At 36.0% G+C, this 57,500-nt stretch overlaps 2 protein-coding genes across 2 annotated transcripts in view; one reads left to right on the forward strand and one right to left on the reverse strand.

Moving 5' to 3' along the window:
• Positions 1-9,136, forward strand: part of LOC106879350 (cadherin-87A) — a 125,124-nt gene extending 115,988 nt beyond the window's left edge. Inside the window, exons 46-48 of the mRNA XM_089347585.1 lie at positions 1,068-1,151; positions 4,322-4,564; positions 8,665-9,136. Of these exons, the coding sequence (XP_089203711.1) occupies positions 1,068-1,151; positions 4,322-4,564; positions 8,665-9,033 (696 nt within the window). The 3' untranslated portion in view covers positions 9,034-9,136. The remainder of the gene's footprint in view (positions 1-1,067; positions 1,152-4,321; positions 4,565-8,664) is intronic.
• Positions 9,137-10,559: 1,423 nt separating this feature from the next.
• Positions 10,560-49,916, reverse strand: LOC106879349 (solute carrier family 53 member 1). Its single transcript, XM_089347586.1, has 16 exons — positions 49,692-49,916; positions 41,558-41,657; positions 40,189-40,240; positions 34,750-34,851; positions 33,463-33,743; positions 32,371-32,472; positions 29,344-29,424; positions 27,995-28,073; positions 26,561-26,748; positions 24,115-24,294; positions 19,769-19,922; positions 19,245-19,439; positions 17,826-18,046; positions 15,421-15,554; positions 12,730-12,912; positions 10,560-10,832 (listed from the first exon to the last, which is right to left on the reverse strand). The coding sequence occupies exons 2-16, from the start codon at positions 41,624-41,626 to the stop codon at positions 10,781-10,783; spliced, it is 2,073 nt and encodes a 690-aa protein (XP_089203712.1). The 5' UTR covers positions 41,627-41,657; positions 49,692-49,916; the 3' UTR covers positions 10,560-10,780.
• Between the last annotated feature and the right edge of the window lie 7,584 nt (positions 49,917-57,500).

Raw genomic sequence — 57,500 nt, forward strand, 5'->3', positions numbered from 1 at the left:
TTGAGATTTCTAAACCATTGATAGATTTAGCTTTGAGAACTAAGTCATTGGAATATTGGAGTTCAAATGGACAGCTGATTTTTTAAGACTCCTCTGTCATGGCCTTGTAATAAACAGCAGTGGGATGAAAATCATGCCCGGATGGACACCTGCCTGCACACTAAAATTCCTTGTTGAATTCATTGCCAACTCTCACCTTGTTGACAGTATTTCTGTATTTGGTTTATGACAGCATTTCTGTACTTGGCTCTCGTACATATGAAGTTGTTTGAGCATGACCAAATATAGTAATTTAGCCATACCAAAATTTGCTATTTGTTCTGTTTTGTTGAGCTGAAACTATTATAGTTTCCTCACCATCAAGAAGTTGGATGAAAACAGTGTTGTTGCCTTAGATATCAGCAAAGCTTTCGGCCATATGTAGTACATGAATCTATTTATGACACTTCCCATCTTAGGCTCTTAATCTTTTGTCACTTTGATGAATATCTTCTAATTTGCACAATTGTGGTGGTACATACTGAGGTAACTCTCTCTGATCTACACTTAATCATCTGTGATGTGCTCCAAGGTTCAATTTACCTCCCTCACTCTTCAGTCAAAACATTAACTACCTATTTGCAGTCACTCCATCCCTCTGAACATGAACTGCATGGAATTAGAACCTTCAAACTCAGGGCTAGTGCCTAGCCTGTCCTGTAATGTACTCCCTGTCTCATAACCTGACAAAATGCTCCTTCTTCCATTCCAATAATATGTAGTCCCTTCTCTCAGTCCTACATGGTACATCCTCTTCTCTCAGTCCTGCAATGTACTCTTCCTTCTTCCAATCCTACAATATAATTCTCCTTCTCTCAGCCTTATAGTGACTATCCCTCTTTTAATAATTTTTTCTACAAATTCTTCCAGTGAACACCTTCTTTACATTCCCTTCTTGCATATGTTTTTTTCTTTGTAACCATTGACTTGGGGCTTTTGAAGAAGTATGTTAACCGCAGCAGTTGCACTGGTTTCAAACCAGTCTAATCAAAATATAAATAAAAATTAATATTTAATATTTTTTACAGCCAGATCAATTCATGTATGATACAGTTTCTCAACGCCCTGAAACCCCTGCACCTTATTCTGAGAGGAATAGTCGCAGGAGTGGAGTAAGTGAAATCTTAAAGCATCTGCATCTGTTAATTTCATTTTGTAGCGACTGCTTAGTGATTGGTAGATTTCTTACTTTAAATGGTTAAGACACTTTAATGTTCAAGTGGGAAATATTCCAATTTAACTAGGGTAAATGATAGCTTATATTAAAAATCTTACAAAACCTTTATATATTTTTTTACTTGTTTCAGTCATTAGACTGCGGCCATGCTGGGGTGGTACGTTGAAGAAATTTTAGTTAAATGAATCAACTTCATTATTCGTTTTTTAAAGCCTGGTACTTATTCTCTTGGTGTCTTATACTGAACTACTAAGTTATGGAAACATAAACACATCAACACTGAATGTCAAGCAGCAGTGTGAGACAAAAACAAACACACATAGATATATAAATGGCTTCTTTCAGTTTCCATGTACCAAATCCAGTCACAAGGCCTTGGTTGGCCCAAGGCTATAGTAGAAAACACTTGCTGAAGGTGATGTGCAGTGGAACTGAACCTGGAATTATGTGGTTGGGAAGCAAAACTCTTACCACACAGCCATGCCTGCATTTTGTTAATGTAACTAATATTATTTACAGTATAATGTTTTATTAATATAAATATTACTTACAATATAAAGTTTTTGTTAATTTAAATAATATTACTTACAAAATAATGTTTTGTTAATATAGTATTACTTACCATTTAAAGTTTTTCTTAACGTGAATAATGTTACTTACAATATAGTGTTTTGTTTATATATCACTTATAATATGTTTTATTAATATAAATGATATTACCTACTATATAAGATTTACAATATAAGGTTTTGTCAGTGTAACTCTTACAATATTATATTTATTTCATAATGTTTTCTTCATATAGATGACATTACTGACAAGATATTACTTACACTATAAGGTTTTGTTGATATAAATAATAGTACTTACAATATAAGGTAAATGAGATGACTTAATATAGACGTAGAAGTATCAGTGATTGGAAAGAAATGGAAGAACATCACACTACATGCTTAACACTTGTTAACTTGGCTCTTCTCCCTTCTGAATGTTAATGTAGCAAGTGCCAGAATTATCTTTCGGCCTACTAAAAGAACAATACTATACTAGAGCTTATTCTAGAACTTATGCTACGTTCACTATGAAAATAGCCATTTGTACCTTGTTCAAAGAAATTCCTTTTACAAAGTGCTGGAAAGAAGATGAATTTGATACATGCTGTATAGAGCTGAACTAAATATACTATGTTATTTGGTTTTGTTTTCTTCATTTCAAGTTCAAATCCTGCTTAAGTTTAAATTTACCATTTGTTCATCTAGTAATACACTCAGCTGTCTTAACAGCCCTCTTTGAATCAAACATTTGGCTTGATACCTTGTCTAAGGAAATCAGTATTTGAAGACAAGGAAAAAAAACTCCAGTAAAGTAAACTGGCAGGCCAAAAAATCTAAGGACTTGTCTTCCTTGATTGCAAGATTAAGTTTAGCTTTCATTTCTGAGGATTGATTAAATAAATACCTATGTTATACTGGAATCAGTTGCAACCCTGTGACTGTCTCCAACAAAAACTGACCACATGCCTAGTAACCAACATCTTTCATTTGTGATCTGGTTTTCTTTCATTCATTTCAATGTACCGTTGTGGTCACCCTCTAATAAATTTCAGGCTTTATTATGAACAAATTCTATAATACAAACTGAAATCAATGTAGAAAACACTATAAATTGAAAAGCAGTAAAATAAAAAGCAACAGTTTAAAATTTTTATGTAGTTTAACCTCTTTAAAGTGGTTTTATGGAACACAACAGCCTCTCCGAGAGTTGTGGTGGAAAGTATTTCTCAGTGGAACCTGGTTGCAAGACTATTATAGGTTCAAATACGAAATTAATAACAGTAAGCTACCCAATAACTGAAATATAATATTTGAGTGTCCCCTTTATAACTGATGCCTTTCTCAGAGTACAAGACTCCCAGACATAAGAACAAGGCCACTGATTTCTGATTTCTAGCTCAGTTCCTCATGAAGAGCAGATTAGAGAAAGAAGTTAACTCCTTAATCCTAGTTTCATCTCTTTACCACTGTAATTTAAACATCAGTAATATGTAAAACAAAAACAAAAGAAAACAATATAAAATTATGATAATGACAAAATAGAAACAACAAAAAAAATAATGATGAGGATGATGATGACAATGATGATAATGATGATGATCGTAATAATGATAATAATAGCAATAACAATAATGATAACATTAAAAGCAACAACAACAACAACAACAACAATAATAATAATAATAATAATAATAATAATAATAATAATAATAATAATAATAATAATAATATGCCAACACTATGGAATAACAACAGAAAAAAGATGGTATAAACACACGCCAGAAAAGGTCACAGAAAACGAGAAAGCAACCATACTCTGGGATATGCCAATACACACAGATAGAGAAATTAAGGCAAATAGACCAGATATAGTTGTCAAAGATCATGAAGGAAAAAAATGCTTTCTAATTGATGTATCAATACCAGCAGATGACAACGTTTCTCGAAAAGAAATGGAAAAACTTTCAAAATACAAAGACCTGGAAATAGAGATAACTCGAATGTGGAGTCTAAAAACAGAAACAATTCCTATCATAGTAGGTGCCTTAGGTATAATTAAAAAATACTCAGACAAATACATAACAAAAATACCAGGACTTACAAATATATGTAACATACAGAAAATTGCACTACTGGGTACTGCACACATTCTACGCAAAACACTTTCAATACAGTAAACATAAGAGCACCACAGCAAACCACAGCACATACCCAAGGCGCACAGAGCTACGCTCGGTAGTGAAGTGAAAGCACGTTATAAAAATAAAACTACTGAACAATAATAATAATAATAATAATAATAATAATGATAATAATAATAATAATAATAATAATAATAGCTTTTAACATCTTTTTTTATCTTGCATGTCACTTGTTATGATCTTTTGTCATCTTTTCCATAATACTCAAAATATTAATGATAATTATAATAATAACAATAATAACAGTCACCAATAGAAAACATCATCATCATCATCGTTATTCTCAAATTGGTCATGTTACTACTATAGAGAGACTAACATATTTTGACTAACATTTTTCTTTTATACAGCAAAATGAACCTGCATTTGATTCTGCATCTTATGGAGGAGGTTCTGCTTATGATGGAGGAATGCTCACACAATATCCTGGGAGTAACAGTGGGAGTGTTCATCAAGAAAGACTCCACACACCTTACTCTAGGAGTATGGGTGATGTGAGTGAACCACAGGGAGAACTAGTTTCACCACATTCTCATGATCGTAGTGGCAAAAGATTTGCCCCTTATGTTCAAGAATACGCTCATGGAAGTAGTGTAAGTCTTATTTCCAACAACAAAATTCTTTATTATTTAGGAAGGAGGAGGAGGAAGAGGAGGAGCATTGAATTCAATTCTGCTGGTAGAAAATCAGATTGTTTGATGACATATATTTCCTGTTTCAAACTGAGACAGTCAATTTTGCTCTTTTTTTCTTGTGGAACACATTGGTATAAGTACCTGTAATATAATACAATAAGATCAATCAACTACAATTATTCCTTTTAGTAAAAATGGATTCGTAAACCATAGAGGAATATTAGACCAAACCAAACTTGGATAGATTTGAAATGCAGTTCCTTGGCCAACATTTTTTTGTTATTCATTTATTGTGCCAGTAATATACTGGAGTTAAGGTCCACTGGTTGTTGTCTCAGGAGTATCAAAAGAAAAGAAATATAGAGAAAGTTTTTTTTTTGCTTTAAAATGAATATTTTCAGTATTTTATTTTTTGGTTACCTTTATTTTTTTCACTGTTATTGTGTTGCCCTGTTTGGGTCTACTAGAATATGTCTAAGGTACAAAGATAGACAATAGTAGAAAGTACTTAATGAGTGTTTCTAAATCTGACGATCTTGCTTATTGTGGGTTCTTATTGTTTTATGACAATGATGGTGAACGTATTAAACTTAATATGTTGAAATTTTAATTTTTAGGACTAATTTAGCTACTGCTTCTTAAATTGAAATAACAACGAGCAGCCTTAATTGATCTTCAAACCTTATTGGGTTCTCACCAGAGTTCTACATCAATTTAACCAATTCCAGGGAAACAAACAGCTGATCTGTTTATATAGAAAACAATTACAGTAGCTGGAAACTATCTGTGTTTTAATGGAATAGTTACATTGATGAAAGAATATTTATTGATTACAACATTCAATAGATAAAGAATATTCACATTTTTTCTCTATGCTTGTGAATATTCTTTAACTATGACTAATTTTGTTACATTCTGTTGGCAAATACAGGAGACAAGTATGAATTCATTATGTGTGAGTGGGATGGTAGTGCATGGCTTCGTATAAAACACCAATTTAACATGAATATGATGCTTGATCAAACTATGACACTAACACCAATCTGATCAGCTTAATTTCTCAGGACAGCTCTTGCGAAACAAATTTCTGAGCAAAGCTATTCCAGCCATTATTACCATTCTATCTTTTGTTCTTGACATTGTATCAGGACTACATTGTCAAATGTGATCTTCCTTTTTTAAAGATAGTAACGATGTGATTTGAGAGTAATTTGCCTACTGTTTCTAGCAGGCTAAGCAATTGCATAGAAGCTCAGGTTCATTCCATGCAATCAATGTTGAGACAGGCAGTCTTCTTGTCATTACCTGCCTCTTTGTAATGCCTACATGAATTGAATCAGGAACTGTGATTTTAAGTTCCAAGCATATATGAGTCTCCCATGTCCATTGGTCATTCTACCAATGCATTTAATGATTAATCTATATCAGTCTAGAAATGCCCATGTTATGGTGGTCATTCTATACATAATTAGTTTTAAAAGACAAAATGTCTCTATCACAGATGAATAGCTATATGATGCCAACACCATTAATAGTTCTGATTTAGAATGGTCTTTGTTTTTTAGTATGTTTCATAATCCTTACTATTTTCCAAAAATAGAATAATTATCATCTGAAGTGAGTATTTGATATTGTATTGACACTCTGGTAACTCACTCATTGTGTACGTACCTGCTTAGCTTCCATGACTTTGAAGCTTTCGTTTTCAACAGTTCTGTTATAGGGATAAGTTGTAACACTAGTATTAAGTTATGACATGAAGATAATTTGTGACACAAAGGTAAGTTGTGACAGGAAGGGTAAGTTATGGCATGATGGTTAAGTTGTTACACTGATGGTAAGTTGTGACACTATCGGTAAGTTGTTATATGATGGTTATATTTACATTGTTGGTATGTTGTGACATTGAGGTTGTTTTCTTTTAAGATTTAATCATAAGAAGGTTGTTTTTTAAGTTTTAATCATGAGAAGAGGAGCAGCATCCATGATCTTCTGCAGAGCTTCTTAAGCATGTGTAAGACAATTAATTTGAGATCAAAGACCAGGCACAAATGTTTGTAGCAGACTGGACTTTACTAAAGATGCTCAATGGCCAGGTGGTGATATTAAAGTGTGCAATGGATTATTTTACCACACAAGAACAGGAACAAGCATTCCAATAGGTTTCCATACAGTTTCTGTCCATCAAATTTCACACACCTGACCCTAGGCTGTGGCAGAAAACACTTGTCCAAAGTGTCACACAGCTGGATCAAATATGGAGGGTTGAAGACTAGATGTATGCTGCTTAGCTGCATGTAAACATTGGTCAAGAAACTTGCGAAAAGCTTTCCAGCCATAACCAACCTGTATTTTTCTTATATATTTAGCTACAGATATGATACAGAGTTCACTTCATAACCACATAGATTTGAGTTCTATTCCATTGTGTTGCATCTTGGAAAAGTGCCTACTACTATAGGTTTAGACTGGCCAATGCTTTATGAGTGAAATTGGTAGAAGGAAACTGTATGGAAGGCTGTTTCACACACACACACACACACTATGAATGTATGTGTGTGCTTATGTGAGTGTATGTGTGTGCGTGCATGAATGTTCACATTCCATGTGTTTTTACATGAGTTTCTTTGGACAAAACAGTGATGTCTTGGTTACATCCCTTGTAAACACTCTGTTCAGTGGCCCTGTGCTATGGACTTGTAATTACCAGTGTAATACCTTACTAAAAAATTGAGGGCTGACAATCGGATGGGTATCTGCTTGAATATACTGCCACAATAAGCTCTCGTCCAACCTATACTAGATGTAAAATGAATGAATGAATGAACAAACTACATTATCTAGTATCTAAATCCTATATTTCAAGATGATAGGATGTGATTTGAGGGAGACCTGGCTGCTATTGTCAGCAGATTGAACAACTACATACAGACTCCATTGTTAATGGTGAATCTATCAAGTAATATGAAGTAATTTGTGGTATACTTTAAATATTGTATTGATACAGACACACACACATCATATATTGTATTGAAAACATGATGGTGTTTTAGTTTTCTTATTTTTGAGTTCTTAACAATTTTTTTGACAACACAATATCTATCATCAACATAATGATGTAAATGAAAATTTTAAATAGACTGCAAGAATTCATGATGAAAGCAAAACAACTTTGAAATGGTATGCTTTCAATATGCTTGAAAGATGTTCCCTCTATGTGTGTGTGTGTGTGTGTGTGTGTGTGCATGTGCTGAAATTTTTAAATTCTAGATTGACAAAGCTTAATACATGCCAGCAAATGGAAATTTGTGGTTTACATAAATGATGGTAGTTCTAACTGGACTATAAATAACTACATCAACATTTGTTACTGATGAAGTATAACCACACAGAAATACATGACTTAAAGTCTGATGATGTAATTTAGAGCCTAGCTTAGTATATTATTTTACATGCACAGTCTTTAAGGATAATATCTTCTTCAAGACAAATACTGCAATGAAAGTTTTTCCACATTTGAATGTACATGAATGTCTTAAATGTAAATGTAGACAGCTTTATTTTAATTATCTCTGCTTAGTGGAATTAAATTAATTTAATCTTAACAAAGTTTAGCAAATGTATTTTTTTGGTATTTTCATACAAGATCAGCAGTACTTACTCAGCTGTAAATAGCTGAATAAGTGCCTATAACTGATGAAATACAACTGTGCAGAAACATGTCCTACAATTCATTGACATTAATCAGAAGAACTCAGCTCCATATTGCTTTTGCATTATATAGTCTATAAGGAAAATACCTTCTCTGAGATAATTATTGCAACAAAAGTCTTCCTATGCTTGTGTGCACATGAGCATGTTAAATATAAATGTACATAACATTACACACACACACACATACACATGATGTATTTGCTTCCATATAAATTCTACTTTTGTTTCTCAGGTTCTCCATCAATTTAGTATTGTGCAGTATTTATTGCTATGTAGTGTAACTTAACTGTTTGTGCTTCCTTTGTAAAAGTAAAACATTAATATTATTCTTTCTATTCCTTCAGAATAATCTGACACCCGATCCATACACCAAATCATTTGACTTCAATGATGAAACTGTATCCTCTGATCCAGATGACATGCCACTTTATTCAGTTGTTAACAGGAATCGTGATCTAACCCCAAGTGAAGGCCCTCCAGAATTTCCTGATACCATAGATGAGCCTCAACCAAGCCCTTCAGATGCATTTTCAGATCCAGAGCCTGTTATTACAACGTCTGTAGCAGATCCAGTTGAAGAACCACAAATTGAATGTGAATTGGAACCTGATATTGAACCAGAGCCATTCCAGAGACAGAATTCAGATTATTTTCCTCCACCAACACCTGAAGATGAACCTGTTATTGTAACAGAACCAGATCAAGCTAGATAATATGGCATTACTCTCTGGTTAAGCTTTCGTGATATTAGTCATTCATGTAACAATGATGATGATGATCATAATAATAATAATAATAATAATAATAATAATAAAATAATAATATAATAATCAGTAAACAATTGTCACCTTAGTCTACTGGCTGTGGGCAGCTGACACTTTTCATCATACCCAGCGAAATAAAATATTTTCATGATGTAATAATAATAATAATTGTTTAATTTCTTGTTCAATTTTCTTCATGGAACCTTGAGATCATCGATTTATGAATCATCATCATCATCATCATTTAATTTCCATTTTCCATGCTCACATGTGTTGGATTATTTGATGAGAGTTTGCAAGTCAGAAGGCTGTATCAAGCTGTATTGTCTGCCTTGGAGTGTTTTCTAGGGCTGGCTGCCCTTGCCCAAAGTGCCACGCAGTGGGACTGAACCTGGAACCATGTGGTTGGTAAGCAAGCTACTTACCACACAGCCACTCCTGCATACATGCACACTGAGATCATACATCCAGCAGAGTATGTTGGCTTCATTTCCTTCATCCATTCAATAGTCCTCCGCAGTCGCAGCTCATGTTTCACTATCATATAGCTTAGTTATTCATACAAAAGTATCACACTATCTACCTTCCACTCTGAGGGAGAAGCTCTTTGTTACCAAAATTGTAATAGCTCACTGAATTTTACCCACTTGGTTATATCCTAGCAATTACACTTTCAGAGAATCCTCCTTGATAGTTAATTTGGTTACCTAGGTAATGAAAGCTATCTACTACCTCTAAGGATACCACTGTGTGTGTGTGTGTGTGTGTATATATATATATATATATATATATAGGTATGTATATATGTATGTATAAACATGAATGTTTGTATCTATGCCTTTTCTCTCCTTTATCCAGTAAAAACTGCTTGGTGTCTAGCTTACTCTCACTATTTTTCTTGTTGCTTGCTCCTGACAGTTAGAGGATCTGAGGGAAATAATTATTCAGGGAGTTGTAACACTTGTATAATTGGACAAGTGCAGGAGCCCTCAACCTGTAGACAAATATTCACACAAACCTTATTCTTTTCGGATGCTGAAAACTGTTTCCCAGCTCTTCGTATCAAGTCTACAACTTTAGAGCAGCCACAATCAATGAAGGCTCAATGAAAGACAGGTTGGGCGAAGCTGCTGAAATGCTAGGATGGAGGTGTGTAAACATGTGCAGCATGCAAGAAGTAAGATGGAGGGGTGCCTCAGCCAAACTCTTCACAGAAAAGGATCAAAGGTATGAATTCTTTTGGCAACAGTGACAGTGTTGGGGGTGCAGGTATACTTTTGGAAGAGAAGTGAGCTGATAAAGTGATTGAGGTAGTCAGAGTATGTGGTAGGGTAGTTAAGCTTAGATTTTTTTGGAAAATACATCAACATTATTTCTGCATATGCTCTTTAATCTGATAATGAGGGTGATGTATGTGCATGCGTGTATACTTATATGTATATAGTGTAAAAATAAAGTAAAAGACGAAGACAGAATTACAAACTCCTCAGTTTCCATTTATTAAACAAATATTTCATATAAACTATTCTTTCACCCGTTAAGTTAGTCAGATATGTTAAAAAAATATCATCCAATTTTTAGACTTGTCTCTGTCATATATCAACCATGTATATGTATAACTATGTAAATGTGTGTTGTATTTCCTGCAATCTTTAATATAGTGGTCATAAGGGTTATGTCAGAAAAGATGAAACTTTTAGTCATTATCATCTTCATAATTCACCCAAATCTTTGGATCTTTGCGATTTCTGAAATATAAAAATCAAAAACAACATGAATATCATAACAAACAGATTTGTATGGCTGGTTACAATATTATTATCTACTCCTCTAAACTTTCTTCATAGGTGAGTGTATAATGGTTTCTATTTGATGGAAGAAATTAGAGGTTTATGAACCCACTTCTCACTTCACATGAGTTTTGTGACAACTGTCACACTTGCAGATGTATGATTCCTCCGCTTCATAAGTGAGTAGTTTATGGCCTTTATAAGTAAATAGAGACTTTCACTTACTGAGTGGCTTATGATCTGCTCACTTCAGGGGCGAGTAGCTTTTGATATCAGTTTAAAGGTGAGCTGTACAAGGCCTCCACAACATTAAAAATAGCCTACATTCCCCTAGTTCATGGGTGAGCAGCTTATGATTACCCATTTCATGGGTGAATGGATTATGCAGGTTTTATGGGTGAATGGTGTATTACTACCCATTACATGATATTCAGTTGATGGCTGAGAAATTAATAACAAGAAAAATGCAAATATTAAAAATATCTATTCAACCATCTCATAATTAAATGCCTAAATTGGTAATCCCATCTCACCTCTGATTGCAAAAAAAAAAAAAAGCTTTCTTTGTTAGAGTCATAAATCTCTAAAAAGATTTATACAATTTCCATAATTGTTGAACACTCTTGTGGTTTGGTTTCTGTAGTTGCTTTAGGTCAAGTAGAGTAAGTATATGTTGTTCAAGAGTGGAATTTTCTAACAATGTCTATAGCAAGTATAAATCAAACATGTATTCCATGTGTTATTCTATCAAACAATATACTGGAACTATTATTTTATTTTCAGGTCAAACGAGATTGAGGAAAGCCATGACCAAAATAAGTTCAGCAATGAATAACTCAGGGTTGTAGTGTGTCTAGATCTACATTGTCTTATGTGGCCTTCCTTATTTAAGACAGAAGGATTCAGATTACTCTGTCAAATGTAATGCTTATATGTTAACATCATCATCATCATCGTTTAACGTCCGTTTTCCATGCTAGCATGGGTTGGACGATTTGACTGAGGACTGGTGAGCAGATGGCTACACCAGGCTCCAATCTGATCTGGCAGAGTTTCTACAGCTGGATGCCCTTCCTAACGCCAACCACTCCGAGAGTGTAGTGGGTGCTTTTACGTGCCACCGGCACGAAGGCCAGTCAGGCAGTACTGGCAACGGCCACACTCAAAATGGTGTATTTTATGTGCCACCTGCACAGGAGCCAGTCCAGCGGCACTGGCAACGATCTCGCTCAAATGTCTTTAGACGTGCCACCAGCACGAGTGCAAGGAAGGCGACGCTGGGCACAGGTGCCATCACGATTTCGCTATCGCTTGCCCCAGCTGGTCTTCACAAGCCAAGTTTTGTGTCCTGCATAGGAGCTAGTCCAGCGTTAACATTGTTTTGAATTAATCATGCATTATCTTGTAGCTTAAAGATCTCAATGATGTGATTATTTATTTGTAGAATGACAGGGCAGTTGTAAGAGGCCAGATTTGGCCAGTTTGAACATAAAACAGGTAGAATATTTGGGCTGTATATGGCTGGTTTAAATACTAGGGGTTAAGGACAATATTGCAGCTATTCCTAGCAGTTCAAATCATCTACATAGAAGTTCTTCAACAAAATGTTGCAGTATAATCTCAAATCAATCCTGAACCAGCACACTAATGATTACAGGTATTTTGGCCATGTCTTCCATCATTTTAGGATACCTAAGATTACATTAACTAATGTGTTCTGCAACTATTTTGAGCAGTTCAGATGTTATTTGGGGCAGATGTTTTGACTGTTATTTCTAACAGTTTGAGTGACAAAGGAGTTGTTTCTTCATTGGCTCATTCATAAACTCTGAAATAATAAAGTGAGAGAATATACCGTTCCATGAACCTATCTCGATACTTTCGTGGCCCTAGCCCGTCTGGGTCATCCATCATTTCCATCAGTAAGGCTTGATCATTTGATTCAATTGGGGCTATAGAAATGTCCCGCACAGCTCGGAACTGACCACAGTTATTCAGGTGCTCATTCTCCAGACGGAAGTAGTTCCAAATGAATCTTCTGTAAAATGGAAAAGGGGGTAGATATGAGAACATACAACAGCAGCAATAATAATAATAATAATAATAATGATAATTTATGCATATTGCGTAAAGTACTGTCTGTCTGAGGTCCTTGTTGTGACTTGACAAACAGTACAAACCCCCCGTAGACACAATATCTTCAATCAACAACCTCATGATATTGTATACTGTGCGATGTTTACAATAATAATAATAACTAGCTGGACCGGTGAAAAATTCACAGGAAACATACAAAATGTAACCATCCATAAATTGTGTGCTGGTGCCATGAGAAATGTTTCTGTATTGTGACAGTTACAGAATAAAGTGTAAAACCGATAACTATATCATCCAACCAAAATATCTCAGTTATGCAAACATAAACGGAATTACTATTTAGCCTTACAATACATCGTACATATTCAAAGAGCCTTCTTGGTTTAGTGGTACTGAATGTTCTTCTGGTATTCTTTTATTCTCTTACTTGTTTCAGTCATTTCATGGTGGCCATGCTGGATCACCACCCTTTAGTTGAAGAAATCGAACCCTGGACTTATTCCCTGTAAACCTGGTGCTTATTCAGTCTCTTCTGCCAAAAAATACACCAACATCGGTTGTCAAGCAATGGTGGTGGGGAGACAAACACAGACACAAACACACACACGCACACAAACACACACACGCACACAAACACACACATGCACACAAACACACATCATCCTACCAAATTTCCCTTTAAATACTCACTGGTAGGCTCCAGCAACCAACACCAACTAAATGTCACATGACACTGTCTAAGCTTCAACTGACCAATGGAGTGTGAAGGGCACGTAGTTTTGGTCCACGCCCTCTCTAAACCTGCTTTCCAACAGTGTTGTGTTAGTTTCAGTTCCAGCAGTCAGAACTGACCAGCTGTTTGGTGGTACAAGCCTTTGAACCAGGAGGGCGTGCTATGAACGAATCGCTACATTGGCCTACTTATCAATCAGCGATGCTGCTTAAGTGTCAGCCAGCATCATATAGTGCCGCTATTTCCCAGTCGGCATGTTACGGCTTTCAAGCCATTCTGGGTCTTCTCGTTTCAGCCATATGTAGAAGCTGGCTTTGTTGACTGCCTCCTGTATCCTCCTTATTATTTTACTCAGCTCTGAGCTTGAAAATGCAAACCTTCTTTTAAATAAAGTCACCATTTTCCATTCAATGAAGCCTCTAGCCCTCACTGCCAGGTGGTAACACTTGACAGTCCATCTCTGCACACTTTGATTAATCTCTCATACCTCTTCTCCTTCTGTTGCTCTGCATCAGCGATGTTCTCTTCCCATGGCACCGTCAGCTCTAGCAAAATTCCAATTTTCCATTCTGTGTTCAATAGGATTAAGTTCAGTCTTTTTGTTGTTTTTATGAGAGGAAATATTAACAGTCCTTCCAAATTTGTGGCCAGCTCCCAGTATCCCTTCCATCTTTCGTCTGTCTCGTATACTTTATTTGAAGGCCTGGTCTTATGTCCTTTTCCCTCCTTCCGGAAGTATATCCTTCCATGCTTTTCCACTTTTAGGTACTCTCCCCTATTAAATCCCTTGATCTTCTTGAGTGCTGTACTTATGACACTGAGGACTTGACTGTGATGCCATGTGTATCTGTATAGTGCTAGCTTGCAGTTTGACAGAACATGTCTCAATGTTACTTTCTCTCCGCATCTACATTCATCAGCTGTTTGTATGTTCCACCAGACTAAATTCGCTGGTGAAGGTAAAACATCAAAGGTAGACTTGATCAGGAAGGATGTCCTTGTTTGTTCCCAAGCCCAAAGTTCCTTCCATGAGATTCTGCGACTGACCACATATTTCTCCCATCTCAGGCACTGTCCCTGTTGACGACATTGCACCAAATGTACATTTTGCCTTTCTTCTTCCTCCTTCCTCACTTCATATACCACTGCCTCTTTCATCTCTTTTATACTGCTCTTGCAAAATGGCTTGAAATTGTGCAACCCTAGACTGGCTCTTGCTTCTTGCATCACTCCAACTATATCAGCATGCCGTAACTTTCCGATCACCCTGTTTACTGCCACTTACGCTTTCCATTTCCTCCCTGTTCATACCTTTAGAGGGTTTTCTCGGATGTTCTGATCTTTTGAATACCCGAACACAGCTGCCACCAACTAAGGGGCATATTTACTACCTTTATGGCCAAAGTAGACTGGTCACTCCTCAGCGTTGTTGTGGAATGCCTCTTGGCCTCATTCTCTACCGGAAATCTTACATGTACCATATTTTTTACTCCTGGTGACATGTTTTGGTGCCCTCAAATGGATATGGGGCAATTTTCTACTTGTTGCTTTGGTACCTGCTCTATTTTCTGACATGTTGTATTATCCTACTCCATGATTGTTGTTTTAGTGGTAGTGATGTTGGTTAGTTATGGTCATATGGCAGTAGTATTTGCCAGGCTTAAAATGCACTGAATAAGAGTGGGGAGTAAATAAAAAAAATAAAAAAAAACTCACCGGAAGACTTCTAAAATCATTAGTATCGTACTAGCAACTTCTTTCTGGACCATTCCATTTTCAATAATAGACACTTTCAGAGTCCATATAAAACGAAGAATAAAATCTTCTAAAATAGCAAAGTAATAATAACCCTGAAATTAAATTTAAACAATGCTTGAGAATTTCATCTTTATAAAATTATATTCTGTATTTTTTAATATAACATATTTCTTTCTAAACATGATAGTTTACAGACTTTGTAATTTGATGCATTTGTTGATTATACAAAGCTTTTCAGCCTCCAATTATAGGCTGTGTATCATTTGTATTACCTTTTAGAAACCAAATGGATTGAACCCACTGTCAAGTTTGATTGCAGGAGAAGGGACAATATTACAATATATGGTGACAAGTTATGAAATACATTATTTACAATTGATGGATATTTGTCCTCATCTTGTTTGTTGTTAACACAACGTTTTGGCTGATATACACTCCAGCCTTCGTCAGGTGTCTTGGGGAAATTTTGAACCTAGGTTCTCATTCCTAAGGTAATTTTCAATGTTATTATTATTATTATTATTCAGGTCACTGCCTGGAATCGAACTCGGAATCTTGGGGTTAGTAGCCCATGCTCTTAACCACTACACCATATGGGCAATTATGGAGTGAATTTTAGGGCTTATAAATCTAATATTTTCCTATCCTTCCTTAGTACCGGTTCCCATATGCTACTCATATCTGCATTCGGTCTGCTTAGGAGGTTGTTGTGTCCTAGCATATGTGCTGCTTCTATTAGGTTTCATATTTTCCAGTGGTGTTCTCTGTCTATTATTTTAACTTCCTCCCACAGAGGGAGGTGGTCTCCATTTTTCCATACATGATCAGCTATACCCGATTCATCAGTATCTCCTCATGTCACAGCATTGCGATGTTCGTCTACCCTTATTTTGAGGGGGGGCATGTTTCACCTTTTTATAACCTATCACAGCTGCATGGGATGGAGTACACGCAGTTTTTGGTCATATTCTCTTCTATTGGTGGTTTTACTCGAAGGAGATATTTGCGAAGTGTTGTATTACTCTTGAATACTGTCCTGATGTCATATGGGCTGCATATCTTTTGTATCTTTTCGGAGAGGCCTTTCACACAGGGTAGACAGACTGTGGACAGCTTATTGGTTTCATCCGCTCTTTTCTTCATAATTGGAGTGGATAGTATGCTTGTGGGGTAGTTGTTGCTTAATAGATTGTTACTGAGCTTGATCATTTCTTCGTGGTGGGCATCACGATTGCTACTTATATTCTTTGCTTGATGTTTTAGGCACTGAGCAATCCCTCTCTTTACACTGTATGGATGGTGGGAATTGAACTTCAATAACAACATCAAAAAATACCTTAGGAATGAGAACCCAGGTTCAAAATTTCTCCAAGACACCTGATGAAGGCTGGAGGGTATATCAGCCGAAACGTTGTGTTAACAACAAACACATGACTAAAATAGTTTCCCATGGCTTGGTTATTTGTTGTAGGATAACTTTGATAAGTTTAGAAATGTGAGTAGGTATTATTGGAGCAAGCACTTAAATATATGATTATTATGCCAGCTAAAAAACTGATGTATGTGCAATATGGTTGAACTCATGCTTCTAGTAGTGCAATATATTCTTAAGAAAAGATATATTACTCTGCTTCAGCAAAACAATGCAACTTTAGTCAGTGATACTCTGCTTTGGTCAGAATAGCTCTAGACTAGTGAGGGCTATTCAGAAACTAGTAAAAACCACTAAGAGCCACACCAGAACAGCAAAGTTTAATAACAATATCACATTTTAATGAATATAACAAAGAGTAATGATTAAATGCAAGGTGTAATCAGCAATGACAAGGCTACTCAAACAAAAGTAAGGCTTAGTGTCAGTGCTATCCTATCATAGCAAGGACAACCCAGCAATAAAAGTGACACTATTTCACAGTTGTAAGGAAATACATCCAGCTTTTTATAAATGTTTATGTACAGTTGTAAGACAATGCAGTATCAGTAATAGCTACTCAGCCCTATAATTGATGATGATGATCATAATTATGATGGTTGTAATGAGGATGATTATAATGATGGTGATAATGATGATTATGATGATGGTGATAATGATGGTAACGTAGATGAAGAAGGGATAATAATGGAGATAATAAGAGATCTGTTGATAGATGTGAAATCTGCTATTAAGTGTGGGAGATGATGACCAAGGACTTACCACATACGTATATGATATTTGCAACATTGATATTCCCACTATGTAAGATTGTGGAAGTTAGTTAGATGAAATCAGGGACACACAAACAGCAACAGTTTTACTCATGTTGGGGTTAGTCATGGGTGGGGTTAGAGACAACAGACAGACAAGCATCAAGTGCGCTACTCACGTTATAGGCATAAACACACTCTTCTCGCAGAAACTTGTTTTCACCTTTAGTTTTCTCAAAGAGACCCCAGTCCATCTTGATGTCCCAGGTGAAAGTGTAGCAGGAGCTAATTAGTAGTGCAACAATCCAGGTGTAATAGAAGATGGTTTGTTCTGTTTCATAGCTGACATCTGCCTCAGCATTGCCATTTATGCCAGCATCAGGAAGAGCAGCATGTTTCTCTGTCAAAATACAAATAAAGAACACAGTTTATTTTCATCATTTATAAGATTAAAAAAGGAATGAAATATACACGATTTTTTTGAAGACTAGTGAGGCTGATGTGGGTAATTTTTAGTTTGAATATTGGAGCAATGCCTGAAGGGGAAAATGGGATAGGAAGAAATTCCACAACAAGCTATTCTGGAGAAGTTGAAGATAATTTAAATGAGATGTGGTTGCTATTTCTGACACAATGAGCACCAACATTGAGGCTGATTCATTGGATTGTATGTGTGTGTGCGTGTGCGTGATGGTAACAAAAGGACTCTCTCTCAGAGTGAAAGGTTGACTATATGATAGTTGTGTATAAACAGCTATACTCTATAGTAGGGAAACATGAGCTCTGACTGCAGAGGACATGCACAGACTAGAGAGAAATAAAGGCAGTATGCTCTGCCCACATCCTTGTTAACTCTTACTCTCTTTCTCTCCCTCTTTCTGGCTAGGACCTCCTCTACAGCAAGACATCTGTTTCTGCCTCTCTGTCACACTCTAATCTTTCATCATCTGATACAAGATCACCTCCTCCAATTTCCCTTCCCCTCTCAAAGTCACTTGGTAACCCTGCCAGTGCAGGTGCCACTTAAAAAGCACGCAGTCAACACTGTAAAGTGGTTGGCATTTGGAAGGGCATCCAGCTGTAAAAACCACACCAACACTGACCTTGCCTGTGTGAGTGCCAAATAAAAAGCACTCAGCCCACTCTATGGAGTGGTTAGTGTTAGGAAGGGCATCCAACTGAAAAGACCATGCCAAAATAGACACAGAAGCATGGTGCAGGCTCCTGCCTGGTCAACTCCTGTCAAACTGTCCAACTCATGCTAGCACGGAAGGAAGACGTTAAACAATGGTGATGATGATGATCTATATAGATATACATATATATCATCATCATTATCAGTGTCCACTTTTCCATGCTTGCACAGGTCAGACAGAATTTGTTGAGGCAGATTTTCTACAACTGTCTGTCATTTCTCATGATGATGACAATGGTGAGAATTGTCAGTTTCTCATGAAAGGTTTATTGATGTTACATTCGTACACAATAACAACACCTAATATGCTGTGTTTAGCAAAAGTTTATATTGAGTATATTGGGTTGTTCTACCTATATATGAAATGGGATAGGAACACATAACATAGGAGAATCCATCTTACCTTTGTACATTTTGTAAATTGAGTGAAATATCACAACCAGAAAAGTGGTAGCATACTTCCCGGCGTTTACAATGTGAGGGAATTTTAGGTGAGTATCATTATACCGTCGAAGACATTGAGCAAAACGGAACCATGCAGGCAAGCAGTTGACAATAGCTCGGATACCATATTTTGTCTGAAGGCATGTTGAGGCGGCTGAAATAAGTAAACAGAAGAGATATAATTATATTGGCTTAGTATCAGCAATCAGTTGTAATAGTGAGTTCTAACATACTAAATGTAGTGAGCAAAAAAAAAAAAAAAAATTCAAAATTACTTCTAAATGTGAGAGAATGAAAGATAAGCACAATAGTTTTGTTTCTTCATAACGTCAGTCATTTTAGATAATTACAATTATTTTTGCTTTCAGCATTAATTTTATCGTCACATGCTCAACAATTGTTTCATGGGGCGGTGGGTATCTCAAGGTAATAGCCTAAGGAATATAACATTGCTATATATAAATAAACAAGACTTGTCCTTACTTTTATATTCTGTCGTTTGCCAGTTAAAAACAATTGCATAAAAACATATAAAATAATAGAAGTCCAACATGACTGGCGCCAAGCTGTTCAATTGGTCAGCAAGCCAGAAATCTGCGAATCCTACATGATGAAATGGTGCAGAGACTATTCGGAGCTGAAGAGAGAGATAACAAAACATACAGTATTTGTGTATGTGTGTGTGAGTGAGAGCATGTGTGTGTGTGTATGTATGTATACATATGTATATGTGTGTATATATATATATATATATATATATATATATATATATGTATGTGTATATATATGTATATATATATATATATATATATATATATATGTATGTGTATATATATATATATATATATATATATATATATATGTATGTGTATATATATATATATATATATATATATATATATATATATATATATATATATATGTATGTGTATATATATATATATATATATATATATATGTATGTGTATATATATATATATATATATATATATATATATATATGTATGTGTATATATATATATATATATATATATATATATATATATATATATGTATGTGTATATATATGTATATATATATATATATATATATATATATATATATATATATATATATATATATGTATGTGTATATATATGTATATATATATATATATATATATATGTATGTGTATATATATGTATATATATATATATATATATATATATATATATATATATATATGTATGTGTATATATATGTATATATATATATATATATATATATATATATATATATATATATATATATATATATGTGTATATATATGTATATATATATATATATATATATATATATATATGTATGTGTATATATATGTATATATATATATATATACATATATATGTATGTGTATATATATGTATATATATATATATATATATATATATATATATATATATATACAATAAGATATTATAATGATAAATTAATATTAACCTAGCCAAAACCAAAGTCTTAGTAAGTAGGAATGCTGTCAAATCACAACCAATTCAGGTAGATGGCCCTGCTCGATCTGTAGAAAAGGCGTGGGTAGAAACTCCATACGATGTACTCGGTATAAGCTATGGACACATAAAAGGTGCAGCAACATCAAAGGAAGGTTAACCGAGAAGATAGTTTTTGTGTGTGGCAGATGCACTGGGGCAATAAACACTGAAGATATACAGACAACAGATTCCATCACATGCCATGGGAAGAAACTAGAAGTAGTTAAAAGCTTCTGCTACCTAGGCGACCATGTCTGTAGTGGGGGGTGGTTGCTCTGAAAGTGTAGCGACTAGAGTAAGAATAGCCTGAGCAAAGTTCAGGGAGCTCCTACCTATGCTGGCAACTAAGGGCCTCTCTCTCAGGATGAAAGATAGACTGTATGATGTATGTGTGTGAACTGCCATGCTATACAGCAGTGAAACATTGGCCATGAATAGGCTAGGAAGAAATGAAGCTAGTATGATCCGCTGGATGTTTAATGTCAGTGTGCAAACACGACAGAGTGAAAGTGCCCTGAGAGGAAAGTTGAGCATAAGAAGCATCAAATGTGGTGTGCAAGAGAGGCAACTGTGCTGGTATGGCCATGTGTTACATATGAATGAAGACAGCTGTGTGAGGAAGTGCCACTCCCTAACTGTAGAAGGATCCTGTGGAAGAGGTAGACCCAAGAAGACATGACCTTCGAACATTGGGCCTCACAGAAGCAATGACAAGAGACTGGAACCTTTGGAAATACGCTGTGATTGAGAAGACCTGGCAACTAAAGTGAGATTGCAGCCATGCACGTCCAGCCCTGTTAAAAATACTCCTGATGCGTCGGGCGATATGATATGCTTGAGAAGACCAGTTGAGTCCAGTAAAACCAATATTGTAGCTGGGGCCATAGCCCCAGCTACAATATTGGCTCCCATACCGATGGCACATAAAAAGCACCATCCGAACGTGTTCGTTGCCAGGCCCGCCTTACTGGCTCTGGTGCTTGTGGCACGTAAAAAGCATCAACCGATCGTGACCAATGCCAGTACCCACTGACTGGCTCTTGTGCTGGTGGCATGTAAAAAGCACCCACTATACTCTCGGAGTGGTTGGCGTTAGGAAGGGCATCCAGCTGTAGAAACTCTACCAGATCAGATTGGAGCCTGGTCAAACCTTGGTCAAACCGTCCAACACATTAGCATGGAAAATGGACGTTAATCGATGATGATGATGATAATGATATATTAAATACGTTATAATATAGGTGGCTATAACAATTAAAACCCAAAAAGGTATATATATATATATATATATATATATATATATATATATATATATATATATATATATATATATATAGGGTGCTTTAGTTTTTTGAGATCATTTGTATGAATTTAGAAAAAGATGCATAGTTCATTAAAGAAGACCTGTATTTGAAAACAAGTTGGTACAGATAATCATGAGAATCCTTTTATCACATAGATGGAACATGTGGCAGTGGGAGACCCAGGAAGACATGGGACGAAGTACTGAAGAATGATCTCCAGACACTAAACCTTTCAGGCAAGATGATAAAGGACTGAGAAACCTGGCACCTTGCTGTATTCAAGAGGACTCATACTCTGCAGCAGAAGTGTTAACAATGGTCCTTCTGACGTTGAGGATTAATCTGTAAGAGTCCTGTGCTGGTGCCATGTAAAAGTACTCAAGGCAGTGTCATGTAAAACGCCCGTGAGGTGCCATGTAAAAGTGCCCATGCAGCACCACATAAAAGTGCCTGTGTGGCACCATGTAAAAGCACCTGTGCAGTGCCACATAGAAGCACCTGTGTGGTGCCATGTAAAGCACCTGGCACATTCTGTAAAGTGGTTGGCATTAGGAAGAGCATCAGCCATAGAAACCATGCTAAATCAGACTGGTGCTTGGTGAAGCTCTCTGGCTTGCCAGCTCTGGTCGGAGAGTTCAAACCCAAGTCAGCATGGACAATGGACGTTAAATGATAGTGATGATGATGATTCAATGAATCAACTGTTAGCATCAATGGCTGCTTCAATACAGAGTTGAAAGTGCTGACATGCCCGAATTAGATGTCAATTTTGGACATAGTGTTGGTCATGGTGGACTTGGTGTTATGGGGATGTTGATTGACCTATCTCTCTCTTGTCTATGCCCCAAATGTAATAGTCCAGTGGTCTCAGGTCTGGTGAGCTAGGAGGCCATGTGTCTAGGAGAACATGATGATGGAGATAGATATACATTCATGCTTGGGTTGTCCTAGCCTTATGATATAGCATACAGTCTTGTTGGAAGATGTAATGTCTTCCGTTTCATACTCTGTCTATCGAGGGCCTCACAACTTTCTCCCACACCTGCATATATATATATATATATATATATATATTCACACATACATACACATGGATAGAAATTCAAGACAGTAATTCTGAAAGCACTTTAGTCATATGAAGAGCAATATGATTTAGATACTTTTAGCAGTAGAGTCTCTAGTATGGGTTAATATATATAGAAGAATAAATACACACACACACATATATATGAAGAAAAGTAGCTTAATGATTACTATGTAGCAATCATGATTGTAAGATTGTAGTTTGGATTCTTGGACTGGGCAATGCATAATGTTCTTGAGCAAAACACTTCATTTCACATAGCTCCAGTCCATTCACCTGAAAAAATGAGTAATCCTGCAATTGACTGGTGTCCTGTTCAAGTGGGGATTATATATGCCACAGAATCTGGAAAACCAGCATTATGAGCTCAAAAAGTGGTTTTGATCCTTTTATTGTAGAGATACATGGCTTAGTGGTTAGGGTGTTGCACTAAGATTGTAAGATTGTGGTTTTTAATTACTGGACCAAGTGAGGCATTGCGTTCTTGAGCAAAACACTTCCTTTCAAGTTGTTCCAGTTTACTCAGCTGGCAAAAATGAGTAACCGTGTGGAGCATATATACTACAGAAACTGACCTTATGAGCCTCTGGTTTGGGAAGGACCTTTGACCCTTTTTCACACACACACACACACACAAAATGCATACAAACCACAAACCTTAGAGTATGAAGGATGTTTTACAAGGAATAGTACATTCATGACAGCACATGCCCTCTCAACACTTGATGTTAAGATGCACACTCTGGACAGGAACTTTCTGCATTCATCTATCACAATTTAGAACATACTTCAAGAGACAGGTGGGCAGACAAGACAGATAGATACTGTGTGTAGAAGTTGATTAAATCAGAACATTATAGACTGTGCAAGCAAAGTTTGAAATGTCTGTAAAATAACAAATGTACTACTTACCAATATTCTGATGAGCCAAAATCTTGCTCGATGATGGAATATTTGTAAAGGGTTAATTAGGTATGCAACAAGGAGGATGACAAGGGTAAATGGACTGATGAATGCTGGGATGTTTAATGAATTACTAAACAGATAGAGCAGGACACTGGAGGCCCAGAGAACAGCTAGTCCTGAAGCAGTCTGAAATTAGAACAGGGAATCAAGTTTATAATATTGTTTGATGAAATAATTTATAAAATTGGTTAAAACAGAACAAGATAAGACAAAATCACAAGTCACTCATTTCATCTTATGTTAATGGATTTGTTCCTTGACCATAAAACAGCATCATTGAAACACACACCAAATAGGTTTGGAGGAAGAGGTAGACACTACAAAACTAATGAAAATAACACACCACTGAAATTGTAAGTCAACAGTAAAACACATATATACATAGCAATGTGGTGTGTGTGTGTGTGTGTGTGTGTGTGTGTGTGTGTGTGCGCGCGTGCGTGCATGCGTGTGTGTGTCATGGACAAATACAGAATAGTTAAGTTAAGATTCGGAAATGACTCAATATTTTTCCATATAGCCAAACAAGTTCTTGGCCTATTGTTTTCACCTTTTGCACTGAGAGATTAATGAGAATGAACTGACATCTCAGACCTTTTCAAGTTATTCACAGATCAAACCTGATATAAGAGTAGAATCCTATTGTTCTTGGTTTACTTAATTAGATTGACAAAATTATAAGTACACAAACAAATATCAGTCGATCTCTTTCAGTCATCTGGCATCTGGCTGAGGGGCAAGCCTTCTCTTTCTCTTTGTGGCCAACCAGTCTCCAGTCAAAGAACATGGCTATCTCCCTCACTTCAGTTATGTCCTGTCATGAATGTGAGAACACAACTGTACTTTATTTGTCTGCATACATTCCTTTTATTCTGTCTTTCTCTCTAACAGTCACACAGATGAAACTACTAACTTTTATACAGAATAGAATGGAAATTTACAGACAAACTGTGTACACACAAACAACCCAACAGAGTTGCATATTTCTTATATATTGTAATGACTAATATTATAATCATATCCTTAATAAATGGTCATCTTGATAATTAATATCGTCCTTCATTCATTTCTCAAATACATCTTCACATTAAATCAAGTCATTACACACAAACATGTGCGTGGGCATGCACACACATTTACATCATCATCATCATCGTTTAACGTCCGCTTTCCATGCTAGCATGACTTGTATGGTTAAGACAAACAAAAAAACTGGATTCATGCTTGACTTCTCACTAAAATGGTGACCCCAAAAGAAAGAAAAAAAAATGTTTTTATGTGTCAAGTCAATGTTTTCCTGTCTCTTCTGACACTACATCTTTTTGGTTGATTTTTCCTAACAACTTCAGTGGACAGCAACATGCAGCATTCTTCCTACCCGCTCTTTTGTGGAGACATTCCTTTATACTTCATGTAAGTAGAGGCATACTTTGATGTGAATAATATACAGTCAGCTCAACAGCAACTCAACCTAGTAAGAGAACTATAGAAGTTCTTATAAAAGAACAAACCATTATATTTAGCACCTGTTGAGCTGGAGAAGGCCTTTGACAGGGTACCATACTCTGTAGTCTACTTGTTGCTGAGAAAACTGGATGGAGATGAATTGCTTACAAGAGCTGTGTGAACTGTATATAGTGATGATGTCAGTAAGGTGAGAGTTGCCAACAAATTTAGTTAAGAATTTAGTGTACAGATAGGTGCCCCCACCAGGACTAAATTCCTAGTTCCTGTCTGTTCATTACTGATCACTAAACCAAAAGAGAGGAGTTTGAGACTGTCTGTCCTTAGGAACTTTTGTATGCTAAATAGCTGGATCTTAGGAAAAAAATGACAGAGGAGTGCAACATGTGGCAAGGCTGTGCTGGAGAAGACCCATCCGACCAATGTAAGCATATAAAAACAGATGCATGTTGATGTTGATGATGATGGTGGTGGTACGTAATGTTACAAAGTCTTAAGAGCTAGTTTTAGTGGTAAATACTACGAAGTCAATCAAAGACAACTTCAGTATCAGACAGCGATGATGAGGATTATAGTCATGATGTTGCAGATGATGAAAATGAAGGTGGTGTTGGGGCTGGTATTTTGATGGTGATGGTAGTGATGATATAAATTGTAGTAATTATGATGATATTGACAATAATGGTAGTGGTGGTGGTGATGATAATAATTCTGATGGTCACAGTAGAGAGTTATGTGATTGATGTGCTGCTTAATTATTAACTTACTGTGGTTATTTTGTAGTTTATAATGCTGATGTTGATGATCATGGGGGTAATGACGATGATGGCTGGCAATGGTGTATACTTTGACAATAAAAGTAGTAATAATGGTTGTAGAACTGATTAATGACAGAAATGGTAATGATGATGATAAACACTATACTGACCTCGAGTAGCTGCTGATGGGTCAAATGATTTCGAGGATCAAGCTCAAATATTAAAACATGATTGACACCTGATGTTCTCCATCCATAAGTATTCATCCCAAGTAAGAAGACATCAAGTATGAGTAAAAATGGGCCCCTGTAGATACGTAAGGCAGGTTCCCAGTCACTGGAATGTTTGGTGTATATAGCTGAAATAAAAACAGAATTATACCAGACACAAGAGTTATATACTATGCACCCTTAACCCTACACACACCAATTCTCTCATCTCTTATAATCATTGTCTCTCAGCATCTTTCTCTCAAAACTTATTATGCACTTTAGAAATATTTTCTATATCTTGCTCCGACTTCACAATTCTCCAATTTAAAGAATTTTTTTAAAATCATAAAAATGAAAACTTAATTGTGCAAAATAAATGCTAAATATTCATAATGATTACTTTAAAAGTTTAATTACAATAATTATTTAGTAATGAATATGTGAATGCTCGTTTATTCATTCAGTTAATTTGCATGTTGACATTGTGCCTGTAGACTGTATTTGCCAGTCTTTCAGCTGTGCTTCTGTCTTAAAACTTTTGAATTAATTCACTCTTCCAGTCAGGGATGTTAATTCACAAAATGCAAAAATTAAAGAGCAAAAACAAAGATGTCAACAAGATAATAGTCCCTAACAAGTGGAGAATATTACCGAATGTAATTTGAGGGAAATTACTTTATAACCAAATCACTCCTACAAGGGTTTGATAGAAACCCATAAGTCACCAATGTACAAACACTGAAATAATGCATTCTGCACAGTTTCATCACTCTGCACACATTGCAGACAAGTTCAGTTGCCAGTAATTTCTTGCCCATGGAGCTTGTCCTGAACAGGCAATGTCCTTCTGTAGTCTGGGTTAAAGACTTTTGGAAACTTTCCATTAATTTCAACTAAAAAAACCTCTAGAAGACTTTCTGGAAGCTCAAACTGTCCTTTTTGACATCCATAATCATTCCCAGGCTATTACTATTCACATCCTCAGCTAACATTTCACATAATGTGAGGGTAGACTTTCTACTGACCTTATTGGCCAGCTGGCAGAGACCATTATAATGTTATATATATTTCCATACAACACAGATTATTAAACATCAAAGTAAGGGATTAGGAAACTACAAGGTGTAGTGGAAAATTATATCTGAATATAATGTACAAGGACCAATGTAAATCACATGTAGAGGGAAGTCACAGTACAGTACACTTAGTGAAGAGCCACAGTGGAATATATTCCATAAATCACATGCTGTGAGAGGCAACAGTAAATGCTGCATCAAAGAACAACGAAGAAATATATTCTATAGATCACATATAGTGAGAGATCAAAATAGATGCAGGGATAAACATATAGTATTGACAATGTAGATGTAAAGATGAAGTAGAAGAGCTTACCTGCTAAGATAATAACTAAGAGTAAAACACAGAAGATACCAGAGAAAAGGCCAACACGAAATGTTACCCAAGTATCTGGCTGAAAACAGAGAGGAAAAAAAAAAAGAGTAATTCTTCAGAAATATAGATTATAAATGAACTGCTAAGATTGTAATGTAAATGTATTAGATTTAAGTTAGAGTGACAGGCCTATTGGCAACTAAAATAGTTGAAGCAATTAATAAAATACAATTTAAGAAGATTGAATGGTAGACATGTGACTGTCTGGCAAATGATAAATTTGTGGTTTGAATTGATCAGTAGGTTTGTTGTTTTATTGCCCTTTTTTTATTATAATGTCTAATGGGTGCAGGCATGGCTGTATAAATACAAAGTATGCTTTATTACCATGTGGTCTCAATTCCTATCTTACAGAGCAGCACCTCAGACGAGTGCCTTCTACTTTAACGTTAGGTTAACCAATACTTTGTAAGTAGATTTAGTAGACATAAATTGTATGGAAGCACACCATGTATATGCACGTGCATGCATGCGTGTGTGTACATTTGTATGTGCATGTGAATGTTTACATTCTTAACTTTGTGCTAATAGTATAGTTTGTTGACTTTCCTTGTCAACAAATTGTTAGTTAATTCTGTGATTTTAAAGACAAATGGATAAAAAAATCCCTTACTTGAAAAATAGGTAAGGGTTAGCAATAGGCAGGGCATCAAACTGTAAAATATTATCCCAATAATATGCATTCATCTAACTCATGCGAGCTTGGAAAAAACAAACTTAAAATGAATGAACAAATGAAAGATAAACTTAAGAATATTTGTAGAAGATATATTTAGTTGCACAGGGTCTGCATTGTTAGTGCTTCTATCATAAGTGAGGATCATAGGAGTATCACACTCAAAACAATAAACTAGCAAACCACTCATTAATTTTACAATACAGCTACTATTTATAGAAGTGAGCCAGTCATTCCTATGATACCTATCTATAGTTGAATGGACTGAGCTGTTATATGTTTGATGTTTTGGGCAATAGTTACAGTACAAAGTCAGTGCCTGCATACTAAGTGCTAACCCCCACACTTGTCTAAGACCAAACTGGTTTGGAGACCAGTGTTTCTCACAAATAATGGTAAGGGATAAATATTTATTTCTACAATATAATGGATATGGTAAAAGGAATTGCTTAGCTAGAAAATAATAAGAAGGAGGAAGAGAATAAAAAAAGGGACAAAGAAGAAGAGGAAAAATAGGAAGACTGTATACAAAATATTTAACATGGCAGAACTGTTCAGCCTACAACCAGGCTGGCCAAAACTGACAAAAAAAAAAAAGAGATAAAAAATATACCTTTTCTCCTAATGGTGGGACTCGCAGCCTCTTCATAGCCTTTTGTCGGTTACCTCCTTCTAAATCTGTGGTCACAATTTGCTGTTTTGTAATAAATGGAACGACATTAATGCCAGAATTGTTAATCAAATATTACAAAGAGAAACAAACAATAAAAACAAGTGGAGAGAAACTGATAGTGAAGGGATTCCATTCAGGAAAAAAAAAAAAAATTGTGGGTAGAGGAATCCTCTTCCCCAAAACATTGAGAAATTTCAAATCAAAGTTCTGGTTGAAATATTCAAATGTAAACGATTTGGGAGCCTTTTTTTTCTTTTTTTAATTAAATCAACATATTGATTTCATATAATATCATGTGGGGACATAATATAGAAACCCATTTCTATAATGATAGAACTGTCCAAACTGATTTACCGACTCCTAGTGGATTGCCATTGCTGTCTGGATGTTTTGAGAATAAACACAAAATGTGGTGCAAGACTGAGTAAAAAAGCAGAAAGATATAGACAAAAAATAATAATAATTAGTTTTAAGTAATAGTATAATATACCATGATATATAAATAAATGAAACCTAATTTCATGTAGAAACTAGGAGGTTATTGGTATCAAATCCTCCATTTTCTTGTTTAGTCATTAATTCTTTCTCATTGAACTTACCTTTCTCTACATGACCAATATCATAGTTTTATGTTCACTTTTATATTTCTTTTAGTTCTTTCATATCATGAATGTTCTGGAAAACAGCTTGGGCTAAAGAAATTACCATATTAATTGTCTGACTAATTTAATACTTTAATATTAGTTTAGATCTTACAGGAAGTGCTGTAGAGTATAAGGTAAGCTCCTGACAGAAGGCTGAGGAGGGGAGAGGGCCCATGACGTTTGGAGGCCCTCCAAGACTGGAGATTGATGTAGTTGACGTTCAGCTTGACCTTCTGTAGGTTGACATCTGCAGGAAAAGGAAAAACGTGGGTAGGGATGCATTTCCAGAGGGTTGTAGTTATGGGAAAGAAGGATTAGGAAAGTGGACAGGTTTTGAAGGGTAAGGTGATAGGGATGATGAGAGGAGAAGAGATGGTTGCTTTGGTTTAAAGGAGATACGTAGCTTGCTAGTTCAGAGGAGGTTGTTTTAGTAGTGATAAACGAGACAGAGAGAGGAAGCAGCAAATCTATGAGTTAATGATTGTAGCTTATTGATGAGTAAATTATTGCCAGTCAGTTAAATGGTCTTCTTTTGGATGTGGTTAGTGAATGGCAGTAACAGTGTTCCAGATATTTGATTAGTAATGTAATATAGGTTTGGGATGTATGTTGTATAGCCGAATCCTAGATATGTCCACAGTAATCTAGCGTGGGTCTCACCTCAATTTTGCAGATGGTCATCAACTGATCAGGACTGAAGTATTTCAGTCCTGATCAGATGTACAGAACCTCATCAATGCATACGGCAATGGAGAAATCTGATAGTAAACTTCTACAGCAAGAGATCAGAGATAAATTGTTGTTTACTCTTAAGTTAGTTATAATTAAGTAGACATATTTTCAAAAGTATTTCGGTCACGATTATTCCATATTTTTCTGAAATGCAGGGAGCCCAATGCTACATTATTCAACATGTTCTATTTTCAGACGGTAGGGTATAATTAGAGGCAGATTTAGCTGCCATTTTTAGTAGGTTAAGTGACCAGATAGAAGCTCCCTTTGTTGGCTCTATGAGAGACAGGTGAATCTCATAGTTGAGAAACTTAGGAGGTTTGTGTACCAGATACAGCAGAAAGCTTTGCTGGGGTGCAGCAAGAAAGAATCACTAATATGTAGTGTAGGTAACCAATACTTTAGTAAATCTATTTGTGTAGAATCTTTGCTAGTTGTAACTGAGAAGGGAGACAGATTCAAAGTGATATGATAGTTTACAACTGTTTTCATCCCCAAAATGATATTGGAAGTGACAGTGTTAGTATAGTATTTGGTAGAGTCAATGAGTATGTCCTTTGGAATAGGACACATAGTTATAGGTTTCCATAGATTGGGACAAACTTCAATAGAGAGAAAGATTTTGTAAAGACAGGAGCTACATTTGGGGTTCACTAGAAGTAGGAAAGCCATCATAATCTATAGCTTTAAAATATATATTTGTAATGCAATGTCTTTAACAAGTAAAATATCAACTTACTTATTCATCAACCAATCTGCCAATCTTTCTATTTAACCAGCAGTGTATCAATTAATAAATTAACACTAACCAATAAAAAAACTAGCATATTCAAGATTCTAACACTCTAAAAATACTCTATTAACATATATTTGCATTTAGTAGCACCTGAATTGAAATAAAATATGAGCGAGAAAAGCATATTCATGTTCTTCTCGCTATCACACTGGGTCTTAACGTCTTGGGCAAGTGTTACCACAATGATTATCTCTCTCTCTTTACACACACATGCACACACACACAAGCTGTAGAAACTATGGCAAAGCAGACACTGAAGCATGTTGCAGTACTAGGAACCATCAGATCCTATCAATTCATCGAACTCCTGCCAGCATAGAAAATAAACATTAAATGATGAATTTAGGATAGGCAAATGATACTATAGTGTTGGCTTTTCAAGCAGGGCAAGATATATAAATCTGGGGTAGGCAAATGTTATTATAATGTTAATCTCTCAAGCAAGACTAGATACACGAAGTAAGTGCTGCAACAATGTTATCCTCTCAAGCAGGGTTAGATATAAGAACTCAGGTTACATGGTCAGTGTCAAGCTGAGACGGGGAAATCAAATATTTCATTCCACCCATTTACCAAGGTGTTTATACTACTGTCATGGGATATCAAGACCCTAACCAGTTAAATAAAGGTCTCAACTAAATGAAAAACTTCAGTCTGTACAATTCTCAAGAGAAGATAGCCAAATGAGACTTGGATACAATTCCTCAGAGAAAACAGATAAATAAAACTTAGTTGTAACAAGAAGAGTATAACAAGATCCTATGTTTTAGTAAAATGCTAACAAAGATTATTTACTTCTGTTTCTTTAATTAGCTGGTCCACTTCTTTGGTGACATAGAAATGTGCTGTGTCAACAAATCCCATTCTCCATTCTACACCATTATTTGTCTGGAAAAGCTGCAACAGATCAGAAAATATCACTAAATATGTAGCCTACACCTCTCTTACAAATTTGTTTAATACGTTTCATATTCAATTAAACCTTTCTACTATGTGCAGGTTCAGTACAATAATTGTTCGTGTTTCATTGTAACACACTACACCACTGACACACACATGGCCTCTTTATTAAAATATATCCTCAAACGTCAGTCATACAACAACCCAATAGTACATACAGCACACTGTTTCTTCACTCACTACCTTCACTCTCATACATCACATCACATACACAACCAGTTTCTCCAGGCACTATATATACTTCATCTCCAGGCACCATATATTTTGCTATACATGGATGTGTACACTTAAGAAAATCTCTTCAGTCTATGTTTACAGAGATCAACTCATATTTTAAGTTGTTCATACATTATTTAAATACACAAGTGTTCATCTTTCAGACGACTAGTCCTCATCCCAAGGGAGACAACTCAATATTAACTGATCTTACAAAGATTTAAGCCAATATTGTAATGCTGACATATTGAAGTTTTTCAACCCTTCAAAGTCAAAGATTTTATATGTCACTCAAAATCTCAGGAGAAGCTTCTGATTCAGTTACACTGTCTGATATCTACTTATGACCTGTGGTTCATTCTACTGTAACTTCACTGTTGATAATTATTTCTTTTATTGTTGCCACATCAACTCTAAGATGACAATAGCTATTAAGAGATGAGTTGTCAGTTTGCAGAGGACTTCTGGCAATCTATGAAGCAGAAAATGTCTTGTATTAAAGTAGTTACTAAGACAACAGCTACTTCACTGAGTGAATGTCTCTTAGTCCTTATGAGAACATATTTTTGATTAAATAATTTGTCTATTATATCTCATTATTTTAATAGGTTGCTATTAGTAGAATTAACATAACGAAAAATAAGATATAAAGCTTAACCAATAAACAAGAACCAAAAATAAGATAACAACGAAGCTATAAAAATATCTTACTTTGTCGTGTTTTTTAAAAATTTTTCTAAAACCAGTAAAATTTAATGTTTGGTAATTCTGTAAAAGAATCAGACTCAGATAGAATTCACTGAAGGCAAGTTTGAGATCATGCATCTTCCGAGTGTTAATAACTTTGTTGTTCTTTTCCTTAAATAACACATGTACACTGCCACGTCTTCGTCGCAATGACGAGTGGTGCAATGCTTTTTCTTCGAGCTGTGAATATTCTTGCAGTTCTGCATTTAATGTGGCAAATTTCCGAGTGGCTTCAGCAAATTTTTCTGTGAAAAAAAGATGAATAATTTTTCTTTTGATGATAATATACATTCCTGACATTTCTCTTTAAAACATGTGGCTAATATAAAAGAGTTCTGTCTATCAGGTGTGGGTGATCTAGGAATTTCTGTATACTATATATGGGCAATGTAGAGAGATATTTCTTTAGACTACATATGAGTAACATAGACATTTCTGCTGACCACATGTGAGTGATGCAGACAATTCTGTAGATCACATGTAATAATATAGTCATTAATGTAGACATTTCTATCAACTAAATGGCAGTAACAGAAACATTTATGTGAAGAACATGTAGGAAATATATATATATAATTATATAACAATAATAATATTAGGGATAAAAATCCAAATTTACAGGTAAAATCTCAATTAAATTCAATTTATTAAAAATTAAAATTAAATTAAGTTTCGCAGTATAAAATATATATATATATATATATATATATATATATATATATATATATATATATATATATATATAGTTTTAGGGAAGTTTAATTATATAATTATATATATATATATATATGTATGTATATATGAACAGTAAAAGAAAGAAAAGGGCAACACAGGAGGGACAAGGCTTAGTAAGTATTGAATAAGTTTAACACTTAAAAGGAAGGGGGAAAATCTTAGCATTTCAGAAGTTAGTCCTTCATCAGAAGAAAGAGAAAGGTATAGCGGGGTGAGAAAGAGGAAACGTTTATATAAAACACTTCTATAGCCAAGACATGTTTTTGATGCTCACATAGTTATGAGTGTACACAGATACTCTCTCAATTCTCTGACTTTTGACTCAGAAGAACATAGAGGATGTGACAAATGAAGGGAGAGATGGCTGCATCAAACCGGGTTAGCACTTTCTTTATTAACCTTGAATTATGGGAGGGATAAATGGATTAAAATAATGAGCTTAAAATATTTAAATTAATTTTATATATCAAGTGGGAAATATAGTAAAATAGTGAAATTAACAGACTTCACACTTACCAGAGAAAAAGGTGTTGATTTTTGTCAGCTCTTTTTCACAGAATTGAAAAAAACTTTCATCAAACCTTGTGAAATATCTTTTGATAATAGCACTATCAGTAACTGCAGAGATATACAAAAAATACATGTTATTCACTCCCTTATTTCATCATCATTTAATGTCTGCCTTCCATGCTAGCATGGGTGGGACGGTTTCACAAGAGCCGGTCAGGCAGAAGCATGCATTTATTTATTTCCTTAGATAAATTATTAGAAAACTATGTCTACATAAAATGCACGACTGATAACACATATACAACAACATTTCTATTTTCAAAAATTGGTACTGAACTGACTTGGCAACACAAAGAACAAGGAAAAATATTGCATTGAAAATGTCCATATTAAAGTCTATTTCGTAATTGTAGTGCAATTAATTGTTGCATGGGACAAATAATAAAAGGTTATTCTATGGAATACGCATTGATTGATTATTAGAAGTGCAGAATTAGGCTATAGCATGACTGTTCAACAATGGTTTGTGCAGGAAGCTGAAAAGAAACATTATTTACATTTGATGGATATTTGTCCTCATCTTGTTTGTTGTTAACACAATGTTTCGGCTGATATACCCTCCGGTTGATAACCACTGATCTAAGGTTAACACATTAACTATAATCATCATATCACTTTTAATCCTGAAAAGGCATGTGGCTCAGTGGTTAGAGCATTGGGCTCTCATGAAATAATGAGTTTGATTCCCAGATCGAGCTGTGTGTTGTGTTCTTGAGCAAGACACTTCATTTCACATTGCTACTGATTATATGTAGTTGATCAACCTACTAAAAATAGCAACCAAATCTCCCTCAAACTTCACCCTACCATATTAAAATGGTTGAATACACCAGATAACTTAAGCTTGTATATAATACACCAGAACTGAAGTCAGGATGGTCATGTCTAGAATGTTGTTTGGACAATAAATCAGGGGGAGCCATAACAGTTGAATACTAAGATACCATAGGAGTACACAGGAAATGTGAGTGAGCCAGCAAAAAGGCTCTATATGTTTGCTTGAGTTGTTAAAAATAATAGCTAAATGTTTCTCTAATCCAATCTTACTGTCTTAAAAGTGAAGAACACATAGTATTGTTGTTGGCACTCCGTCGCTTATGACGTCGAGGGTTCCAGTTGAACAGCCTGCTCGTGAAATTAACATGCAAGTGGCTGAGCACTCCACAGACACGTGTACCCTTAACGTAGTTCTTGGGGATATTCAGCGTGACACAGTGTGACAAGGCTGACCCTTTGAATTACAGGCACAACAGAAACAGGAAGTAAGAGTGAGCGAAAGTTGTGGTGAAAGAGTACAGCAGGGTTCGCCACCATCCCCTGCTGGAGCCTCGTGGAGCTTTAGGTGTTTTCGCTCAATAAACACTCACAACGCTCGGTCTGGGAATCGAAACCGCGATCCTATGACCGTGAGTCCGCTGCCTTAACCACTGGGCCATTGCACCTCCACACACATAGTATAATGCAGTCTGAAATGCATATTGGCTGAGAAAAAAAAATTATCATGAAATGAATGCCTTTGATCATAGGCCTGCTGGGGTTAAATAACAACAACTTGAATGAAAATGTATCAGGAGATATTCAGAATATTAATATGGGATTTTAAAATGCTGTACCTCTTATATGAGGTGTGTTCAAATAGTGTCTGACTATTTTTTCTGCCAAAACTAATGCCACATGGACAAAATCCTTTGGGTGGGAGGTAACATCACTCTTCCTGCACACACATGAAAATTTTTGCACCAGAAAGCCATGTCAGTTCTTGGCTGTTATGCCAAGAATACTAACATGTAGTATGCATTCATCAAACTTAGGCTTTTACCAAACGCAACAAGCAGAGATATTGCATCAAGTTTTACCAAAAGTTTGGTGATACACCAGCTCAAACCATCCAAAAGATTCAGCAGGCTTTTGATGATGATGCCACTGGCATAACTCAGAGCAAAGAGTGGTACAACTGCTTCAAACATGGCTATATTTAAGTGGAGAGCAAGGTACACTCAGGCAGATCATCCACAAGCTGAAATGAGGAGCCAATTGAGAAGGTTTGGCAAATAACCATGGAAATCCATCATGTAACAATCCAAGAAATTGCTCACAAAGTGTGAATAAACACAGGATCAGTGCATTTCATTTTAATGGAGGATTTGTGCATGTGGAAAGTGTGAGTGAAATTCGTCCCCATGGTGTTGGTGGAGCAGCAGAAGTAACTCTGCATGGAAATCTCTCAGGATATGCTGGACTGTACAAATCATGACCCAAACTTCATGAAGACTTTTATCACTGGTGACCAGACATGGGTTTATGATTTCTGCTTGATGTCTTCAGTAATCTTGTGTGAACACAAAAATCCAGCAAGTGTAACAGCTGGGAACTGATGCAGCTCACTAGCACAGAAATTTTCATGCATGTGGTGGAAGGGTGGCATCACCCCCCCCCCCCCCCACACACACTCAAAGGATTTTGCCCACATGGTATTAGTTTTGGTGGTAAGAAAATTAAGATGGATATCTTTTTGAATGCACCTCATATAAGATGGTACAGTATCAAGGTGATAGTAAGGTGAGAAAAGATATTAAAAAAATGATAATTATAGGGATGATAATGTTAATGATGAAGATGATGTTGATAATGATGATAGTGATAACCATGATAACAATGATGGTAGTGATGATAATGAATGGCTGGTATGAGATTCTGATACCAAAATAGCTTCATTCCAGGCATTTCCATTATATCATGAAACTTCATTTCAGCAATGATGGAAAGGGGGACGGAGGCATGTGAAAGGAAGAAAGAAAGGATCAGAGTTCTGTATAACATTATTATTTGTAAACATTATGTTTCCTTCCATTAGCAATATCCTGAATCATATGTTACAGTGGTTTATAAACAACATATGTACTAGTCTGACATATTCTTCTATAATGTTGATAGCATGTTAAACTACACACACAGAGCTGGAGAGCTCCACCTACATGGGGTAGAGGTATGGTTTGCTAAATTGACATACCTAGTATGGAATAAAGGTGTGGTCTGCTGAATTTTACTCACTCTTGTATAGAATACAGGGGTGATGTACTGAATTATTTATACGCTTCATATATAGGCAGGGTATAGTCTGCTGAATTGACTCACCTCTGTATCGGGTAGAAGTGTGGTCTACACAAATTGCTTGATCCGTTACTGATACTTATTTGAATGTTAAACATTATAAGCAACAGTTTCAGAAAGAAAATTAACATTGTCACACTGAAGGAATTTGAACTCTGTATCTGTTACTTTCTGGACGACTACATTACTGATTATGCAACAGAACACTTGCACTGTATAAACAGTACCTGTATTGCTGGATACATTACAGAACACCTGTAATATCTATCCAGTAAGTGTCTTACTTGATATATAGCAGAACACCTGTATTGTATAACCAGTAATTACATTACTAATTATACTACAGGATATCTGCACTACATAAGCAATAACTGCATTACTAGTTACACTATAGATCAACTGCAATATAAAATCAGTAGCTAAATTAATGATTTCACAATAGAAAACCTGCATTTTATAACCATAACATAGTTGTCAGGTAAGCAATAACTATATATTCCATATCCTGTCAGAGAGCCAGCCAGTCTCTAGACAGTATTTATAATGTTTATTGTTATTTATATTCAAATCTTCACAGTTAATAATTTGATATATATTTTATTGACTCAAAAGAGGTCAATAAAATATGTAGTAGACTTCAGTGAGATTTGAATTTATAATGTAAAAAGACAAAATCCCTACCAATTCACCAAGCTAGAGTAAACTGTACTTTACACTGTAAGTTGCTTGGCTAAGATCTAGGTTAATGGAGCAGGGACGACCTGAAATTTAGGAGGGTAACTTTTCAAGGTAACCTTTGAAAGTGAAAATACTAGGATTGGCATAATGATCATATCAATGATGATAGGATGGGGATGGAGGTTTAGAAGAAAGAGTAACAGAAAAATAGATCAGATAACTAACCCAAATAGTTATAGCCTGCAAAGGATATAATATATTTCTATCATTCCATACTACAGTCAGACAAAAGGCTGATTTTTACAGAAACTGGGTATAGTCACTTGCATTGATTCTTAGTATGCTACTAGTATAAACTGCCTGCCTATAGGTTCTACCTGCCTCTCATCTTTTTGATTAGTGGCTTCCTATTAGATCACATTATCACAGCATGCACTGTCAGAGCTCTCTCTGATTCACCTTCTGTTAATTCTGGTTTACCTGAAAGTTCAGTTTTCTCCTTCATACCCTTTGTCCTATATGTCAATGACATTGCTATTATTTTCAATAACACTCACTCTTTGCAGATGATACACTCTCCTTCATACTTCCCTATATCAGAGCATCATCTGTATGAAACTCAGACATCACACATGGAATCAACCTTAACTTTATAAGCAGAAACCTCAAAAACATTTTCTAATGGGTTTCTACTAATCTTGTCTCCTTCAACAGTACAAATACACAATCACATATCAACAAAACATTACTCCACTTACACTTCATCTTGCCTTAAACACAAGCAGCACATAACTAGAGTCCTTCTAATAATTCAAATGCTAAGTTTTGAGCAGATCTCTCCTGCTAAATTCACATTCTTCATGTAGCAAATACATAGCTCAAAGATTGATTTCTCCCTTCTGGGCAGAACAAAAACTAACCCTCTCAAAGTTCAGTTGAAACCAATAATGGAATGCTGCTCCCACATTTGGGATGGTGCTGCTGCTACACATAAAATATCACAGTTTATATCCAAAGAAAGACTGCTCAACTGATTGGTATGAAGTTACTCAAAACATTACTGTCTCCTCCTCTCTCTACCTATTCTACTACAGCTGTAATAACTTCTAGAGCTCTGTCCTGGTTGGTCTCATGTCACACTGCTCAGGCATTTTCAATTTACTTGATTCTCTTCTTTCTCTCCTCACCCATGCGTTCAACCTCTTCAGATCATATACTAACAGCTATACTCAATCCTTTCTTCACAGAATGTTGACCTATGAAAATTCTCTCCCAGCAGTCATCAATTTTAGAAAAATTTAAGCAGAATTTTAACAATATCAATTTCAGTATCTGGAGGATTTTGAAGGCCAAGGGCACAGGCTCTTGTGGGATATTTTGTATATAGTGGACTTGTGGGATGTACTGTATAAGTGAACTTGTGGGACAATTTGTACAAAGGGAAATCATGAAAGATGGCAGAAAGAGGAATTATGAGACATTTTTGTATTATGCAGGTAGTTGTAGGATACGTTGCAAAGAGAAGTGTGGGGTGCTTTAAAACAAAGGAAATATGTGACAGAACAATTGGTTTTAAGACAATTAACAATGGCTTACCTTCAGATGAGGGTGCCTGTTCTTGTGCCTCATACAGCATATTCTTCATTACCTGTAAAGTGATAAAGAACCAGTTGAATTTTTTATTTGATAACAACAATATTGAACAAGGAAAACTGAATAACTGGAGATTATTTGGGTGTTAATAAGAAACTAATTCCTTAAGTTGTCAGGACTGTCTTCAGTCACCAGATAATTATTATTACAGAGTCTAATACACTTCACACTTGGGAAATACTTCTGTCCTCTCCTCTATGAAGTAGCTGTGTCAACATCTGTTATTAGTTATGAAGAGATGCCATAGCAATAGATAGTTGCCAGGTGTATGTCTGTGTGTGTGTGAGAGAGAGAGAGAGAGAGAGAGAGAGAGAGAGAGAGAGAGAGAGAGAGAGAGAGAGAGAGAGAGAGAGAGAGAAGATGTTTAGGCTTGTAGTTTAAGTATGTAAAACAAATAATAAATATCTTTAAAGTCTTGAAGGTAGTTTAAGGGTTAATGTTACTCTCTCCATAACCATTTCTTACAATTGTAAATCTGTTTCATTCATTATACTTTACTCTCTCTCTCTCATCATCTCACCTCAAATCATAACATCTCTCCAATTCTCCTTCAGTTATAGGAGCACCTTTAGTCTTGCAAGTTGCTGATGCCACAATTAAAAAGTATATCTATCAGTAGAAACCATACAAAAACAGACGTTGGAGCATGATGCAGTTCTCCAGCTTGTCAGATCCTATCAAGCCAACTAACTCATGCCAGCATGGAGTGTTGACATTAAATGATGATGATGATATAATGCTGAGCTTTTATTTCTAGGATAGCAGTGTATCAGACAAAAATCAATTACTGGATACATCACTAGTTTATATTAGACAACATCCCTATAGGATTCAGTGTGAAAGTTGTACAAGAACCAACAAACAATTATTCTTTCTTAGCACAAGAGTCTATCCTCATCAAGCGGATCTATAATCAAAGAAATTCCAGCTATTATCATCCTATTTTTTCCCTATGTGCAGGGAACCCAAGATCACATTATTTAACAGGTCCATTTTTTAAGATGGTAGGTTGTGATTTGAGGGAAATTTGTTTGATATTTCTAGCAGATCAGTTGATCATATAGAGGCTCCCTCATTAATTTGTGGTGGCCAGGTGTCATAAGGTAGTAATGCAAAATGGTGTTCCACCTGTAACATTTTTGAACAGAAGACATTTGAACAAGTCACCCAAAATATTCTCATATAATCAGTCATTTCTCTTTGATAATTCAGAAATGCAAATAGTTTTGAGAGTATGATGTGCTGCAAACTAGAAGACTGGTAGAAGTTAGTTGAGATGGAGGTGTTGATGATGATGAAGTGAGAATCTTACCTCATACTGAATGTATTGCTTCCGCCACTCAGGCGTGATGTGAGCTGCAAGATGTTCAGCAAACTTCATGCTGGATAAACTATCTCACAGTGTAAAATATCTGAAATATATACAATAGAGAGAAAAATACACTATTATGTAACAACAACAACAACAATAATAATCCTTTCTACTAAAAGCACATGGCCTGAAATTTGCGGGAGGGGACTAGTTGATTACATCAACCCCAGTGTTTCAATGGTACTGTATTTATGGACCCAGAAAGGATGAAAGGCAAAGTTGACCTCAGCGGTATTTTAACTCAGAATATAAAGACAGATGAAATGTTACTAAGCATTTTGTTCAGTGAACTAATGATTCTGCCAGCTCACTGCCTTAATAATAATAATAATAATAATAATAATAATCCTTTCTACTATAGGCACAAAGCATGAAATTTTAGGGGAGGGGACTAGCTGATTACATCAACCACAGTGTTTCACTGGTATTTAATTTATTGACTCTGAAAGGATGAAAGGCAAAGTCAACCTCGGTGGAATTTAAACTCAGAATGTAGTGGCAGACAAAATACCACAAAGCATTCTCAACACTTTCATCCACCTTTCAGAAAACTGGCTAGAAGACAACACTTCCTTCTCTACCCTTATTTTCTTTAGGCACCTCACTGCCTTAAAATAATAATAATAATCCTTTCTACTATAGGCACAAGGCCTGAAATCTGGGGGAAGGGGTAAGTCAATCACATTGACCCCAGTACTTGACTGATACTTAATTTATCGACCCTGAAAGGATGAAAGGCAAAGATGACCTTGGCGAAATTTGAACTCAGAACGTAGTGATAAGTGAAATACCGCTAATCATTTTGCCTGGTGTGCTAATGATTCTACCACCTTGTTGCCTTAAAATAATAATAACAACCATGTTACATGGACATGCGATGGCTTGAACAGAAATGAAGCCATTGGATGTGCAATGTTAGTGAGCATGTATGACAGAGTGGAAGTGTTTTGAGAGAAAAATTGGACATAAGAGGCATCAAATGTAGTGTGCAAGGGAGAAAAGTATGCTGGTATGGTCATGTGATGTGTATGGATGAGGACAGCTGCATAAAGAAGTGCTTATCTATAATTGTGGAAGGAACCTATGGAAGGGGTAGACCCAGGAAGACGTGTGATAAAGTGGTGAGAAATGATCTACCCTTATTTTCTTTAGCAAGTGAAACTTGAAGAAATTCATCAGGGATTGGTCAAAGAGAAAAGTGTTTGTCTTCAGCCTCTTCAATCTTGTCCACCATACAACATCTTTTGCAATGGCCACCAAGCATATAAAAACAGCCTTTCCTTTATGGTTAAAGGAAGACAGCAGGGTGATCTTCACAATGGATTCAGTTGACAGCTGGATCCATCCTACATGTGACAGCAAGTGTTTGACATAAACCCACAAGTCAGCAATGCTCAGGCACTAGACGAGTGCTTGCAGGACAGTCTTGTCGTCCTGCATACATCTTGGACATGCTTGGCTGGTGGCACTTCCATGCCTGAAAAGTTTTTCTCAAACAGGCAAAGCTCTCCGATAGCATTGCCAGGCTAGAGATTTTTGAAATTATCCATTGGTCCCGGCCTGAAAGTTCTCCGGGAAAGAGCAACTAGCTGATCTTCTTTGATATCCAAAGTCTCCCCAAGAACATCATTGCATTTTTCCTCCACTAATCCTCCTTAAAAAGATAAAGTGGATGTTCCACCTATCGCACTGTCTGATTGACTGAGGGTTGTGAGCACTTCAAGACATTCTACTTTCCAAATGTTCCCCGTTGGTCTCCGTTTTACCCAGGACTGCAGCTCCGTTAAAGAAACTAGTTGTGGAAATACATGTCTGGTGAACGGCGACCACACCTGTTCATCATCAAGGAAGCACTGGAGATGTCGTAGCCTCAGCGCATGTCCGCGCATCATCAACCGCAGCATGTCCAGGCCACTACGCAGCAGGTGCTGAAAGTAGATAGCCCACCTGACCATCAGGATGCTTCCCTTCTACAAGAAGTGGAAGAGTATATGTTCCAGTGTAATCAGATGGTGGCCAGGACAAGGCATGAAAGTCAAGTGATAGTAGATGACGGACGTGACATACGCGTTAGCCACCTCTACCTGACCTTTGAGGGGTAGCTTTCTCTCGACCTATTTCTGGGTGAGAGGAGTCACCCTGCTCATTACCTCAGTTTCTATCCATATGGAGGTCTGGACCGAACCAGACCCCAAGCAATAATGATAATAAGAAGAAACAGGAAAAAACAGGAAAAAAACCTTTTCAATACCATCAAGTTTGTGACATGGAGGAAATATTTACTAACATTTCAGGTAGCTCCGTTCATTATCTTAGATGATACTATCACTCTTCCAAAGCACACTTAACAAAATATTTCTCTTTTTATTGAGAACTGTTTCTTGTCATTTATAAAGACAATTACAGATAATTCCTATGAATTCTTGAGGTAATATTATAATTTTATATTAGTCAGTCCACTCTCAGCAACACCAAAACACTTCTCAACTTCTGTATTAACAACATCTTAAAAACAACCTTCTTAAGCATATCCAGAGATGTTGCCCATACTTGCTAAGATGTTCTTTTTTTTGTGCACATGATGTCACTGGACAGCTCCCTTAGTTCATTGCCTTAATAGAAGTTCAAGTTAGTTTCAATGACAAGAACAGATTTAAATAAAAATATCTACAGTTAACTAAAAGGTGCAGGTGTGGCTGTGTGGTAAGAAGCTTGCTTCCCAGTTACATGGTTCTGGGTTCAGTCTCACAGCATGGAACCTTGGGCAAGTGTCTTTTACTATAGTCTTGGGCTGATCAAAGCCTTGTGAGTAGATTTGGTAGACAGAAACTGAAAGAAACCCATTGTGTATGTGTGTGTGTGTGTGTGTGCGCGTGTGTGTGCACCTTTGTATTTGAATTTGTACTCCCTTTCATTGCTTGGCAACTGGTGCTGGTGTGCTTACATGGCCATAACTTAGCAGTTCAGCAAAGGTGACCAATAGAATAAATGCAAGGCTTAAAAACATAAAAAGTACAGGGATTATTGATTCATTCAATTAAAAATTCTTGAAGGCGGTGCCCCAGCATGGCCACTGTCTAATGACAGAAATATGTAAAAGATAAAAGATATTATAAGAATGTAAAAGTTGTGTACTCAAATCCGATGACAGTCAATGAGTTCTATTTCACTATCAGGGACAATAACAAAATAAAATGTTTGAGGTTAAATAATAATCATGGACATTAGGAAAAGTTATCAGATGGTCAACTTGCAGAGTTGTATTTACTTTAAAAATATAACATAAGCTATGGAAGCTAGTGCAATTTATTTAATAAATTCAATAAAAATAACACTGTCCATAAATAATTTAATAACATATACTATAAAGTTAAAATCATTATATAAGAGGTTAAGATTTATGATTAGGGGTTAGAGTTGGAGTTAATTTCTAGTTGAATATAATAATTTATAGTTAACTTCAAAATGATTTCCAAAACCATTGTTGTTAATTTGTTAATGTGTAATAAAGCTAAGCAAGTAAAGATAGTTGAATGTCTGTCTGAAGAATTAGGAAATATATTTTTTTAATGTCCACTTTCCCAAACTCACATGGAATTCACTGAGGCAGATTTTCTCCAGCTGGACACCCATCCTGTTGCCAGCCACCACCTGTTTCCAGGCTAGGTAATATATAGGCTAGACCAGTGGCAGCTTGTAGATAAAATTAGTGGGGGTGCTGCTTCAGAAAATTTTTAGCTGCTGTTATAATATTGTGTGAGAAGAAACAAACATATAAAAAGAAAATTTATACATAAACTTGATCAGTTCACATTTTAGCCACTGCTGAGTAATGTGTTTAATTTGTTCACTGCACACTGCTGCGAATTCCTCCTTGTTTTTCAAAAATCCCCCCTAAATCACAAAATAAGGGGGGAAAATCTGCCCTATTTTTCAAATCCTGGCAGTAACACTGTAGCTGGAAACAGGATAATAATCTAATTCTACACTTTATCCAATTCAAGAATATAAACACGTTTTTAAGCACAACACACATGGAGTCAAAAAGAAACACTACCTTTCTCCAACACACCAGGGTCGGCACTGATGAATGAGTGCTCTCTCTCCCTAGTGTGCAGCTTCCTATCTCGGACATGTGAGCATGCGCACAACAGCCAAACACCACATTGCTGGAACTGTGAAACACACAGTTCTATACAAGGATTTTTGTATTTTTTTCATAAACTAAGAGATGGTTACTGACATTAAGCTTAAGGATTATATAATGTACAAATATAAAGAAAGAATTAAAAAAAAAGGACTCATTATATTGAATATTATCAATAATATCGCGTGGAAATAGGGGATGCTGCAGTTCTGCAATGCCTATACACGAGCCACCACTGAGCAAGACATATCTATACAGTAGGATGGAAATGAACGAAACCACTTATATGAGGAAGATACTTGTTTACAACTATCATGTGATGACAAGGAAACACAAACACGCGCACATATATATTCATAATATATATATATATATATATATATATATATATATATATATATATATATATATATATATATATATATATATATATATATAGAGAGAGAGAGAGAGAGAGAGAGAGAGAGTGGGCTTCTTTCAATTTCCGTCTAGTACATCTATTCACAAGGCTTTGATTGACCTGAGGCTATACAAACACGTGGTGGACAAGTAGAATCAACAGCGCAATGAACAAAATAACTTGACGTATTTAGTTATGTCCCTTCTACACACTGGGTTCAAATCAGACTGAGGTTGATTTTGCCTTTCCACTTTCTGGAGTCAAGAATATAAGTATTTGTGTGAATATACATAATATGTCATCAAAGTTAACACCAGCAGCTGGCCCTTGGGTACCTTTAGCAGATTTTACTCTATTGCAAGCATTCAGTCCAGGGATTTGGTGTAAGGATAGTTTATGAATTATGGCTTGTTCCTTACTTTTCTCTTCAATACTCCTGGAGGCCTTGCATGCACGCGCGCACGCACGTGCATGTACAACGTCATGAGATCTATGCTTCCTCCTCTAAATAAACTAAAAAAACGTAATTGAGCATAACTTTGAAGGCAGTATCCCAGAATGACCACATTTCAACGACTGAAATTAGTAAAAGAATAAGATAGTTGAACTGCCGTTGAACTCTGAATGAAAACTATACTGTTCAATCATCTTGATGTTGTTATTTAGACACATATTAGTTCTGATCAGACCTAGTTCTTGAGCAGACCCATGCTCAAGTATAGCTGTGTGGTTACAAATCGTGTATTGTAACCAAGTGGTTTCAAGTTCAATCCCACTGCATTGTTTATCAGGGGAATATATCCTACAACAACTTCCTGATATAAAAGGACAGAAATTGTGAAGAAGCTGGTCATATGCATAAATAATAGCACTTAAATGACATCACAGTTTGATGATGATAATTCTTTCTGCTATAGGTACACAACCAGAATTTTAAGGGGAGGGGAGAGTTGATTACATCGAACCCCATTGGTCAATTGGTATCTATTTTAACGACCCCGAAAGGATGAAGGGAGCATAGTCGACCTCAGCGACATTTGAACAATGATTATACCATCTTTTATTCAGACTGTATCTGGGACTACAGTATACAATAGGCTTCCCTTTTTCTTAAGATGACACGGTATGGTTTGAGGGAAATTAGTTTGCTTTTTCAAACACGTTCCAGCCATCATCACTCCAAAATATATTTATCACTATCATCACATATAACCACTGACCCACCTCACTACCACCACCACCAACATACAGCCGCCACTACTACTACCATTCAAACAACTACCACCATAGCAACATGCAGACACCACAACCACCACCACACCAACGTACAACCATTACTAACGTCACCAGTACTATCGTTATTGCCACCACCATCACCACCACCACGACATATGGACATGATTATTATCACCACCACTACGATACAATAACCATCACTAGAACAACACAACCACCATTACCAAAATCACAACATACAAACACTATCATCACTATTACTGCAAACACAGTCACCACTACCTCCACCCCCCAACACCATCATCCACTACAATCATCCGTCTAACGACACACTTATTTCTTCTGTTGTTCTACATTCAGATGTAATCAGTACGTATCATGTGCCGATTCACTTTACGCAATCTGCAGTGGCCTGGTTACGGGTTACAGTAAGTCCTTGAGAAAGTACCACCAAAATTAGGTTGAGGTGGAGAATCCCACTAAATCCACAGACGAAATCTCTAAAAGTTCATTAAAAAGAAGTTTTCATTCTTAAGATCTAAATAGTTATTTAATATAACTTGCAAACGTGTGAATTCGTTACTTTAAAGATTCGTTATTTTTCTCGGCGCAGATGAACCTCTACAGGTTCTTATTTCCTAGCTATTTTCTCGTATTAAAAAGGTGTACTCACCACCGTTTTTATAAGGAAATCATTACCTATATAATATTTCCTTCTGATGTAGGTATGAAGGAATCAGGGTCTGTAGCAGCTGTTTTCTCCAAGGGCGTTAGCAAAATGGAAACAAACGGCCCAAAGAGAATCGAAACAGGGTCACAGACTTGATGCACCAGTAGTCAACCTATATTCTTTTTATTTAGTGAAATAAGTTGCTTTCAAAGAGCATTGCTTAGGTAAATAAATTAAATTTCTTTCTGCATAAATGCTAAGGTTTATGTCTCACGTAATTACAAACTTAACATACATAGGTACACATGGCACAATATTTATTGCGGAGGGGATTTGAGATTATGGGACAGGGCTTTCCAAGGGCAAAAAGGAGCGAAACAGCGAATCGAGGTATGTCTCGATTATCCGACAGTTTTCTAATCCGCTACGATGCTCTCTAGATACATTAAATTTAATATGAATATCTTTTGCCACAATACAGCACTGCCATTTAATAAGGAGAAAGTGGGTCTTCTTGACTGAATCGAACTCAAAGACATGCGCAAAATTTATCGAAGTGAATGTGAGTTAGAGGACAAACAAGGACCCAGTAGTAATTGCTGATATTAATGTTTTGATATTAATATTATTAGTAGTGGTGGTGTGAACTTAGTGCTGTTGTTAGCCCCGAATTAGCCCTGATCGAGCAGACCTATGATCAAAACCGTTCCAGTCTTGCCTTTTCATATCTAAAACTACATTATAAAATGTGCCCTTTCTTTTTAAGTCAATAAAGATGTGATTTGAAGGAGATTTCACTGATATTGTCTTACAGGTCGAGCATACTCGCCGGATTGTATCTAGTAGGTAGTGGCCATGGAAGGGTATTATTAAAGTTAGTAATTAAAAAGCGAAAGGATATAAACACATCAAAGTAACAACTTAATACGATGTTCATTATGACTAATGGTGAGGTCGCCTGGGCGGGGGAATGCATAATTATCAGAGATTATGGTGTACATAGTCACATCGGAAGTGTGCGTAGAGTGCATACGTAATATACATCAAGACAATATATTTGTATGTTTAGAATATATATAGGCAAGTGTTGAGTGTACTTAGAGTGCATATAACGTAATAGTGTATATAAACAGGACTGTAGTATAGAAAACGGATTTTTGTTGAAGGGATGCGATCCTGTGTGTGTGTGTATATATATATATATAAGTGTATATGATATACGGATACGTTTGCAGTATATGTGAAGTGCATGAGTGTGGCTTAAGGGAGATTTGACAGCTATTTCTAGCCGGTAGTGCGATCACGTAGAGATATCCTCATTGGCTCGTGTAATTGTGTGTGAACACTCAATTATATAGATTTGTGTGAGTAGCAAAAAGAACAATAACTTGTAAACATTCCGCGGCAAAAAACATAAACAATGCTGCAGATAAATAAATAGATACATGGACAAACACATAGATATATTGAGACAAACAAATAGAGATAGATATAGGTAGAGTCAAATAAATTAACATGATTGAGTGCATATGAAAGAATAAGAGAGAGAAAGTAGGAACAAAACGAGATAAATAGTTCTGCAGAGGATGTAAATAAGAAATAGAACAAATTGGTAACTTACTAAAGCTTTTTCATGTGCGCAATTATAATATACGAAATTAACGTTTCTCGTTGAGATAAGAAGCATCGATATTCTATAGTTAAAAAATATATATGGCTGCAGTTATCGGTAGCTATAAACATACAAGGATAACAGAGCTACAATGGACAACCATATCGTCCCAGCTTCTAAATCAAGAATCATTAAGCTAAGCTCGATGTTTTCACGATTCTGCTAAACGGATGTGACGTAATTACTACATTCAACTCCCGTCCCTCCCATTTTCTCATCATCTTACGTATTGTCCGGTTACATTACCATCAACTATAATCTTTTTATTACAGCTACTTGTCACCACTGTCTCGCACTTCACTTCAACTGATACATAAATATACTGATGTTTTCTTACTCCTCTTCCTTCTTTTCTTTCTGTCTTCTTTTTCACGTTAATTCTCTTCAACCCCTTCGCTCTCGCTAGCTTTTTTTTCGAAACTTTCTTTCTCTTTTCTTTCTTTCTTGTCCTTCAGCATTATTCTTCCTTTCTTTCTTCCTTTTTTCTTCTTTCTCTTTTCCTTTCGTTTTACAATTCCCACATCAGTCACTTTCATTATTCCAAACTCATTAAAATTTTCCCTGCTCGTCAAAAATACACTTTATTGCATAGCAATTTAAGTTCAATTCTTTCGAGATTTGGACTTATAATATAAACGGTCATAACTAAATACGGAAATTTATCTACTCATCTATGAATCCTACCAATACGCTCCCCACTTATTGAAGTGAGTAGATTATACTCCATATTCATTAAAGTGAGTATCTTTGCTGATTGAAGTAAATTGACTATCCTCTCCTCTCAATACAATAAGAATACCATATTACTAATTCATTCAAGTAGACTATACTGCTCATCCACTAAACTGAGTATTCTATACCTGTTATTCATATACTATATTCCCCACTGAAAAAGAAAAAGTGTGTAGGCTTTATTCCACATTTGATATAGTGAAAAAGACCAATACACATTATTCATTAAAGTGCATATATATGATACTCCCCAATCAATTAAGAGAGTAAACAAAATTCCTTTCAGTAAAGTGTATAAAACTTTCTTCCGGTCATTGAGCAAAGAATACCATACTCCCGATTCAATGAGTAAGTATACAATATTTTGTGCTAAAAAATGTGAGTATACTAGGTTCCCTACTCCATAATAGAAGTGAACTATACTCCTCACTCACGAACACGTATGTCACCATATTTCAGTTGAAACACACGCTCTTTATTTCAATTAATTTCGTCTGTCTTTATGTTCTGGGTTCAAATTCCGCCAGGGTCGACTTTGTCTTTCATCATTTCGGGGTCGATAGAATAAGTACCAGTTGAGCACTAGGGTCGATGTAAACTTCTCCCATTTCCGAAATAGCTGGCCTTGTACCAAAATTTGGGACTATTCTTAAACTGATTTTTGGAACGTAAATTAACATGGAATTTTAATGAGGAATTTTGAGATTACATTTGAAACCTTAAGTTTGTACCGTAGAACCAAAGGCGGCCATTATTATACTGTACACATGCATAATCGTTTTCTTTAAAAAAAAAAAAAAGAGGACACACTGGGCAAATGTAGTCCAAGATAAAACCTGTTTGAAAAAGAATCAAAAGCAGAGAAAAAAAGAACCTTATGATCAAGGATGGGATGTCCACTGATTATAAGTTTGCTTAATCAGAACTGAGCTCTGACTGAGTAACAACAACAACAACGACGACGACTATTATTATCATTATTAGTATTAAGAATGCGGTGAACTGGTAGAGTCGTTAGCACGCTGGAGGAAATGCGTAGCGGTATTTCGCCCGTCGCTACGTTCTGAGTTCAAATGCCGCTGAGGTCGACTTTGCCTTTCATCCTTTCAGGGTCGATAAATTAAGTACCAGTTGCGTACTGGAGTTGACCTAATCGACTAGCCCTCTTCCCCCAAATTTCAGGCCTTGTGTCTATAGTAGAAAGGATTATTGACAGAATCGCGCGGACGAAAACTAGGTCTTTAGATTCAAAGTACTGCTACATTCCTGTTAAATTTACGCCATTCCATTTTCATTTAACAATAGATTGGCTTCTTAGGGAACAAAAGGTTTTTATTTTTACATTTTTTTTTCAAGAATATCATGTAATTCAACAACTAATAGCTAAATGCCAGTAAACTTATAGAATCAATAATAAAATAACTTTGTATAAATAACCTAATATTTCTTAGTAAAGCTATTTCAGTTTAATGAACTTATCACAACTTAGTATAATCAGTGCAATATCAGCACAATATTAACATAATCTATTCAGACCAGCTAACTATAACTAGCTCACTATAACTAATTTATAATTACTAGCTCAGTAAAACTCATTATGATAAACTTACTATGAATTAGCTAAGTATAACTAACGCAATAGAATTAACTCGGTGTAACTTTCTTCGTATAACTAAGTTAGCGTAATTAATTCAGTATGATACTCTTACTCAGTCTAATTAACTTACTATACATAATTTAGTCTAATTAACTCGGTATAACTATCTCAGTATAATCAACTCGCATTCGCTAATTTATTATAGCGAATTCAATGTAACTTAATATAAGTAACTCAGAAGAATTAACTTATTAAATCAATGTAGTTTACCTAATTAATTCTAAGTTACTATAACTAACTTAATACACTTTATTAAACTAAATCATTATGACTCTCCCCACAACCAGTTCAGATGTCAGTAGTTTGTATTTTGTCATTTAGACGCTATTTCGAAATTATATAATAATAGTTGTGATTTATATTTGCATATTAGCAGAAACAGGTAAATATTACTATTGAAAGGATGAGCTACGTGGAGCGTCAACGTGATCACACGATATGCTGGAAACAACAGTCAAATCTTCCTCAAAGTATCTTATCGCCTTAAAAACGGAAGAACAAAGTTATGTAATCATTGGTCTATTACACTGTAAAAAAATTACTGAACGATCGCGGTTGGAATGCATTTAATCGTGGATCAACTTGGGGGCTGAGCTTTGATTTAACAACATGTAATCTGTGACTATCATGCCGTTTTAGGGATATATATGTAGCTACATTATAATATTTGATTATGGTTGTTTGGTTATGAACTTTATTCTAAATCTGGATTCAGAAGTAAAATATGCAAACAGCCGGTTTTTACCAGGTTAGTGCTGTAAGGAACGACCGTGCGAACTCAAAAAGGAGAAATGGTGACGAATGGAAAAACAGAGGACTCCTTTTATTTAAACGTGTCACACGATCGAACACACAATAATATATATATCAATGATGATATACATGATATGTTATGCGACGATAACATAGATGACCAGTAATGAAAGACCACAACCGTATTAGATGAATAACAGAGATATTTATTGTAGCGTTAAAGATGTGTGAGAGTGTGAATGCGACATATAAGAACATAATCAAAGACAGGCCGTCATACAAAGAAAAGTGTGTATGTGAGTGATACATGTAAGTGTATGTAAAATATTACAGCAGAGAAAGAGTCAATAACACGTGAGCAATTATACCAGTTCTTTAGTACACTATAGGAAAAGTTCTGTATGTGAAAGTGAGGGGGCTGAGTGTGGCAGAGCTGATCACTAGTTGTGATGTCGTGGCATCGATGCCGGGCCGTGATTCTTGTTATACAGATGTTCGTCGTTCGGCAGAGCTTATCACTAGTTGTGTTTTGGCTTCGATGCCAGGGCCTTGAGGACAGACTTTATCGCAGGCTGAGATCTCTTGTCTGTTTATTATCGTGGTGAAGCTAAGTCACCTAACAGAATCGAAGAGAGAGATGTGTGCCGCGGTGGTTTGGTGTACATAGTAAGTCGTGTTGACGCTGGTGGTGTAGAGGCTGCTTGGTAGTAATCGTGTTGGTCATGACGATGATGCTGGATAGTAGTCGTAGACTCTTGTTGCTGATGCGGCGACGGCGACGGCGGTGGTCATCGTTGGCTGGACGAAGCTGCTGAAGTGGTCGCTGGCTGCTGCTGCTGTCGTGTGGTACACGGAACAGTCTCTAAGAGAAACTGGACCGAGACCAATTTGTTGGGTATGGGTTAAAGCTATTTATAACAAACTATTGGCTCCCGATGGCTTCAGTTTTTTACTCTATCACGTGACCTTATTAGGGGCCGTGATTGGTCAGTTTGCGTTCTGGCGGGAAAGGTTCAAAGAATTTGCCGATTTGAATAATAATCAGTCACGTGATGACAAGGAACGGGTTCTCTACTACGCTCGCATTTATTTATATTTAAATGAGAAGATTGTATGTAATGGCGATAGTAGTTTTGTATCTAGTGACGATAGGTAGTTTCACTACAGTGCAATCCTTCATTAATTGTTTTTTAGACTCAGTCATTCTGCATAAAATCCAGGGTGCTAAGTAACCCGAGTAGTCATACCCTGTAAAATAACAACAATAATACTGCGAAAAAAAAAAAACGACGTCAATCTCAGGAAAGAATTGATTGATTGATTAATTAATTAATTATATACACTCACAACACGATAATTCCTTAACTGGTAAATATAGTATTTATGTGTGTGTGTTTCCGTCAAATCTCTCTTCTAGTACTGTTGACTGATATAATGCTGTGTCCCTAAAATAGGATGTTGTCGTTGCTGTTGTTTAGCATCAGGTTGGGTGTGTTCCAGCAAACCCGTGACTAAAGATATACCAGCTGTGGTCATTCTGTGTTTTTGAATATCCAGGGCTACAAGTGTCCAGTGTGTCACCTCACCTACTTTCTTTTAAATTGACGGGTGTAGTTTAAAAGAAGTGCTGTTATTTCTAGAAGGTCCGCGAAAGTGTAGTGGTTTCTTCGTCGTCTCGGTTGTTATTCGCGCTTCAGAATGCTTACTTGTATCTTGATCAATCAACTTTCGACGTAGCTGAACAACCAATACCAACCTATCGAGATTCACAGTACGGGTTATACTATTCATCCTTTTGATCGCTGAATACAAATCGCGGCTCGCGAGACCACCGTTTCAGTAATTTTCCAGAGTCGTCATCTCAACCTTGTATGGCTACCCATTTACAGATAAGTAGAACTGGAGCAACGTGAAATGAAATGTTTTACTCAAGAGCGCAACACACAATCAGTCTGGGAATCGAAACCAAGATCTCGCGATCGGGAGTGCAACACGCGTCTCTTTTATATAATGTCGATGCAGTATATTTTATAGGTCTCTGATATATATGGCTGACGTTGTAGGATATTTGACAGGACTTTCTTTAACATGTCTGTCGTTGCAGAATGTTTAAATGCGTGTTTTACACGTATCTCTTAAAACTGAATATCAACGCAAGATGTTTTAAAGTTCACTGCTATTCATGGTTGCCAATTTAGAATACTTTAAAGTATGTTCCAGTCTGTTTGATATATGGTTATCATTGTAGGATGTTTTTTTATAGGTTCCCTGTTACACATGACTGCCGGGGTGTGTCTAAACTGGCTGTTGATGGCTTTTTAGTGGAGAAAGTTAAATAAATTTGTAGCCTAAAATATAAGATGCAGGTTGTACCTATAAGCATGATGCTTGGCATGTGAAAAGTAGGTGAAGACTATACTCATATTAAAGATAACCTTTGCCTTCACGAAAATCTTAATTACTTGCGAATTAATTGGAGAAAATGACAGCAAAAATAACTTTAAATGTAAAGGAAATATTGGATTGACAACTAAGTTCCCGCCGTTTTTTTATTAATTTTGGAATTTATTGCATTCTTAAATTTTGGAATCTATTTTTTTCGAGAATTCAATTTTTGAATCATTTTAAAATCTATTTTGTCTTTTTTCTAGTTAGTTTTAGTTAATTTTTGTTTATTTTCAGATCATTAAAATGGAATGTCAAGTTAAGAAAAAAACGAGCATTTTCGACACCTCCTTTTTGCTTTTAATCAAGGTTCTAAGGGCACAAAAGCTGCTCGCGACATCTGTGCTGTGTATAGAGAGGGTGCCATAGCTGAAAGAACCGCTCGTGATTGGTATGCCAAGTTCAAAAATGGAAATTTTGACCTCAAAGACGCACCTCGTTCTGGCCGTCCAGTTGAGTTCGATGAAGAGTGATTAAACCAACTTTTGCACGAAAATTCTCGTCAAACGACAAGGGAACTGGCAGAGAAAATGGAATGCTCCCACACTGCTACAGAGAAGCATCTTCACTCGATGGGAAAGGTTTAGAAGTATGGAGCATGGGTTCCGCATGCTTTAAATGACAACAACAAGAATCAACGAGCCACAATCTCTGCTGGTTTGCTTGCTCGTCATCGCTCAACTCATGGACACAAGCAACGATTTCTGTACCGAATCGTTACTGGCAACGAAAAATGGTGCTTGTACATCAATATGAAGCAGCGTAAGGAACGGCTTAGCCCCGGTAAACAAGCGACACCGCGCGTGAAACAAGATCTTCATCCTCGTAAAACGATGTTGTGCGTATGGTGGGACTGGGAAGGGATTATCTATTACGAATTGCTTGAACGGAACCAAATGGTCAACGCGGAACTCTATGTTCAACACGGCTATTCAAGAGAACGACCCAACACGGTTATTCAAGAGAAAATACCTAATCGGCAGCATGGAGTTCTTCTGCTGCACGACAACGCCCGCCCTCATTTCGCCAATATGACCAAAGAAGCCATTCAAACGCATGGCTGGGAAGTGCTGCCACACCCGCCGTACTCTCCTGATTTGGCACCAACGGATTTCCACCTCGGATTTCGATCTCTTTCAAATGCTATGCGCGGAGTTTCGTTCAGTACTGATGCAGAATTGAGAGCTTGGTTAGATCAATTTTTCGAGTCGAAATCGGGTGATTTCTACCAACAAGGTATTGAAAATCTTGTTGAACGTTGGGATAAAATTGTAAACATCAAGGGTGAAAACATTATTGATTAATTAGTTGTTATTTTTTATTAAACCTTTTAAAAAGTTTAAATTAAAAAAAAAATATCAGCAGGAACTTAGTTGCCAACCCAATAAAATATGCTTCTGGATTGAATTTAAGGAAATTATATGTCGAGTCGGTGTTGAGAAACGTACGTGGCTTATATATTGGATGCAATATTTACAGATGAGTTTCATATGGAATATAAAATTAATTACCAAAGTCCACTTTGAAAGAGCAAAGTCACAGTGCTAAGTTTTATTTTTAATTGTTACCCGTATTCTTGACGGAATATCAAAACTGAAAAATTTACAAATTACTAGGTTTTGTAACAAAAGGAATAAATTGTATTCTCCTGGATTTCCAAAAGCATTCGTTTAGGTATAACACTTAGACCCATGAATTAAAAAATACGAGTATGGTAGAATGTTTAGATTTTAAAGTGGATTGATGATCTCAGTGATTAAAAAGAAAAATGATGAGAGAAGCTGAACGAAAGTACTTAAGTTTGACATAGCGTGTCTTCTGGAATACATCACACATTAATGCATATGTAACGGTTAGTTCTTCGGTGCAGTCGAGGGTCACCAATTTGTAACGGTTTTAGTGTAGGTGTTGGTTTCCACTGTGCAAGATGGAAGAAGAACAGTGGTTGAAGTTGTAAAGAGATATTTATTTACCGTTACTTTGTATATATCCAAAAACCACGACGGGTTGGTATGTATAACAAGTAAATGGAAAAGCATGCAAAGTAAAGATAGATGTAGATTTTCTTTGTATAGTTTGTATTTGTGTTCTCGTCATTGTGTAGTAGTAATTACAGATAGAGATGGAGTAAAGTTCTGGAGAAAAGAAAGTGAGTTAGTGAAAGTTAGAGT

This window comes from Octopus bimaculoides, chromosome 2 (genome assembly GCF_046866305.1).
Source record: "Octopus bimaculoides isolate indiv1 chromosome 2, ASM4686630v1, whole genome shotgun sequence".
Classification (NCBI taxonomy): domain Eukaryota; kingdom Metazoa; phylum Mollusca; class Cephalopoda; order Octopoda; family Octopodidae; genus Octopus; species Octopus bimaculoides.

Excerpts from the sequence above, each read along its gene's own strand:
- LOC106879349 (XM_089347586.1), bottom strand. The coding sequence starts at position 41,626 with ATGAAGTTTGCTGAACATCTTGCAGCTCACATCACGCCTGAGTGGCGG. Across the intron at positions 40,241-41,557 it reads AGCAATACATTCAGTATGAG|GTAATGAAGAATATGCTGTA; the intron begins GTAAGATTCTCA and ends ATCACTTTACAG. Across the intron at positions 12,913-15,420 it reads ATGATTTTAGAAGTCTTCCG|AAGATTCATTTGGAACTACT; the intron begins GTGAGTTTTTTT and ends TCCATTTTACAG.